This window comes from Nycticebus coucang, chromosome 21 (genome assembly GCF_027406575.1).
Source record: "Nycticebus coucang isolate mNycCou1 chromosome 21, mNycCou1.pri, whole genome shotgun sequence".
Classification (NCBI taxonomy): domain Eukaryota; kingdom Metazoa; phylum Chordata; class Mammalia; order Primates; family Lorisidae; genus Nycticebus; species Nycticebus coucang.
In genome coordinates, this window is record NC_069800.1 from 10888183 (window position 1) to 10959544 (window position 71362).

The 71362-nt window shown below is 44.6% G+C and overlaps 3 protein-coding genes across 4 annotated transcripts; 2 read left to right on the forward strand and 1 right to left on the reverse strand.

Annotated features, from left to right (window-relative positions):
* The first annotated feature begins 2335 nt into the window (after window positions 1–2335).
* LOC128573953 (cystatin-9-like) lies at window positions 2336–5730 on the forward strand. Of its 2 annotated transcripts, none has more exons than XM_053574508.1 (4): window positions 2336–2352; window positions 2696–3143; window positions 4637–4753; window positions 5480–5730. In XM_053574508.1, exons 2-4 carry the CDS (start codon window positions 2889–2891, stop codon window positions 5567–5569), a joined length of 462 nt encoding a protein of 153 aa, XP_053430483.1. In that variant the 5' UTR covers window positions 2336–2352; window positions 2696–2888; the 3' UTR covers window positions 5570–5730. The 2 variants fall into 2 exon arrangements, with proteins under 2 accessions (XP_053430483.1, XP_053430485.1); XM_053574510.1 differs by having other exon boundaries at window positions 4640–4753.
* An 11864-nt stretch (window positions 5731–17594) lies between these two features.
* Window positions 17595–19667, forward strand: LOC128573459 (cystatin-9-like). Its single transcript, XM_053573725.1, has 3 exons — window positions 17595–17834; window positions 18667–18780; window positions 19578–19667. Exons 1-3 carry the CDS (start codon window positions 17595–17597, stop codon window positions 19665–19667), a joined length of 444 nt encoding a protein of 147 aa, XP_053429700.1.
* An 11199-nt stretch (window positions 19668–30866) lies between these two features.
* On the reverse strand, window positions 30867–59245 carry LOC128573460 (cystatin-13-like). Its single transcript, XM_053573726.1, has 3 exons — window positions 59018–59245; window positions 37700–37813; window positions 30867–31331 (listed from the first exon to the last, which is right to left on the reverse strand). The coding sequence occupies exons 1-3, from the start codon at window positions 59243–59245 to the stop codon at window positions 31248–31250; spliced, it is 426 nt and encodes a 141-aa protein (XP_053429701.1). The 3' UTR covers window positions 30867–31247.
* Between the last annotated feature and the right edge of the window lie 12117 nt (window positions 59246–71362).

A 71362-nucleotide genomic window follows, 5' to 3' on the forward strand; every position in this document is an offset into this window, starting at 1 on the left:
CAGCAGAGAGATCTGCAGTTATTCTAATAGTCTTCCCCTTGTAGGTAATGGTTTTCTTTTGTCTGGCAGCTTTCAGAATTTTCTCCTTCATATTAACTTTAGTGAAATTGATTATGATGTGTCTGGGAGATGTCTTATTTGGGTTGAATCGTGCCGAGTTCTGAAACTGTTTGCTATCTGAATTTCAGAATCTCTTGGCATGTCTGGAGAGTTCTCCTTCATATTCTCATGCAGAAGAGACTCTGCTTTTGGGGATCCGTATCAGACGAATATTGATTTTCTTTGAATTATCCCAGAGCTCTCTGAGAGAGTGATCTGTTTTTGCCCTCCATTTCTCTTCCTCTTTGAGAGTTTGGGAGCATTCGAAAGCTTTGTTTTCAATGTCAGAAATCCTTTCTTCTGCTTGCTCCATTCTGTTACTGAGGGATTCTACTGTGTTTCTCAGATATTTGAGGGCTGCAACTACTTATCTCAATGTGTCAAAATCTTAGGTCCTTTGATCTTTGAATTCATTGAATTCTTGAGATATCTTTTGGGTTACTGCTTGGAATTCTAATTCGATCTTGTTTGCTATCCAGATTCTGTATTCGATTTCTGACATCTCAGCTATTTGTTTGTGCATGGGATCTTGTGCTGTGTCTGCTCCATTGATCCTTGGGAGAGTTGATATACTCTGATTATTCATATTGCCAGAGTTTTTCTGTTGATTTCACCTCATTATTGTTTTTCAGTGTTCCCTCTGGCCATCCTCGGAGTTGGGGAGGTGTCTCTCCAAGATTAGACCCCAGGGTGATCACTTTATTGTTGCTGGATCTTTGTATGTAGTGACCCTGTGTAGTTCCTCTGGGTCTGCTCCAGCTAGGGAGTTCTGATTGTGGAAGCAGCTCCAGCGTGTGACACACCAGGATCCAGCAATAGGGCAAGAGGTGGTGCACATGGTTCTGGGAATGCCTGGCATCGAATGACTTTGGCACAGAGCCAAAGGCTCCAGCAGTCTCTGGCCAGGAGAAGAGCTCTGCACAGAGGCCAGGAGGGCTCCAGAGGGCACACAGCTACCAGTATCCCTGGCCAGATGAACAGGCCAGTGTGGAGGCAAGGAGGATACAGGAGGGAGGACGCAGGGTTGCGCAGCTCCTGCAGTTCCTGGTCAGGGCATGCAGAGGCCCAGTGGGCAAGGGTTGCGGGTCGGGGATCATGGTGCAGCTCTTATGGAGGTCTTGGCAGCACCAAGCCCAGGAGTTTGAGTTTGCTATGAACTGTGACACCATGGCACTCTACCCAGGGCAAAAGCCCGAGGCTCCAGTGTGCCAAAACTGGTCTCACTCTGCCCCTAAGGGTTAAGGCTGTAAATTAGCTCAGTCCCTGCCTTTAGGCTGCTGGGTCACTAGGTTACTAGCTCCCACCCGATCCTTGCTCTGGGACCCTGAGGATGGAGCTTGCCGGGGCAGTTCTCTCACAATGGCTCCCTGCAGCCCAACTCAGCGGCTCAGTCTGGGGCCCTTGACAATGCCCAAAGTTCTCTGCACTCCTGCTCAAGCTCTGGCCAAGGCAGCTCAACTGATTGCCAAGTCTGAAAACACTGAAACAGTTCACAGGGAAGGCCTTTCCGGTTTGCAGTCTCACTGCTCCTTGTACTTACGGTTGCCAGCGGGATTAGGTCGATCGAATACACGCAACCACTTGCCAGTTTTCCACTGTTTTTGTCCTCCTCTTGGGGTCCAGAAGTCCCTTGCTGACTCCCTGTATCCTCAAAGGGATGATTATAGGCATATCCCACCAGCCAGAGATTCCTGGAGTCTTATCTCCCCAGAACCACCATGCCCAGTAGCAGGGAAGCTGTTACTCGGCCGCCATCTTGCTCCACCCCTCAGGAATGTGCTTTCTAACCTGCCTTCAGGAGATCTGGTTCCTTCTGAAGTTGACAAGCAGCTGCAGATATGCTGAAGGCCTATTTCATGGGGACAAAACTTAAGTCTTGCCTGGAAAATGTTTTTCTGTCTTTTCAGAGCCCCACTTGCTGCTGGAGTTGGAGGCTATGAGGGTCTCTCTGGAGCCAAAACTCCCCTGAGCTGTGGCAACGTTTGGCCACTGGAGGGCACCAGCCACCACCCAGTGGCAGCATCTTGGCCCCGCTGGGCTCCCCTCTTCTGGCTTTCTCTTCACTCGCTCTGCTCTATTGGCAAGTGGCCGTCCCTCCTCTAAACACCTTTGGGAGGGGTGTCCATAACCAGGCAGGCCCCCAGACTGAGCCCATAGCAGCATGTTCCTGGGTTCCCTAGAGTCCCATCATGCCCTGGAGGCCCTCAGGATGGGCTGGGAGCACAGTGGAGCAGAGATGCCAAGGGACAGCAGGTAGGCAGGACAGTCTCCTGACCCTCAGGCTCCCTTCACTGCTCCCTCAAGATGAAAACACTTTGTCTAGCAGCTGTGCCACACATTGCCCACACCTCTCCCCCCGAACCCCCATTCACCATGCTGTCTGCCCCTGCTTATCTCCATGCCCCCCCCCACCGGTGTCCAGGGACCCTCCACTGACACCTGCTGCACTCTGCTCCCTCTTCAGGGTTGGAGTCTTCAGCCCCCACATAAATCCCTCCTCTCACCCCCTGAGGTATTGGGGACCCCTCCCCCCCACTGCTGGTCCTTCCCATCCCCCTTCACACCCACCCCCGTTGGTGCTTCTTCCCCTGCACAGGAGATGATAGAAGCAGCTTTGTCTGGAGGAGGCGAGACCACGTGTGGGAGGGACAGGGTGATGGCTGAGATGAGGACCAGAGGGAGGAGCTTGTGCCTGAGCAAGTAAGTGTGAGGGCCAGACCTAAGCCTAGTAGCTCCTGTGAGAGTCGTGCCAGGAAGAACAAAGCCAGGGCTGCCTGGGCACCTGCACCATGTCCTGTCTGCCCTGGACGAGGGCTCTGCCCTGGGCGCTGCTGCTGCTTGTCTCAGGCTTCCAGCTCCTGCTGACCCAGCCCTGGTGTTCTGAAGAGGAAAAAAACACTGATAATCATAAACTCAGAGATCCTGAGTTCTCTGCCACAGTGAAGTTTGTCTTGCACACATTCAACCAGCAAAGCAAGGACGACTATGCCTACAGGCTGGAGCGAGTCCTGAGTTCCTGGCAGGAGCACTCCAGGAATAAGCAGGTGGGTAGCTATCCTGGCCTGACCTCCTCCACTCACTGCTAAGTGAGGATGGGACCCTTGTCAGGGAGTCCTGGGTGAACATTTGCAGTCCATACTTTGGTAACATAAAACCTGAGTTAGTCTAAGCCCAAGAACTGGAGGTTGCTGTGAGCTGTGACACCACAGCACTCTACTGAGGGTGAAAAAACAAACAACAACAACAACAAAAAACCTGAGTTAGTCTCAGTTTTCAGAAAATATTTAATTTAGAGATTATTTTAAATTAGGTAAATGTCTGCCCAATATTAGATATACTATTTGATCTCCATGAATTATGACATCGTTTCACTGAAGAATGACTTCAGAATAAGGGCCATGAAGGAGATGAACTTCCCACGTACAGAAAAGAGAAAATAACCATATAGATAAACCAAGAAATATTTAAAGGACATAAAATGAAAATACAAAAACAAACATACACATATGGAGAGTGACAGAGCGAACTAAGGATTCAGGAGCAGTAAGGAGCCACCATCCATCCTGAGGCCACTGTCTGGCCACTTCCTCTTTGCTGAGGTCCACCTGCTCTGGGCTCCGTGATGTGTTTGCACTAGTGACCTGAACTGGTTTGACACTCACCTCTGCTCTGAACCCTGAGTGCCTCATCCGAGTGGACTCAAGGCTGCACTGTCCACTGGCTGCCGTCATGAATGGGGAGATGCTCTTCCAAAGGAGCACTTCTGGCTTGGGGAGTGGGGGGACATTGCTCTTCCTCTCTCAGCACCGAGACCCTGGAAGGAGGATAGAGGGACCCTGCCCCATATAGAGCTTCAGCCTCTGAGGACACTGCAGCACCCTGGCAGGTTCTGCAGCCCCATGCTGTCTGGGCTGCAGCCTTCCATGTGTCTTTCTGGATCTGGCAGCTCCAGAGGTAGCCTGGGATTGGAGGAATGGACAGGATGAGAGGGAGGTACAGAGGGAATAGAATGAGTGGGAAGGGGAGTGGCAGAATGTCAGAATGCACTGTGCACCAAGAGACAGTTGGTCAGTTTCCTGACCCCTCCTCCCATGGTGTGTGCCTACTTGGGGTACTGGGTGGTACTGTTCTTGCTGGAGGTCAGGGAAAGGTTTGACACATGTTGTAGGTGAGGCTCCCTCTCCTGAGAACTCTTGGAGAGCCAACTTGGAGGCCCTCAGCCTGGTGCCTGTCCTCTGGGAATGCAGCTGTAGGTGCAGACACTCCTGAGGGTGGAGCCAATTCTCACGGTGGTAGAGTAAGGGCATGGGCTGGAGCTGGGGGATGTGTGCAGGGAGGTGACACAGCCTGTGTCTCCCCAGGGACCCACTATGGCCACTTAACTCCCCAATTCAGAGAAGGTCCCCTGGGTTTCTCCAGGGACAGCTTCCAGATGGAGCAGAGTGTTTGTGCCTCTCCCCACACTGATGGCATCTCCACTACCAACTGTTTAGGGGCAAGAAGAGGGGAGTGTCCACTTTATCCTCTTTATGTATAGCAGGAAAATCCCAGAATGGTGTTCTCCATGAAACTGCAGCTGCGCCGAACATGGTGTGGGAGATTTGAGGATGACATTGACGACTGCCCCTTTCAAGAAAGGCCAGAGCTGAACAATGTAAGACAGGACACCAGCTTCCCACACTTATGCAGCTGCGCGGGCTGCATGGAGGCAGGGTGGGGGCTCAGGCACAGCTGACAAAGCCTTTCCTGGAGACATGGAGGGGGAGCCGGCAACAGTTCTGCCAGGCTCAGGCGTCCACATGCTGTCCCTAGCTAATCTGAGTCTCCCGACCCTGCCTGCTCACACCACTGCACCTGAGCCACATGGGGCCCCACTTCCCTGCACCCAAGTAAAGTATGTTCTCGCTGCTGATTTCACATCCATTTCCCACCTGCCTATAGGAGAAGGAACCTGCTGGGGCTTGGGAAGCACCTGTGGTTGGGAAGGAGCTCAGCATGAGGCATGGCTTCAAGGATGCGTTTAGTTGACCTCCTTATTGTAAGATTGACAGGTTACCTAAGAGCTTCTGTTACTGGGACAAAACACCTCCCTGCCACTCTTGGGGCCATGGATCACACCAGGACAGCCATGGCTTTCCCGGAAGGCCACTGGCCAGAGGGCAGGCCCTGGCACAGGCACAGAAGTGGGCCTCAGATTTGGACACTGTTCAGGATCCTCCCGGGCTTAGGCCAGGTGGTCAGACCCGAAGGCCAGAGTCACTTCCCTCAGTTACTGTCCCTGGGGATGAGCAAGCTTGAGATGGACCCTGAGCTCAGAGTACGAGCCACAAGCTTCCCAAGCCTCCTGCACCCTGGGCCCTGCCTGTGCTTATTCCTGCAGACGGTCAGCTGCTTCTTCACTATCAGCACCATTCCTCGGATCAAATGGTTCAAACTCCTGAAAAAGACCTGCTCAGTGGGGTTCCCCTGAGTGGAACACACCCTCACGCCTGGCCATGTGCTGCTGACTCCTTCTGTGGACACAGCCATTCACAGGAGCTTACACATCAGTAGCTGAACAGCTCCAAGCTTGTTTGTTCTCTTGTTTTACATGTGTCTGGGTCTTGTGGCTTGGCTTTTTTTTTTTATACAGGCTTATCGTGTCGAATAGGTTATTAAACGCTAGCATTTAAAGAAAACTGGTGTGCTGTGGTTCTGGAGGGAAGGGCCTGGACTGTTGGTGCAGTTTCTCCCAGCAGAGCTGCTGGTGGGATCAGGTTGGTGATCCTTCCAACCCTTTGGGCCTTCCAAGGGGCATGAGTAAGATATACCTGAGCTGCTGTCTCCAGGCTCATAGCCAGTGCCCCATGTGGCCAGAGGTTTAAGTGACTCAGAGGTTGGGGGGGACCCAGTGTGCACAATGGAGCAGGACAGGGCCTTGGTTGCCTCCCCCCGCACATGTGGCCACTGCCCCTGAGGGGCTCACTCATCTGTTCTGGTCCATGGCAGACTGGCTGGTGAAGAACAGACTTCTAGCCCCACACATGGGGTTGTCCTGGCATCCACAGCAGCAGCATCTTCTAAAACACAGGGCTTCCCCACCTTTGGTAAAAGAGTTTACATTTTCACAGACCCCTGGGGGATGCATGGAGAATCAAAGCACAAGACACTCTGGAACACCAGATGCCATGTGGGGTGAGAATGAGCCCAAATCACCTAGAATAGTGCTTGCCAAACATTTTCTGAAAACACCAGGCCAGAGAATAACATTCTAGCTTTTGTGAATATAGGTTGCTTTGTGCCTTGACATTGTTTTCTAATTTCTTTTTTTTTTTTTTTTTTTTTTGAGGCAGAATCTCAGGCTGTCGCCCTGGGTAGAGTGCCATGGTGTCACAACTCACAGCAACCTCAAACTCTTGGGCCCAAACGATTCTCTTGCTTCAGCCTCCCAAGTAGCTGGGACTACAGGCATCCGCCACAATGCCCAGCTATTTTTTGTTGCAGTTTGGCTGGGTCCAGGTTCAAACCCACCACCCTCAGTATATGGGGCCAGCGCCCTACCCACTGAGCCACAGGCACTGCCCTGCCAGCTCCTTCTTTAAGCTCCTGCGTCTCCCCCAAGAGTAACTCCTGCTTCTCTGAGAAGATGCCTTCTGAATTTATCTGCAGCTATTGTAGACTTCAGAGGGACTACAATCCCCTAAAGCCCTGTTCAAACCCAAAGTCTTAACCTTCCCATCCCTAGGAATCTGAGTCAGAGGTGTGAGCAGGCCCAGGGAATCTGCATGTCCTGCTAGTTACCAGGGGAAGGTGATATTCTTGATCCCTGCATCACACTTGGAATAGCCCAGGTGTGGAATATATATCCCTGGAGTTGTTGCAGTTGGACACAAACTTGTAGGTCAGCAGGATGGAAGCTTGAGAATGGTTTCTGCACTGCACACTGCATCAGGGAAAGGGTCAAAACATCCCTGCTAATTTTAAAGAGAAAGGAGAGTTTCTAGCCCCCAGGAATTGGAGAAGAGAGAGGACGCTTTGAGCTTGGCCCTCTGCACAGCGGCCCCTCAGAGCTGGGGTTCCCAAGGGCTGACTCATGCTTATATTTAGTCAATGCCTAACAATTAACAGTTGAAATTTCTGTAATTTTTGCCTCTACAAAGCATGGTGTGTTGAGTATTTCCTTTGTGTCTATTGGTATGTGTGTATATATATATACACTACCTATATATATAATATAGACACGCATATACACACACACACATATATATACTGCTTTCTTGTGGGCAATGTGTTCAGGAGTTAAACTGTTTCCAATATTTTTTGACCTCTTAAGAACTGTTAATAAACATTGTAAAAATGTCTGTTCTCTGGTAAAGCAAATAAGAAGGACTTGTTAGTCTGAGGTTGTTTCTGCACCTGGTGCTTTTCCATAAGCAAACCAAAACTTAACTTGGAAGCATTTCTTGTGGCTGGCTTAATAATTAAAGCCTAACCTCAATCAATTACAAATAGTCAGCCAGCCAGCCAGCCAGTGCTTCTAAAACTAGAGGCCTCCAATCACCATATACCCAAATGAGTCAAGTACTTCAGACCAGAACATCACCATGGCCTGGGTGGTGGTTAGAAGTGCAATTTCTCTGGCCCTGTGCATATTGACTGGGTCAGTATCCAGGGAGGTAGGTAGGGTAGATAAAAATGTGGGTTTAAACATGCTTTCAGGGGCTTGTGGTCCCTCTGAAGTTCACAAACTATGGATAAGTGCTGAAGGAGTAAGGCATCACATCACACCACACCGGTGCACTGTGAGTACCCAGCTGTGGGTAAGCAAGCACTTTCCTTATTTCCTGTTTACAGAACCTGCTGCTGCTTCCAGAGCAAAGCTCTCTCTGCCTCTTCCAGCTTTGAATGTTGCTGGATTCATGAATTCTTCTTTGGTCAAACTGCGTTAAATTCATTTTATCTAAAGTTCTTTTATTAACAATTTTGTGTCAGGTGTGAGATCCAAAGGCAAAGGAGTACCTGCTGCGGTCTCACTCTAGCCAGAGAGTGAGGGTGGGCTTCCTCTTGCATGTGAACTCCAAGAACTCGCATTTTGAGCTTTCCATTGTCACTGGAACATTTCCTTAGCCACACACCAACTGGAATCAGACTGGATACAAAAAAAACTGATTAGAGCCCACATACAAAAAAAACTGATTAGAGCCCACTTTGAGACTCAGGCAGGTGCTTTCCAAAAGCAGACCCCTAAACAGAGAGATAGCGAACTCCTACACAGAGAGCGAAGGACTCCCACAGAGAGAGAGAGTGCAGACACCACCCCACTCCCCCCACACACACACAGCAAGCACGGACTCCCACGCACACACAGAGAGAGCGGACTCCTACACCCGGGGAGCAAATGGTCACTATGCTTTCTGGGTGCTGGCTAGTTTTATGTACAAAAGTATGGGCCAGGAAACTGTGTAGTTTGGGACAAAGAAATCACCTTTATTAAGGACAATTTAGGATTATAGTGTCCACGATAGGGAATTTTTAATCTTGAAAAAATTGTTCATTTTCAATGTGTGTTAGAACAGAAAGGATCTAAAACATCTAAAATACATAACCCCCCCACACCACGCCACATGCAAAAAACCCACACACACACCCCACTACACACAGACAAAAACACATACCACATCACACGCAGAAAAACATACGTACACACCACACATACACCCCACCACACACACAAAACACACATACACACCACACACACAAAAACACACACACCACACGCAAAAAAACCCACACACACCCCACCACACACAGACAGAACACACACCACACCACATGCAGAAAAACATACGTACGCACCACACCCACAGCCCACCACACAAATAAAACACACATACACACCACACACACAAAAACACATACATATATCACCACACTCCCACACACCACCACAACACACACTCCACACACTCCACCACATACATACAAAAACACGCCACAGGGGTGGCACTTGTGGCTCAAAGGAGTAGGGCGCCAGCCCCGTATGCTGGAGGTGGCAGGTTCAAACCCAGCCCCAGCCAAAAACTGCAAAAATACAAAAAGAAAAAAAACACGCCACAGCACACACACCATGCCACACATAAACACCACATACAACACCACACACAAACATATTCCACATCACACACACACCACATCACAAAGACACCACGCACCACGTCCCCTCAGTACACTACACACACCCCACATACACACCACATCATACACACACCACACACACAATCACCCTCATGCAACACCACACACACCACATCACACACACACAACACACACGCCACACACACCCCCATACACACCACATCACACACACACCCCATACACACTACATCACACACCACATCATATACCACACACACACCACATCACCCACACACCACACACACACACCACACACATCTCACACACACACACCACACCACACACCCCCACATACATACTACATCACACACCACATCATACACACACACCACATCACCCACACGCCACACACCCACACACCCACACACACACACACTGGACATTCACACACCTCCCAAAATGAAAAACAAAAATAGAACAATGGATTGTATTTTTTATTGGTGAACAGAGGCTCCTAAAGGATGACATGCACAAAAACTGCCTCTTTAAAAGTGTTTTTCCATAAGGAAAACTACAAATGTTAAGGTTTTTTCCCACAAATATTAGTAAAAAGCTTTAGCCATATGGAAAGTTATCCTATTCCATTGGCAATAAACACAATTTGTATTGAGATATTCTTTCATAAACTCTGGAGGTGTGTTATTGGATCTACAATATGACTAAATTTTAAGAGTGAAAGATATAAAAATCTGTATGTTTCTGTATGTCTGTATGTCGCAGGTCGTATTTTTTTCTATCTCTGGATGGTATTGACAAAACTAGTATATAAATGAGCTCTATTTAATTGGCTGAAAAATATAAGCACTTACGTAAATTAAGTATTGTTTGAACTCAGAACCATGTAAGTTCACATGATCTACTATCTTTTGTAATAATAACCTACATGGAACTAGAGACCATTTCCAAGTGAAGTATTGCGAGAATAGAAAAACAGGCTGGGCACAGTGTCTCATGCCTCTGGGAGGCTGAGGCAGGTGGATTGCTTGAGCTCAGGAGTTCAAGACCAACCTGAGCAAGAGTGAGAACCCGTCTCTAAAAAAATATAGCCAGGCATGGTGATGCACGCTTGTAGTCCCAGTTACTCGGGAGGCTAAAGCAAGAGGATTGCTTCAGCCCAAGAGTTTGAGGTTGCTTCGAGCTATGACTCCAGGACACTCTACCAAGAGCTACAAAAAAAAAAAAATGGAAAATAAAAACAAACACCAAATGTTCCCGCTATTAAATTCTAACTAATTAAATTCACACTCACGTGGAAGTAAAACTCAACAGAAATCAAGCAGGTGGCAGAGGAAGGAGGGGCATGGGTAAAATCACACCTAATGAGTAAAATGCACACTATCTTGGTGATGGGCACACTTATAATTTTGACTCAAACAGTACAAATGCAATTCGTATAACCAAAACATTTGTACCCCCGTAATATTCTGAAAAAAAAAAAAAAATTCTGCCTGCCATGGAACACTGGGACACAGCCACAATTTATTTATTACTTCTAGACTATTCTACTGGCTCGTGTGTGTTGATAGTAGTAGTCTATTCTGATCCTTTTTATTTCTGTGGTGTCAGTTGTAATATTTTCTCTTTCTCTTCTAAGTTTATTCATTTTAGTCTTTTTTTTTCTTAATCCAGCTAAAGCTTTGTCTATCTTAAAAAAAAAAAAAAAAACTTTCTCTCATTTGCATTTTTCTATGGCTTTTCTAGTCTCTTTCTTTCTACTCAGATCTTTGACATACTTTGGGTATAGTTTGTTCTGAATTTTCTAGATGTTTTATGTGTAATTTTAGGTTATATGGGTTTTTTTTATTTAGGTATTTATTTCTATGAGCTTTCCTTCTAGAACTGTTTTTGCTGCATCTTATAAGTTTTGGTATGTTGTACAAATATCTCAAGATATTTTCAATTTTTTTCTCTTTTAGGACACATTTTTTTTTTTTCCAATAGCGTGTGGTGTATTTTGTAATTATTTGTGAGTTTTCCTACTTTTTTCTTCTTTATTTTATAGTTGCACATCAGTGTGGTCACAAAATATACTTGATATGACTTATTAAGACTGCTTTTGAGGCCCACCAGGTAATCTATGCTGGAAAATGTTATTTGTGCTCTTGAGAGAAATGTGTACTTTACTTCTGGTGGACAGAATGTTCTGTATATTTTTCTGTCTAAATGGCAGTTCAAATGCTATGTTTCCATGTTGACTTCTTGTCTGGATGACCTGTCTCTTACTGACAGTTAGGTAATAAAGGACCTTAAGACTTTTGTACTATACTGTCTCTCCTTTCCAGTTTATTAAAATTTGCTTTATATTTTTAGGTGCTCTGATGTTGGGTGCCTATATATTTGCAACTGCTATATCTTCTTTATAAATTGACACCTTTGTCATCACAAAATGTGCTTCTTTGTCTTGTTTAACAGGTTTTCACTTAAAGTCTATTTTATCTGATATCGATATAGTTCCCTCTTCTCTCTTTTCATTTTCAGTTGCATGGAATATCTTTTTCATGCCTTTATTTTCCACCTAAGTATGCCATAAAAATTGAAGCAAGTCTATTGTAGAAAACATATAGCTGAGTTCTCTTTTTTTTATTCATTCAGTTATTCTCTGTCTTTTGATTGGGATATCTAGTCCATTTACATTCAAGAAAATGATTGACATGTATAATTTTCTGCTGCCATTTTGTTCATTGATTCTCATTATTTTGTAAATCCTTTGCAGTATTCTTTGAATTATTACATTTTCTATTTCCTATTATTTTATTTTAGAAAATCACATGAATTTACCCAAGCCCTCCCCCCACTCCCACCTATTTGATTTCTGTTGAGGTGTACTTCCATTTGTGCACAGAAGTATTGATTGACTAGCTTCAGTTTAGTATTGAGTACATAGGGTGTTTTTCCACTCTTGTGATGCTTCACTTAGGAGAATGGTCTCCACTTGCATCCAGGTTGTTAAAAAAATACTAGATCACCATTTTTTATGGCTAAGTATTACTGCATGGTATACATATACCACATTTTATTAATCCATCCATGTGTTGATGGGCACTGGGTTGTTTTTATGTCTTTGCAATTGTGAATTGTGCTTCTATAAACATTCAAGTCAAGTGTCTTTTGATAAAATGTCTTTTTTCTCTTTGATTAAATACCTAGTAGTGGGATTGCTGAATCAAATGGTAGGTCTACTTTTAGTTCTTTGAGAAATCTTTATACTACTTTCCAGAGACTACACTAGTTTGCAGTCCCACTAACAGATAAGTGCTCCTTACTCTCCACACCATCCAGTACTCATTTTGAGATTTTTTTTTATATGAGCCATTCTCCCTGGAGGTTATATCTCAATTGTGGTTGCAATTTGCATTTCCCTGATAATTAGAGATGTTGAGCATTTTTTCTTGTGACTGTTGACCATTAGAATATCTTCATTTGAAAAGTTTCTGTTCATGTTCTTTACCCACTTTTTAATGGGCTTGTTTGATTTTTTCTTGCTGATTTGCTTGGATTCTTTATAGATTCTGGGAGCCCTTTATTTGATGTATAATAAGAAAATATTTTCTCCCATTTTGTAGGTTGTCTATTTACTATGTTGATTGTGTCCTTTGCTATGCAGAAACTTTGAAATTTGATCAGGTCCCATTTGTTTATTTTTAATTTTGCTGTGATTGCTTTTGGGGTCTTCTTCATAAATTCTTTGCCTAGGCTGCTATCCATAAGAGTTTTTTCAACCTCCACTTCTAGAATTCTTATAGTTTCATGCCTTAGGCTTAAATATTTTATTAATTGTGAATTAATTTTTATGAGTGGTGAGAGATGTGGACCCTGTTTCAGTCTTCCACATGTTGCTGTCCAATTTCACCAGCAACATTTATTGAATAAGGATTCTTTTCCCCAGTATATGCTTTTGTCTGTTTTGTCAAAGATCAGATGGCCTCCTGGGTTCAAGCAAGGGTGCCATATCATTGCACACCGACAGACTTCAAGCTGAAGCCCCTCTCCAGCAGGGAACTGCTGTGAGATCACACCCTGAGGGGCACAGAGTTTCCTGTGTTAGGCAAGGCTTTCACAGGCTGACGGAAACTCATCCAAGATGATATCATGACCCTGCTGGCCCTTCATGAGCTTAAAATCTCACCGGATGTACCTGACTTTTGGATAGTTTTCCAAAGACACTTTCAAAGGCAGAAGCCTTAGACAGACCTTGTCAGATGGACACAGTGACTGACCTAGGTGTGCCCTTTGAGATCACTAAACAATGTCTCACTGCTTCCTGGATTCATCCAGCCAGTGGCCAAGGCCACAACACTGAATTCAACCATTCCAGAACTGTAAGCATTGCTGACCTGACTGGGATGCTATCCCTTAGCATGAGGGTTTTCACAAACCAGCATGAGGAAGGAGAATGAACCAGAGTGGGAATGGCGGGGAAGGAGGAAAGAAGACACACAGAAACAAAGATGGGATGGGGAGGGCTGGAGCAGCTAAGACAGCAGCCAGCACTGAACTGTGGGAACAGCTTTATTTATATAGCACCTTAAACAGGGTTACTAAATGATGTAAATCTTGGCACATGATTGAACATGCTATCTTCATATCTTGGACCTTGGTCAGTTGTGCTATTAATTATTAAAAACTAAAACTTTGGCAGTTTCTGAAAAAAAAATAGTCAAATTTTTTTTTTTGTATTTTTGTGTATTTGTGTATTTTTGTGAAGTCATTTTTTCCTGCCATTCCTTTTGTAGTAGTTGCTCTTTGGTAAAAGTTGCTGTGTCGTTTTTTTATTAAACGGTAAATCCTTCAATCGTAGTTTTGGAGTTTAGGGTTCTTTGGTTCTCCGCACAAAGTGACCACAGCTAACACAAGACAGTGTGTTGGCAATACTTTTCAAATGGCTAAAAACATTTAAAAATTGTTTATCTTACAAGGGTATATGTGAATCCTAGTAAATGTGGAATGTAAAGGTCTTAGCAAAATAACTAAGAAAATGCTACAAAAGCTATGTTAACTAATGTGATGAAAATGTGTCAAACGATCTATGAACCAAGTGTATGGTGCCCCACGATCATACTAATGTACACAGCTATGGTTTAATAAAAATAAAGAAAAAAAAAAAAGAAATATCTGTCACTGCTTTGTGCCAAAACTCAGAATTAAAGTTCCTGAGGTCAGATGCTAAAGTCAATGAAAAGTAATGACCACCACTTTCCTGTGTTAGAACTTAGTTAAAATACAGAAAATAACAGAATAGTCTGATGTCATGAGGTGTTCATTTGTTAGAGTTTTGCATGAGATTCTGATACTTCAGTGGGAACTGGCATTATTCATCTACAATGGTTATCATAAAAAATCTGGCAGGACTTGTAAAACTGTTACTCCATCTTTTCTTTGAGTAAAAAAGAGAAAAAAGGAAAAGAGACATGTTAAGTCTGTGCCAGTTGCGCCGAGCCCATTGTTTGCATTTCTAAGGTGAAGTACAAGTTGTAGTTGAGCCCTTCACCCAGAGGGTGTGCTATGTACCCTCAAATTGTGCACACTAGGTGAGAGCTCCCTAATTTCCCTCCACCTCCCCCCACTTGAATATACTTGTGTTTTTCTCTCCTGTGGGCATGTAGTTATTTTTGTATTAGTTTCAATATTAGTATTAAGTACGTTGGATACTTGCTTTTCTTTTTTTTTTTTTAGAGGCAGAGTCTCACTTTGTCGCCCTCAGTAGAATGCTGTGGCATCACAGCTCACAGCAACCTCCAGTTCTTGAGCTTAGGTGATTCTCATGCCTCAGCCTGTAGCTAGGACTACAGGTGCCCGCGACAACACCCAGCTATTTTTTTTTTTTTTTTTTTTTTTTTGCAGTTTGGCCAGGGCCAGGTTCGAACCTGCCACCCTCAGTATATGGGGTTGGCACCCTTCTCACTGAGACACAGGCGCCGCCCTGGATACTAGCTAAAAGTCAACCTTCCATTTGATATCATTATCCCATTACTAGGTATCTACCCAAAAGGAAAAAAAATCATTTTATCATAAGGACATTTGCAGTAGAATGTTTATTGCAGATCAATTCACAATAGCTGTGTTGTCCTTAACATATAGTCTTCCAGAAGACAGCTTCTGAGAGATAGATGAGAACTCTTCAACATAATTGTGGAATGGCCATTTTCCATGTAATGTCATCCCTTGTTCTACTGAATACTCCACATCCATGGTGCTGTTTTTATGCAGGTGCAAGACTACCGTGGCTGCTTGATGGATCGTTTCATTTATTGTTTTGTAACCTGCATCTGTCTCACCCTAAGATTGACCATGTACCTTGTACTATTGGTATAAGGAGACATTTTTCCTGGCCCTTAACTGATGGTACACATAAGAGCATTGGACAAGAATAAAGGTCTTTCAATGTAAACTATAGGTGCCTGTACTTGGCTTTCATACTTTAACTTGGGCTTGGAGGTGAGTTTATCCACCTTTGTCTGAACACAGAGAGAAGCCTGACTTGTAAATATGGTGATTCTGTGGTTTAGAAAGAAAAATAGATTCAACCTGAGTATGTGGAAGACCACACAGCACATGGGGCAGGTGGGTAGGGATGTTCCAGGTGGGCAAGGAGCGAGTGACAGGGGACACAGGGGCAGCCTGGAGAGGTGAGAAAGGGAGAGAAAGCCTGTCCCTCATGGCCCTGAGCTGTGCCTGTTTTCTGGGCCCCTGCTTCTTCTGAGCCTGTGTTCCTGTCCCTCCATCTGTGGTACACTCCAGGACACACAGGTGCATCTGGTCATCTCAGTGGTGACCATAACTCCTAGGATCTACATGCTGCTCTCCGCCTCAGTGGCAGCTCTGAGGAAGGTCCAGGCCCAGGACGCTGACCCTAAATTTAACCTTTGCCAGGTTCCGGGGCCAGGCCTCCTCAGCCACTGTCACTTCATGGACAGAGCTCAGCACAGGCTGCACCTTTCTCAAGGCTGCGGCTCAGGCCCCACGCGTAGGAGAGACAACTAAGGTACAAGCTGCAAATGTCGCTTCAGCAGAGATAAGGAATGGCATTGTCAGTGCAGAATTCTCAACCTGAGTGAACGGCTTCCAGTTAGCTCAGCACTTTCACTGCACGAGGATAATTCATCCCCCAAACAGCAGCCTGGAGGAGGCAGGGTAGCAACATGCCCATTCAGAGTGGACAGCTGAGACAGAGGCCTCACGCCAGGGGAGGTGCAGGGAGGGCACTCGGCTCTGCAAGGTTAGGAACCCCCCAGCTCTTTGTGGCCCTGAGAGACTCAAGCGAACTCCCCAGGATGGGCCACAGTTGGAAGGGCACCTGGGCACTCAGTGGCCCAACCATGAAATACCATTTGTCATCCTGGCCCAGGGATGAGATGGTCAGCCAGAGGTGGAGCTGTGTTCTGGGCAGCAATGCTGAGACCTGACTCCTGTCCTCACCATCCAGGTCCCAAAGTCCCTCTGGAGGATCCCTCTACCCTCTACCCTCTACCCTGCAGGCCTGGGAAAGGATAGTGGGCACCAGCTCATGGCAGTCCCCTGGGCCTGGGCCTCCTCAGCCATTGTCATTCCACAGTCAAAACTCAGCACAGGCTACGCTGCCCCAGCTGGACCTGGGAGAAAGGGACCCTGGTGTCTCTTCTATCCAACCCCCTCCTGCACCCTGACTCTTCCCACCAATGTGGGGCCCCAGGATAATCCTCCAGCTTTGCCAACCCTTGTACCCCCAGTGGGTGACTCTAGGTGACACCAACTACTTGTCTTTCTCAAGTTTCTGTCCTGAGGCTGCTAAGCCCAGGGAACAGGCCCAGAAAGGAATAGGCCAATGACACCCAAGAGCAGCTGTCACCCCTAGACCAGACATTCAGGCCTCAGCAGGTGAGGCTTGGACCAGGGTGTGGACCTGTCCCTGGAGCCCTGCAGCCGGCCTCTGCACACACATGGCACGTGCTCTGGCACTTGGCCCATGCTGTCTCCATGCCCTCCCCCACCGGTGTCCAGGGACCCTCCACTGACACCTGCTGCACTCTGCGCCCTCTTCAGGGTTGGAGTCTTCAGCCCCCACATAAATCCCTCCTCTCGCTCCCTGAGGTGTTGGGGACCCCTCCCCCACACTGCTGGTCCTTCCCACCCCGCTGGTGCTTCTTCCCCTGCACAGGAGATGATAGAAGCAGCTTTGTCTGGAGGAGGCGAGACCACGTGTGGGAGGGACAGGGTGATGGCTGAGATGAGGACCAGAGGGAGGAGCTTGTGCCTGAGCAAGTAAGTGTGAGGGCCAGACCTGAGCCTAGTAGCTCCTGTGAGAGTCGTGCCAGGAAGAACAAAGCCAGGGCTGCACCTGCGCCATGTCCTGTCTGCCCTGGACGAGGGCGCTGCCCTGGGCGCTGCTGCTGCTTGTCTCAGGCTTTCAGGTCCTGCCGACCCAGCCCTGGCCTTTCAACACAGAGGAGAGCAGGAATGAGCAGGACCCCATTGACAGGTACCTGCCCTTCACGGTGGAGTATGCCCTGCACATATTCAACATGCAGAGCAAGGACTCGCACGCCTATCGGCTATTGCAAGTGCTGGACTCCAGGAAAGATAAGGTTGGTGAGAAGGACCTCCCACAGGTCCTGCCGGAGGAGCTGAGAGAGGGGCTGGGTGCTGGGGCAGGGGCAGGTCTTCGCAAGGACTCTTGATTCACCATCTGTAGTTCGTGTGGGTAAAATAGAACCGAATCAAACCACTAATAGTTTCAGTTTTTATGAAAAATGTACATTAGTTTATTTTTTTCAATTGAGTCAATGTCTACTCAATCTCTATGATTTTTATATCATTCAACTGAAGAATGACTTCAGAATAAGGGCTACTAAGGACATGAAGTTTCCAAGTAAGCAAAAGAGAAAATGACTGTATTGATACACTTAGAAGTAATTAAAGGACATAAAAATTAAAAATTAGAGAAACAGAGAGAGAGAACTAAGGATTCAGGAGCAATAAGAAGCCTCTATCACCTGACTCCTGTCCTCACCGTCCCAGGGTGGGTGGGGGACTTTGCTCTTCCTCCCTTGCCACCGACACCCTGAAAGGAGGGCAGAGGGACCCCACCCTATACAGAGCTTCAGCCTCTGTGGACATTGCAGCACACTGGCAGGTTCTGCTGCCGCGTGGTGTCCAGTCCCTGGCCAGTCCCTATTGAGGGTATGGGCTGGAGCTGGGGGTTGTGTTCACATCAGTGACACAGCCTGTGTCTCCCAGGACCCACCATGACCACCTGCTCTTTGCCCTTAACACCCCAATCCAGAGAAGGTCCCCTGGGTTTTTCCTCCAGGGACAGCTTCCAAATAGAGCAGAGTGTTTCTGCCTCTTCTTACCCCAGTGGCATTTACACTAGTGGTTACTAAAGGCATTCAAGAAATATTCTTTTTTTTCCAACAGTGGATTGAGAGTATAGCGTTCTCCATGAACCTGCTGTTGGGCCGAACCAAGTGTGGGAAATTTGAGGATGACATTGACAACTGCCCCTTTCAAGAAAGGCCAGAACTGAACAACGTAAGACTGGACACCAGCTTCCCACACTTACGCAGCTGCGGGGGTTGCACGGAGGCAGGGTGGGGGCCTGAAAGAAGCGGAGAAGACTTTTCCTTGGGGGTGTGGAGGAGGAGCCTCAGCAGCTCTGCCAGGCCGCCCAGCCTGTGCCTTAGCGGGGACCCTATCGGACAGACAGCTCAGGGATCCTCTTGCAGTCCCTGGCCAGTCCTCAGACTCTACCCCTCACACCACTACAGCTGCCTACACCCAGGGCACATGGCCTTCAGACTGCTTCTGTCCTCCAGGGTCCTGTTAGACCTGGTAGAAGATTTTCTCTCTCTGGTCCTCATTATCTCCTCTTTCCAGTCTTCTGGAGAAGCCTGGTAGGGGTTGGGCCTCACCTTGACCTGCTGATGTTCTCAGGCTCCCCCTGCAGTGACCCAGACCCTGAGAGGAGTAGAGGGTGAGGAGAGGTCCCACCGCCTTGTCTCTGCTGCGACCTGCTGAGTGGCAGTGCTGGGCATTGTGAAGTCCAACACTGGAGGCCACACCTGGGGTTCAGTAGATCCCCTCATCAGAGGAAGGAAGCATCTCTATGCTGCTCATGAGGGCAGGGTCACACCAGACAACATAGGGTTCCCCTAGAGGCCACTGGCTGGGGAAGGGGCTGGACATAGGTGCTCCTGGGTCAGGAAGGAGCCCCAGGTCACAGTGGAGGTTAGTAACAGCTCTGGGCTTACACAGAGTGGGGGGGAGGCACACCTAGAGCACCCAGGAACAGGAAAAATTGAGATGGACCCTGTGCTTGTTTCCTCCAGACCTTCATCTGTTTCTTCACCGTCAGCATCCAGCCCTGGCTCACCCGGTTCGAGCTCCTGAACAAGACCTGCTCAGAGGGGTTCCCCTGAGTGAGACACTCCCACATGCCAGGGCACATGATGTTCTCTCCTTCTGTGGACACAGCTGTCCCCTCGAGGTGTCTCTGCAGTGGCACAGCAGCTCTGTGCTTGTTTGCTATTATTTTCTAGATGTTAGCAGTTCATACCCAGGTATTCTTTCTAAAAGAAACTCTTTGCTGTCCAAGTTCTTCATGCAGAATAGATCTTAAAGACTAGCATTTTAAAAAGTTTTGTGTGCCTGGTTGGGGGTGCTGGGCAGTTTGGTGGAGTGGCTTAGCTGCGTGGCCTCATGGGCTTGGTCAGGATGTGGTCCTCGTCCCCCTTGTTCCTCCTAAGCTGGGTCCGGGTGGCATCTGAGCTGCTGTCCCAGCTCCCAGTGTTGGTGCCAAGTCCAGAGCTATAATAACCGTGGCTTCCCAGAGCACAGATGTGCCTGACAGAGCAGGCCAGGGCTCCAGGCCTCCTTGCGCCACATGTGTGTTTTCACGAATCTGCAGGACCTCTGTGCACAATCAGTTTGAGACGCACTGGAGTCCCAGCAGGTACTGACACCCCAGGCTCCCCGACCAGCATTCATGGCACTTTCTGTAAAGACCTAAAGACCATTTGGCCTTTGTGGGCCATGTGGTCTCTTTCTCAACTGCTCAATATTGCCTGTGTATATTGAGCACAGCCATGGACAATGTAAGAACAGTAAGTGGTTGCGTTCCAATGAGACCTTGTTTATACTAGCTGGTGAGTGGGGGGGTGCACTCAGCCCTCGGGCCCAGTTTGCCCTGCCCTCAGAGCCCTCTGGTGGAACCCTGAGTCCCACCAACCTTCACTCCCAGCACAAGCACTTGTACCTTCCCCAGAATGGCTTGGGCTTCTGTGTATGTAGAGCTTTTTCAGCAGAGCAGGCAGCCCCCCCAGGCATGGGAGAGGCCAGGTCTGTGGGTCACACTTCACCACTAGGAGGAAGGCAGAAAGTGTCCCCACCCCAGGGTACCCTGAGGTTCCCCAACAGGATGAGCCCTGTGGACTGCAATGACCACTGTTAATAGGAAAGTTGATATTTTTTCCCCTTTCTCCTTTATGTCTCCTGGTATCATCTTCAAATATACTCATCACTCATCAGCCTGGGTTTCTAGCTCAGCTGATGAGAGAATCAGATCAAGACAGACGGTATGTTTAGAACATTACCTTGGAGCATGTCCACCATAGAGACAGGGGGTGGGTGAGCCCCAGATCCATCATTCCCGGCAAAGCTAAGGGAGAGTCAGGTCAGGGTCTCCCTGTAGGCCCCCAGTGCTGAGGTGGGCACAGCTTCTTCTCTTTGCCCCTGTCTTAGACTCTGGAGTCCTCAGAGCCCCGCCCTGCCTTGTCCAGATGTGAGCAGATTCTTGCTTTGACTTGCCCCAACCTGTCCTGTCTGCCCCACCGTCGGTCTTCTGTTGACCATGACCCAGCAGACAAGAGCTCAGGGAGCCCTTTACCAACTTGGGTTCCAACACGTGTCTTCCAGAGAGTCATTCACTCATTCCACTCAACCACCACACCTGAGGATGGGGTCTCCTGAGGTTCAGCCCACTGGGGAACCCCAGACTGAGACCCTGTGGGAGCAGAGCCCTTCCTCTCGAAGTGACAGGGGAGCCCATCTGATGCTCTGATCCCTGCCTGACTCAGTTGTCACATGTGGGTCTTTATCAGTTCTCCACACACCCCCAAAGGGGTGTCACATTTTCTGGGGCTTGTGTTGATCCCCTCTGTATGTCCAGGGTCTAGGGTCAGCATGCATCACCCAGTGCCGAGACCGGGAGGTGAGGAGGAGGTCTGACATTAAGGGACTTGTCCCTGGGGAAGATCTCTCCCACCTTGCCCTGTGCATCTGTGCCTGATCTGAGCAGCAGCTGCACCTCTCCCCTCAGAAAGCTGTGTGGAAGAGTCAGAGGACCAGGTCTGTAAGTGCTGGGCATGGTCACAAGGTGGTTCTTGTGAGACCTCTGAGGCTGAGGCCAGAGACGTGCTGGGAATGCCTGGTCAGGAGCATCACTGGTCCCCAATCCAGAAAGAAAAAGGAGCACAGATTGTAGCAGGGTCATGAGTGCCCTCATTCTCCAGAAACAACAGTTTTAATTCAGCTCTGTGCCCTCTTAGCTCCTAACCTTGCATCCTCTGTCTCCAGACTGTTATCACGCAGATGGCAGTGTCTACCCAGCTCTCCATGAATGGTTGCAAATGAAATCAAACAAAACAGTAGAAGAAAATACTACATATAATTTTGTTCCAAAATACTCTCTACACACACTCCCTTATTCTCCACAGTGGCCACTTCCTCTTTTGCTAGGAACACATGTAGACACTTTCCTCATCTTTCCTGGAAGGTCGGGGCTGGGACACAGCCCTGGCACATTGAATATATAAAAGTGAACACAGAGTAACAGGGACAAGGAGTATGGCACGGTGGGGGTAGGTCTCTGTCCTGAGGCAGAGGAAGGGCAGGTGGGCTGGGGAGGGGTGGAGAGGGAGAGGACTGCCAGGGTGCAGGCACTGGGACCACTCATTCTAGACCTCCACTTTAGGTCCAAAACTGAGATCTCTCTTGGACACCCTTGGGGATGGCAAGCAGCTTGCATCCTCTGTCTCCAGACTGTTATCACGCAGATGGCAGTGTCTACCCAGCTCTCCATGAATGGTTGCAAATGAGCAACCATTTGGATCTTGATGAGCCCAGGAAAAAAAGCTGAGTCAACAGATGTGGTAATTTGTAAAGAGCAGAAATTCATTTCTCAGAGCTAAAGCCTGGGAAGACCAAGAGCAAGGTGCTGGTATTTGGTAAGGGGCTTCCTGCTGTGTCCTCACAAGCAGAGGGCAGAGGGTGAGCTGAGCAGGAGGGCTGCATGCAGCCCCTGCCATAAAGGCCTTGATCTTACCCAAGAGGGAGAAGCCCTGATGGCCTAGTCATTGCCTAAAAACCCCACCTCTTAAGTCCATCACACTGACAACACCTGGATTTTGGAGGGGGAACATTCAATCCATAGCAGGAACATTCCCTGCTTTGTAAGGTGAGTTTTTGATACTGGCCTCTCTTTTTCCTTTTCCAAAATTATTCAAAAGCCAAGGAAAATGAATTTCATGGTGGCAAAGTCAATACACCATCATCCATGTTGTCATCTGAAGAGCAAGAACCTTGGCTGCATTCCCCCCGCCCCCCATGCCTTGTACCTTGGCTAGAGAAGGAGCCGGCACTGGGGTGGCACAGAAGCCCATATCCACACATTCTAGTTCCCCCCATGCTCACACAAAAACATAGGCAACAGTAGGTCAATAAAACTCAGAACATTCAGGTATCGATGGAACTGTCTTGATCCTATCCACCTCACTCTGCATCTGCCTTGGTGGGTCTACAGGAGCCAGGCACTGTGAAGAGTGAGACCTGGTCCAATGTGTGGCTGGAGGAACCCAGCTGACCTTAGATGTGGGCAGTCAGTCTGGGTGGCTGAAACCAAACAACAGGTATTATAGGCAAGATGGAAAAGAGCACCCAGGTGTGAACACCACAGATCCATCCTGGCATTGGGCCCCCCTGGCATTGGACCCCTTCTTTTTTTTTAATTTATTTATTTTTATTGTTAAGTCATAACTGTGTACATTAGTGCAATCAAGGGGTACAACGTGTGGGTTTCATATACAATCTGAAATAGTCTCATCAAACTGTTCAATGTAGCCTTCATGGCATTTTCTTAGTTACTGTGTATAGGCATTTGTATTCTGCATTTAGTAAGTTTTGCCTGTACCCATTCTAAGATGCACCATAGGTGTGGACCCACCCATTACCCTCCCTCCACCAAAACCTCCCCCCTCGCTCCCTCTTCCTTGGCCCTTTCCCCATAGTCCTGTGCTATAATTGGGTTATAGCCTTCATGTGAAAGCTATAATTTAGCTTCATAATAGAGCTGAGTACATGGGATACTTTTTCTTCCACTCCTGAAATACTTTGCTAAGAAGAATATGTTCCAGCTCCATCCATGTAAACATGAAAGAGGTAAAGTCTCCATCTTTCTTTAAGGCTGCATAATATTCCATGGTATACATGTACCACAATTTGCTAGTCCATTCGTGGGTTGATGGACACTTGGGCTTCTTCCATGACTTAACAATTATGAATTGGGCTGCAATAAACATTCTGGTACAGATGTCTTTTTTATATGGTGATTTTTGGTCTTCTGGGTATATACCTAGTAAAGAAATTATAGGATCAAATGGCAGTCTATTTTTAGGTCTCTAAGTATTCTCCAAACATCCTTCCAGAAGGAACGTATTAGTGTGCATTCCCACCAGTAGTGTAGAAGTGTGCCCTTTTCTCCACATCCATGCCAACATCTCTGGTTTTGGGATTTTGTTATGTGGGCTACTCTTACTGGGGTTAGGTGATATCTCAAAGTAGTTTTGATATGCATTTCTCTGATGATTAAGGATGATGAGCTTTTTTTCATGTGTTTGCAGATTGTGCATCTGTCTTATTTAGAGAAGTTTCTCTTCAAGTCCCTTTCCCTCCCTGAGATGGGATCACATGTTCTTTTCTTGCTAATACGTTTGAGTTCTCTGTTAATTCTGGTTATTAGACCTTTATCGGAGGTATAACCTGCAAATATTAGCTCCCATTATGAGGGCTGTCTGCTTGCTTTACTCACTATGTTCTTGGCTGTGCAGAAGCTTTTTAGTTTGATCAGGTCCCAGTAGTGTATTTTTGATACTGCTTCAATTGCCTGGGGAGTTCTCCTCATAAAATATTCACCCAGGCCGATTCCTTCAAGAGTTTTCCCTGCACTTTCTTCAAGTATTTTTATAGTTTCAGGTCTTAAGTTTAAATCTTTTATCCACTGAGAGTCTATCTTAGTTAATGGTGAAAGGTGTGGGTCCAGTTTCAATCTTCTACAGGTTGCCAGCCAGTTCACCCAGCACCATTTGTTAAATAGGGAATCTTTTCCCCACTGAAAGTTTTTAATTGGCTTCTCAAAGACCAGATAACAGTAAATCATCTCTTGGTTCTCTATTCTGTTCCAGACATCTACTTCTCTGCTTTTGTGCCAGTACCATGACGTTTTGATCACTATTGATTTATAGTACCGTCTTAAGTCTGGTAGTGTGATTCCTCCTGCTTTGTTTTTATTGCTGAGTAATGTTTTGGCTATTCGAGTTTTTTTCTGATTCCATATAAAACTAAGTATTATTTTTTCAAGATCTTTCAAATATGGCAATGGAGCTTTAATAGGAATTGCATTACAATTATATGTTGCTTTGGGTAGTATGGACATTTTAACAATGTTGATTCTTCCTAGCCATGAGCATGGTATGTTTTTCCATTTGTTAACATCTTCAGCTATTTGTTTTCTTAAAGTTTCATAGTTCTCTTTGTAGAGAACTTTCACGTCCTTTGTTAGGTATACTCCCAAATATTTCATCTTCTTTGGCACTACTGTGAAAGGAATAGAGTCCATGACTGTTTTTTCACCTTGGTTAATGTTGGTATATATACAGGCTACAGATTTATGGGTGTTGATTTTGTAGTCTGAGACATTGCTCTATTCCTTGATCACTTCTAAAAGTTTTGTAGTAGAATCCCTAGTGTTTTCCAGATATATGATCATATCATCTGGGAAGAGTGAAAGTTTGATCTCTTCTGACCCTATGTGGATACGCTTGATCGCCTTTTCTTCCCTAATTGCGGTGGCTAAAACGTCCATTACAATGTTAAAGAGCAATGGAGACAATGGGCAACCTTGCCTGGTTCCTGATCTAAGTGGAAATGATTTCAATTTAACTCCATTCAATAGGATATTGGCTGTGGGTTTGCTGTAGATAGCCTCTATTAGTTTAAGAAATGTCCCTTCTATACCAATTTAAGTGTTCTGATCATGAAGGGATGCTGGATATTATCAAAAGCTTTTTCTGCATCAATTGAAAGAATCATATGGTCCTTATTTTTTAGTTTGTTTATGTGTTGAATTACATTTATAAATTTACGTATATTGAACCAGCCTTGAAACCCTGGGATAAATCCCACTTGGTCATGGTGTATAATTTTTTTGATGTGTTGTTGGATTCTGTTTGTTACGATCTTATTGAGTATGTTAGCATCAATATTCATTAGTGATATTGGTCTATAATTTTATTTTCTTGTTGGGTCTTTCTCTGGTTTGAGGATCAAGGTGATGTTTGCTTCGGAGAATGTGTTGGGTAATTTTCCTTCTTTTTCTATATTTTGAAAGAGGTTTAGTAGTATAGGTACTAGTTATTCTTTAAAGGTTTGGTAGAATCCTGAAGTAAAGCCATCTGGTCCTGGGCTTTCTTTTTAGGAGATTTTGTATAGTTTATGCTATTTCAGAACTTGATGTAGGCCTGTACAACATTTCCACTTCATTCTGGCTAAGTCTTGGTAGGTGGTATACTTCCAAGTATTGGTTGATTTCTTTCAGATTTTCATATTTCTGAGAGTAGAGTTTCTTGTAGTATTCATTAAGGATTATTTGAATTTCTGAGGGGTCTGTTGTTATTTCATCTTTACCATTTCTGATTGATGAAATTAGAGATTTTACTCTTTTTTTCCTGGTTAGGTTAGCCAAAGGTTTATGCATTTTATTGATATTTTCTAAAAACCAACTTTTGGATTATTGATCTGTTGTATAATTCTTTTGTTTTCAATTTCATTTAGTTCTGCTCTAATTTTGGTTATTTCTTTTCTTCTTCTGGGTTTGGGGTTGGAGTGTTCTTCCTTCTCCAATTGCTTGAGATGTCCCATTAAGTTATTAACTTCCTCTCTTTCCGTTTTCTTGAGGAAGGCTTGCAGTGCTATAAATTTACCTCTTAGGACTGCCTTTGCAGTATCCCAGTGGTTCTGGTAATTCATGTCTTGATTGTTGTTTTGTTCCAAAAATTTGGTGATTTCCTTCTTAATCTCATCTATAACCCATCTATCCTTCAGCATAAGGTTGTTTAGCTTCCATGTTTTTGTATGGGTATGCAGGTTCCTATTGTTATTGAGTTCAACTTTTATTCCATGATGGTCTGAGAAGATGCAAGGAAAAATTTCTATTTTTTTAAATTTGCTGAGGTTAGATTTGTGGTCTAGGATGTGGTCGATTTTGGAGTATGTTCCGTGGGCTGATGAGAAGAATGTGTATTCAGTTCTGTTGGGATGAAATGTTCTGTAGATGTCTGTTAAGTCCAGATGTTGAATTGTTGAGTTTAAATCTAAGATTTCTTTGCTTAGCTTCTTTTTGGAGGATCTATCCAGCACAGTTAAAGGGGTGTTAAAATCTCCAACTACTATGGAAGTGGAGGAATACGAGTTGCTCATGTCTGTTAGAGTTTCTCTTATAAATTGAGGTGCGTTGTGGTTGGGTGCATAAATATTAATAATAGAGATCTCATTATATTGAGTATAACCTTTAACAAATATGAAGTTTCCATCCGTATCCTTAATTATTTTGGTTGGTTTAATGCCTATTGCGTCTGCGAACAGGATTGCAATGCCTGCTTTTTTCTGCTTTCCATTTGCCTGGAATATAGATGACCATCCCTTCACCTTGAGTCTATATTTGTCTTTTAATGTAAGATGCGATTCTTGTATGCAGCAGATATCTGGCTTGAGTTTTTGTATCCAGTCAGCCAACCTGTGCCTCTTTAGAGGACCGTTTAAACCATTCACATTAATCGAGAATATTGATAAGCCTTTGGAGAGTCCGGTGGACATTTTTAATCCTTTTGCGACTGTGGAAGTTGAAATTTGATCAAAATTTTCTGGGTGAGTTTACTTTTGTGGTGGAGGATTACGCTGGTCTTTATGGAGGATAGGTCTGAGAATATCCTGGAGAGCTGCTTTAGTTATGGCAAATTTCTTCAACATGTGAATGTCATTGAAGTATTTAATTTCTCCATCATAAATGAAACTCAGTTTAGCTGGGTATAGGATCCTGGATTGAAAGTTATTTTGTTTTAGGAGATTAAAAGTCAATGAACATCCTCTTCTAGCTTGAAAGGTTTCAGCAGATAGATCTGCAGTTATTCTAATATTCTTCCCCTTGTAGGTAATGGTTTTCTTTTGTCTGGCAGCTTTCAGAATTTTCTCCTTCATATTAACTTTAGTGAAATTGATAATGATGTGTCTGGGTGATGTCTTATTCAGGTTGAAACATACTGGAGTTCTGAAACTGCTATCTGAATTTCAGAATCTCTTGCCATGTCTGGAAAGTTCTCCTTCTTAATCTCATGGAAAAGAGACTCTGTGCCTTGTGAAGCCACTTTGTCGCTTTTGGGGATCCCTATAAAACAAATATTAGTTTTCTTCGAATTATCCCAGAGCTCTCTGAGACAGTGATCTGTTTTTGTCCTCCATTTCTCATCCTCTTTGAGAGTTCGGGAGCATTCAAAAACTTTGTCTTCAATGTCAGAAATCCTTTCTTCTGCTTGTTCCATTCTGTTGCTGAGGGATTCTACTGTGTTTCTCAGACCTTTGAGGGATGCAACTTCTTGTCTCAATGTGTCAAAATCTTTGAATTCATTGAATTCTTGAGATATCTTTTGGGTTACTGCTTGGAGTTCTAATTCAATCTTATTTGCTATCCAGATTCTGAATTTGATTTCTGACATCTCAGCTATTTGTTTGTGCATGGGATCTTGTGCTGTGTCTGCCCCACTGATCCTTGGGGGTGTTGATCTACTCTGATTATTCATATTGCCAGAGTTTTTCTGTTGATTTCGCCTCATGATTGTTTTTCACCATTGCTTCTGGCCGTCCTCAGAGTTGGGGAGGAGTCTCTCCAACATTAGATCCCAGCGGGATCACTCTATTGTTGCTTGATCTTTGTAGGAAGTGACCCTGTGTAGTTCCTCTGGGGCTGCTCTGGCTAGGGAGATCTGGTTGTGGAAGCAGCTCCAGCGTGTGACACACCCGGATCCAGCAATAGCGCCTGGGAGTGCCTGGCACCCAGTGCCTGGCACCCAGTGCCTGGCACCCAGTGACTTTGGCACAGAGAGCCCAAGCTCCAGCAGTCTCTGGCCAGGAGAAGGGCTCTGCGTAGAGGCAGGGAGGGCTCCAGAGGGAACGTGGCTACCAGTATTCCTGGCCAGATAACCAGGCCAGTGTGGAGGCTGGGAGGACACAGGAGGGATGATGCAGGGTTGCACGGCTCCTGCAGTTCCTAGTCAGGGCATGCGGAGGCCCGGTTGGTGCGGGGTCACGGCACAGATCATGTGGAGGTCCAAGCAGTGCCAAGCCCAGGAATTTGAGGTTGCTATGAGATGTGACACCACAGCACTCTACCCAGGGCAACAGCCCAAGCCTCCAGTGTGCCAAAACCATCTCACTCTGCCCCTAAGGGTTAAGGTTGTAAGGCAGCTCAGTCCTCGCCATTAGGCTGCTCAGTCACTAGGTTACTAGGTCCCGCCTGATCCTTGCTCTGGGACCCTGAGGGCAGAGCTTGCGGGGACAGTTCTCTCACACAATGGCTCCCTGCACTCCAGCTCAGTGGCTCTGTCTGGGGCCCCAGACAATGCCCAAAGTTCTCTGCACTCCTGCTCAAGCTCTCCCCAAGGCTGTTCACCTGAGTGCCAAGTCCAAAAACACCAAAACAGTTCACAGGTAAGGCCTTTCCAGTTTGCAGTCTCACTGCTGCTTGTACTTACAGTTGCCAGCGTGATTAGGTCAATCGAACACACGCAACCACTTGCCAGTTTCCCACTGTTTTTGTCCTCCTCTTGGGGTCCAGAAGTCCCTTGCTGACTCCCTGTATCCTCAGAGGGATGATTATAGGCAGATCCCTCCAGCCAGAGATGTCTGGAGTCTTATCTCCCCAGACTCACGGTGCCCAGTTGCAGGGAAGCTGTTACTCGGCCACCATATTTCTGGACCTCTTCTTTGCGGTGCTCACAGGACCAGGCAGGGCTGGCCACCAAGCACGGAGGTGTAGCCCGAGGTGTGGCAGGGGCAGCACAGAAAGCCAGGGGCTGAGGCAGGGAATGTAGCAAAATCTGCTCTAGCTGAGTCCCCATGGCTCTTGAGCACACAGGATGGGGGTAGACAAGGCAGTTAATCTGGGTGGCTTAAACCAAACAACAGGTATTCCAGACAAATAGGTCATATTGTCACCTGGCCTCTACCTGCACCAGTGCTGCTGTCTCTGTATCTAGTGTCAAAAAGTGCATCTTTATGATCAGGTTATCCACCTTCATCGTCTCAGTGTGTCCACACATGTGCGTTTGCCACATACACATACATACAACATATACATTCATCACATATGCACACACATCACACATGCACTCATCATACATGTGCACACATCACACATGCACACACATCATACATGCACACTCATCACACATACACACATCACACATGTATTCATCACACATGCACACACATCACACATGCATTCACCACATGCACACACATTACACATGCATTCATCACACATGCATGCAACACACACATGCATCACATATGCACACACATCATGTGTACACTCATCACACATGCACATGCTTCGCACATGCATCACACACCATGTACATTCACACACATACACATCACACACATCATATACACGTGCATGTACACACATGCACACATGTACTGTAGTGGACTGTGTATAGTCCTCTCCCACACTGAACCAGGGCTGGTGGGGTGACCACCAGCATGGGGAAGAGAAGGTGGTGTGTAACATCTGAAGCTAAGTCACAAAGGGTGTGTGGCTTCTGCCTCAGTCTCTTGGAACCCAACCTAGAGGGCATCAAACACCACACCCATTCATAGGTAGCCCTGCGCAGAGGCCCAAGTGTAGAGCAGCCAGCCTGTGCCACTCGAGGGAGCATCCTTAGAAGGGAGTTTTCCAGCGCCAATCAAGCCTTCAGATAATGGCTGTGTGGTCAGTGTGTATGTGGCCTCGTGGTCTCGTCAGAGCCCCATGAGATGTGTAAATAATTTGCTTCAGCCATTAAGTGGTTGGGTAATTTCTCATGCAGTGTTAGTTTGGCACACCCAACCATGAACATACTTGTGACACACACACAGATGGAGCCCTCTCTCCATGTATTTTTTCAAAACCAACATTAATCTCCAAATGGCCCAACTGTCTCTTGCATCTGGAGTTTAAAACCAGCTGTTTCTAACCCTATGGTCTGTGTCTTCTCAGGGCAGGGAAGGGAGGTGTCTATGGAAATCCATGGGAGAACAGGCAGCTGGACCTTGGAGCCTTACAGGAAGTTCCCAGATACTGGATGTGACTGAAGGCTGGGTCCTCTGGTCAGTTATTCAGAAAGAACTGTCAGCAAAAAGGAATTTGCACTCAGAGTCTGCTGAGGTGTAGAAACTGCTTCCATTTATTGGTAGCAGGTTGTTCATGCTAGTAAGTGAAGTCACTGGCTAGAAGAGGCTGCCAATGCTGTTAAACACACCACACATTCTCAGTATCAGCCCCTGAAGAACACAAAAAAGTAGAAAGGCCACAAAAAGGAAGTCAGTGGGTCAACTGTGTTGTTCAAATTTCTTGTGAGTGTCTTTGCTTCTTTAAAATGGAAGTGAGTGTGGCAGAATGCGGTAGGAGATGGCTAGATATCTCTGCACTGTTTCCTCAGGACAGTGAGTTCAAACTTCCATGGTTTGGATCTAACAATAAAGGTGCAAAAAATCATCTAAAAGAGACAAAAGTAATAATTAGCTTGTACACAGTATAAGAGAAAAATGAAAAAATAATAGACGTTTTTGTTTTCAGGTCTCAGGTTTTTAAGGTGCTGAGTTCCCCCACCTAGGACATGACGGCAGGGGAGTGGCCCATTCACCGTGGATCTGCCTCAGCTCTCCCTGATGTGACCTGAGCTGTCATGGACAACGCAGCCTTCACTTGCAGACAGCAGGGTTAGAGCTTAGGAACTGGTCATCCCTGGGAAACTCCATCTCCAGCTCTGGAGCTCACTTAGCCCCACCACCCCTAGCCCATGGAGACCCCATACTACATACAGGGAAAGAGCAGGACCCCAGCAGTACAAGGGTCTGCATGCCTCAGGGAGGGAAGCAGATCACACATGGCCAGCAGCCGAGAAGGAAAGCTTGCTGCTGGAGAGTGGGCAAGAAGGACATGGATCTCACCCCAGAGTCCTACAGAAGAAGTAGGGCTTCAGGCCCACAGCATAAGAGCGAGCACATTGCTTTCCTTCGCTTGTTCTCTTAAAATTATTATTCTCTTTCTCTTAAAATTATTATTCAGTTAGAATAAAAAAATAAAGTCAGAATACCTCCACGACATCGATGTGAATGTGAACGAGCACACTGAATAGAGGTGAAACTTGTAAGGTATAAGGTATGGGATACTCTGAAGGAGACAGCGGCCCACACAGACCCGTGTGAGGTATAAGGTGTGGGATACTCTGAAGGAGACAGCGGCCCACACAGACCCGTGTGAGGTATAAGGTGTGGGATACTCTGAAGGAGACAGCGGCCCACACAGACCCGTGTGAGGTGTAAGGTGTGGGATACTCTGAAGGAGACAGCGGCCCACACAGACCCGTGTGAGGTACAAGGTGTGGGATACTCTGAAGGAGACAGCGGCCCACACAGACCCGTGTGAGGTACAAGGTGTGGGATACTCTGAAGGAGACAGCGGCCCACACAGACCCGTGTGAGGTACAAGGTGTGGGATACTCTGAAGGAGACAGCGGCCCACACAGACCCGTGTGAGGTGTAAGGTGTGGGATACTCTGAAGGAGACAGCGGCCCACACAGACCCGTGTGAGGTGTAAGGTGTGGGATACTCTGAAGGAGACAGCGGCCCACACAGACCCGTGTGAGGTGTAAGGTGTGGGATACTCTGAAGGAGACAGCGGCCCACACAGACCCGTGTGAGGTACAAGGTGTGGGATACTCTGAAGGAGACAGCGGCCCACACAGACCCGTGTGAGGTACAAGGTGTGGGATACTCTGAAGGAGACAGCGGCCCACACAGACCCGTGTGAGGTATAAGGTGTGGGATACTCTGAAGGAGACAGCGGCCCACACAGACCCGTGTGAGGTATAAGGTGTGGGATACTCTGAAGGAGACAGCGGCCCACACAGACCCGTGTGAGGTATAAGGTGTGGGATACTCTGAAGGAGACAGAGGCCCACACAGAGCTGAGCCAGACCTCCTTGATGCACCCAGGCAGGAGGGGCTGTCGGGGGCTCCTGGAGCCTCGCAGTGGTGGAAAGGGAGAGAGTGGGCATCGGGCTTATCAGAAAGCTGATTTGTTGCTTAACTTGTGGACCAGCCAAGGTAAATGAAAAACAGTCCCAAAACTGAGGAACTGAAAAATCCAATGATCAAGATCTTATAGAAGGCATTTTAATGATGTATATCAAGATTGTTCTTTTTTTTTTTTTTTTCTTTTGGCAGTTTTTGGCTGGGGCTGGGTTTGAACACACCACCTCCAGCATATGGGACTGGTGCCCTCCTCCTTTGAGCCACAGGCGCCGCCCATATATCAAGATTATTAAGAGGTGAAAAAATACTGGATGAGTAATTCAATTTCTTACAACTTTGCCTGTGTAAGGAAACAATAATCAGATAGATACACAAATAGAAATAAATATTCATTATACCACTGTTTATAATAGCTAAAAATTTTGGGGAAACTCTTAAATAATTATTTCTCAGGCATCAACTAAATAATACGTGGAAGCACCATAGTGTAAGATCAAATAGTTTTGTTATATGATGTTCTCACATAATTTTAGAGTTTGGGAAATGATTGGATTTTATTTTATGAGGCCAATAGCTATTTAAAATAGTAAGTTTTAAAAATTTATTTTCCAAGACCAGATGTTTACTCTTTCTTTTCTAAATCCTAATAAATAATCCAAGAAAACAGGTAAGGTCCCACCTGCAGGAGTTCTACAGTCCCATGCAAGATCAGAAATGGAAGGAAATCTCCATGTAGACTCAGAGAGCCAATGAAGGTTTGTTAAATGCCAAGCACTCAATATAGACAGTGAGATCCTAAGAGAAAGTCATGACAGTAAGCTGCCTTGAAACCCCTCAAACCTAAAGTCATCCTCGAGTTTCCTCTTCTCACACTCTATGTCCAATCCCTCAGCAAATTTTGAATGAACCTTTCATGGATCCAGAATCTAATTAGGCATCTCCACCAATCTACCCAGAATCACCTCTCACGTGAGGCATCAGATGGATAGCTAATGGACTCACGCTGACCTCACAGCTCCTCCCAGCCTCTGTGCTGGGCCTGCTCCATTTGCCTGTCCATAACTGTATATCTGCTGGCTCCACCTGGTCTGTCTTGGAGGACTGACCTCCATGGGCTGCTCCAGTGGGCCACTCTTGCCCTGTGACCACTATGGACTATGCCAGTTTGGGTTGGGCCAAGGGGGAACAAAAGCAGGAAAGTAGGAAACAGGAGGAGAGTGAGGTCAGGGGTTGCAGAGGGTTGGCTCTGTTCCTCTCACCTGAGGCCACAGCTCCTGATAGGGGCATCTGATTGCTCCAGGGGTCTTAAACAGAAAGTCCTCGAAGTGAAAAGCTACGAATATTAAAACATCTCGCCTTGTTGAAAATCAGGGAATGCAAAGTAAAATGATGAGAGGTAACCTCTCACATATATCAGACTGGAAACTTTAAAGACTCTCAACACCGAGTGATGGCAAGACTGTGGGGAAATGAACAACTGCACACAACCCTGAGTGGAGCCATGTTGCTTTAACCGTTTTGGAGAGTAAACGTGAAGCTGTCACATGTATGCAAGCCGTACATACTGTGCAGTGTGGCACTCCCACCCCTGAGCTGTGTGAGGTATAAGGTGCGAGCTGTACCTGCTGTGCAGTGTGGCACTCCCACCCCTGCACAGGAGCCATACATGCCGTGCAGCACAGCAGTCCCACCCTGCACCATCCCTTGGTATGGTCAGCACACATCAGACCCTCACAGCATTGTTGCTAAAAGTGAAATACTAAAAACAGCCAGAAATGTCCATAATAAGGTCTGATTATATACAATGTCATGTAGTCATACAATAGTTTAACTAACAGTAATGAAAATAATTTTTGGCTTATTTCTGTATACATCCACTGGCCCAAGAAATCATTTGGCTTAAGTAAATAATGGCAGATTGTACCAACATGAATACATCTCAAAACATATTGTTGAATGAAAAAAAAAAGAGCAAGTTTCAAAATTTATATAAATTTTAAAAAACATACAAAACTCTGTGTACATAGATAAAAGTTTTAAAACATGGGTAGGAATGTTACTCACCAATTTTAGAAGATCAGTAATTTTTAAGAGAAGGAATGGAATGGATATGTAATATTCACTTATAAAATAAATATTTTGAATTCATACCACCCATTAGGATGGCAATTATCAAAAAATCAAGAGCTATCAAATGCTGGTGAAGGTGTGGAGAGAGGGTGCCCTTGTCGCTGTTGGTGGGAATGTAAATTGGTGCAGCCATTATGGAAAACAGTGTGAAGGTTCCCAAAGAAATTATAAATAGAACTACCACAGAACTCAGCACCAGCTCTAGAAAAACATCACCACCTTGGAAAAATATCTGTACGCTTTCTTAAACTCAATGCAGTGCTATTCACAAAAGCCCAAGATACAGAAAGAGCTCAATCGTCCATCACTGGACAGATAAATAAATAAATTGTGGTATAGATACACAAAGTAATATTAGTCAGCCTTTTAAATGGTGATTCTGCCCTTTGCACAACATGGATGAACTTGGAGGACATTATATTTAGAGAAATAAGCTAGATACAGAATGAAAAAATATTACATGATCTCACATGTGGAATCTAAGAAATAAATAGATATTTAAGATTAATGCAATAAGATGATAATGTGTTGTGAACTCTGTGTGGTAATGAGCATGGGTATTTGGTATATCATTCTTTGAATCTACCTGGATTTCTGGAATATTAATTCACAACTATTTATAGTGGTTACCCAGGTCAGGGAAGACACGGGGAAATGTAGTTCAGAAGTCACAAAGTGGCAAATATAAGATGAACAATTCCTGTTAAATGACTCAATTTAGCTGCTCATGCCACCAAATCAAACCAAAAAATGGGTAAGAATGTAAGATGATGGATATGTTAATTTCCTTCACTGTGGTAACCATTGTGCTATCTCTGTGAATTCCATAGTTATATACCTTCAATATATGTAAGAAAATTTATTTGTAAAAATAAATAAAAAATTTTAAAAAGAAATAGATATTTAAAATTCATATGATAAAATAATAATACTTTTAAAACCTGTGTATTAGGCACATGGATATTTGGTTTATCACTTTTAGTATCTAACTGAATTTTTGGAAAATTAATTCATAACTATTTCTAGTAGCTTATGACAAAAATTCATTCTCTAGATGTAGCCACCTACTTGCATTTGGCACCTATAATGATGTCTACTATTATTCAGTATAATAAGAAGATACTTTTTACTGGAGAATGTTTTAGTAACTTTTGGCAACCACTAATCTGATATGATTTATGCCTAGGCATGTCTTTAGGTATTTACCAAATGGGTGAAAAAATGCAGAAAAACACATGTATAGAGACTTTCAATGCAGCGTCAAGTATGAAATATAAAAATTGAACACAACTGCTATGAGAAGATTGCTAAGACAAACATGAAAATGCAAAAAAAGAAAGTTGCATCAGAAAAATAAACAAGGAAAAAGAAGAAAGGCTATATCAGTTCATATACATTTATAGTGAAATTATCTTAAGGGTACTCAAATGATCACAGTGGTAACTCCTAGACAGGGGTAGGATTAGGACTTCACCAGGGGACCCTGGGGCATGCCACCACTCATCATTTGCACTTTAATGAGAATGCACTTTTAGAAAATATTGGTGCCTATGGCTCAAAGGAATAGGGTGCCGGCCCCATATGCTGGAGGTGGTGGGTTCAAACCCAGCCCTGGCCAAAAAAGAAAAGAAAAAGAAAATATTTATGTACACTTAAAAAGATTAAATTTAAATCTAAAATGTATCCCTATTAATCAACTAGGTGAAGAGCAAGGGAATTTTTTACTAAGGTGGGCCCCTCTGTGATGAATTGGCTCCCTTGTAGCTGTCCCTACCTGGACACAAGGCCTAATGACACCCCAACCTGGCTGAGGTTACCTCATCTCTGACATGAAGAAGCAGTAAATTGTATACATCAGGCTCCATGGAGTCTATGTGGTCATCGGGACTCATGTTGGGACTGTCCCAAATCTGCCCAGCACTTCCACATAACAGCCAAACTGTTGGACTCAGATGTACCCTGCTCTAAAGCAGTCACACACTTTTGGGGCCCTGGCACTGAGAGGAACCCTCTTTTTAAGGACTTCAGTGGAGGGAAGTCATGCCATGTTTTCTACCAGGTCAACACCCTGTGGGGTATATAGTACATGAGCATGGCTGCCACCAATTCCTCCACTGTCAGTATGAAGTTGAATGCCCTTGAGAGCGCCATCTTGTGAGGTCATCCAAGCTTAGAATGACCAACTCTTCTTGGTTTGCCTGAGGTTTCCATGCTTTCAGCACTCAAAGGCCCACATCCCAGAAAACACTTCAGGCCTGAACAAAGCAGGATGACTGACCACCCTACCAGCTGGCCTCAGGGGGAGTCCCTGAGCAGAATGGAAGGATGTCTGGCAAGCCCCCAATCATCTCAGCCATCCCGGCTGAGGTACTGGATGTGTGGGTAAAACAGCTATCTGGAATGTAAATGCCCCAGCAGACACCACAGGGGGTAGAAGAACATTCCAGCAGAGCCCAGCCCAGATGTAGACTAGAACTGATTTTGCTTTAGCCACTAAGTGCATGTGTTTCTTGTGTGTGTAGGTGGGATGGGGGGAATCTGGCCATCTACAATCCTGAATATGAACAGAACATGGAAAACTAGAAAACTAAAGCAAAATTGGTCCTAAGGGTCCTCTCTGGTACACAAATCTAATGAGGGCCATCGCCACCCTTCCCACCCCACCCCACCCCACCCTGACTTGCCTCAGCCACATACCTTTTGCATTTGAGGATTTGTTTGAAATAAGCAGTTTTCATTTTCTCCTGAAGCTTTCTTGCACATTGTTCGGGAAATTTTGACTTCAAGATAGTACTCCAAACTATCTGTCACCTGTCAATTAGTAATTTAAAAATTATATATCATAAATGATACATAGAATCAATTGTTATATCAGTTGACTGTGAGTTGTCATTGACTGCTTAGGGCAAAGAATGTCTCCCTGTCCCTTATCCAAGTTTCCTTGCCAGAAGTTTTGGGGTAACTTAGGAAGATTATTACCTTGACATCTCTTTTTCATTGTTGTATTTAATTTTAAATTAATTAAAGATAAAGCAAAAAAACTATTCCCCAAAGAATGTTCTCCTGGGAAAGCTAATGGCTGAGGTTATAGCATCTTCACACTTAACCAAGAGATACTGAGGGAATAAAAAGATGCCCCCACATGAAACTTGCTTAGAGTGTATGGATTGTCTCTAAATTGCCCGTTCTTTGGCAATTTTAGTAATCTACACATATTAAATGTTATGAAGCCTCCAACAGCCCTTCCTCTCAGGGCATCCTGCCCACATGGAGTCCCCATCAGCCTTTCTACTCAAGGAAGGCCTTTTGAGGAACTGGAGCAACAGCAAATGTGGACCTTATTAAAAAAGACTTGGGGAAAGAAGACATTAAAAAGAAAGATCAAGTTAAACCCAATAACTGGTCCCAGAACAATCAGAGATAACTGAGAAAAGACAATAAACTTTTCAGAAATTCTAGAAAAGTTGCCTAGTCATTGAACAAAATGCATGTGGCAGGCAGAACTCTACGATGCTGCCAAATTTCCTGCCCCTGATGTACATGCCCTATAGTATAGGACCTCAAAAACAATGAACATGACAAATTTTACTCTGTGCTTCAGTTATGCTACATGGCATAATCGGCTTAAGATAGAGGCCCAAAATTCTCACCTAAACCCTTTATATACAGGGCTAACCTCATTGATAAAAGTCAGAGATGGAAATTTGCATAGTCTTTGACCCAGCAATTCTACATCTCTTAGATGTATGCTCAACTTCAAAGGCATGCACACTTACACTCACAGGAAGGCACACACACTCACAGGAAGGCACACACCCTCATAGGAAGGCACACACTCACACTCATAGGAAGGCACACACACTTACAGGAAGGTAGACACGCTCACACTCACAGGAAGGCACACACACACTTATACTCACAGGAAGGCACATACACACATTCACACTCACAGGAAGGCACACACTCACACTCATAGGAAGGCACACACATCACGGGAAGGTACACACACTCACACTCACAGGAAGGCACACACACTCACAGGAAGGTACACACCTTCATAGGAAGGCACACACACACTCACACTCACAGGAAGGCACACACACACTCACAGACATGTCTCATTTCACTGCTTCACTTTATTATGCTTTGCAGATATTGCGTCTTTTATGAACTGAGGTCCATGATGACCCCATGTCAGGTGAGTCTGCTGGTGCCATTTTCACAGCAGCATGTGCTCACCTCATGTCTCTCCATCACATTTGGATGATTCTTGTGATATTTCAAACTTGTACATTATTATTATATCTGTTATGGTAATCTGTGATCAATGATCCTTGATGTTTCTATTGTAACATGACAATATTGCTGATAATGCCATCATACTATTGTTTGGGGAGCACCACAAACAATACTCATAAATATGGTAAACTTGAACATGTGTGTGTTCTTATCGCCCCATAGACCAGCCATTCCTACATCCCTCTTCCTTACCTCAGGCCTCCCTATTCTCTGAGACACAACAATATTGAAGTAAAATCAATTAAAAACTCTACAATAGCCTGTAAGTGTTCAAGTGAAATGAACAATCACACATCCCTCACTTTAAAACATAAGTTAGAAATGATTAAGCTTAGTGAGGAAGGCATGATAAAAGCTGAGATAGGCCTCTTGTACCAAATAGACAAGTTGTGAATGCAAAGGAAAAGTTATTGAAAGAACTTAAAAGTGCTACTCCTGTGAATACATGAATGATAACAAAAACAAGAGGTTTATTGCTGACAGGGAGAAAGTCTGAGTGGTCTGAACAGAGGATCAAACCAGCCACCACCTTCACTTAAGCCAAAACCTAATCCAGAGAAAGGCCCTAACTCTCTTCTTTTTTGTCATTTTTTCCTCTTAATTTGTTTATTAAATCATAACTTATACATTAATGCATTTATGGGGTACAATGTGCTGGGGGAGCTGCAGCAGGAAAGTTTGGAGCTAGCAGGCATTGGTCATAAGGTTCAAGGTAAGAAGCTGTCTCCATAACACAAAAGTTTGAGGTGAGGAAGCAGGTGCTGATGTAGAAGATACAGCAAATGACCCATAAGATCTCACTAAGATTATTGATTAAAGTGACTATACTGAACAACAGATTGTCAATGTAGATGAAAAAGCCTTCTGGGTGGCACCTGTGGCTCAAGGAGTAGGGCGCCAGCCCCATATACTAGGGGTGGCGGGTTCAAGCCTGGCCCTGGCCAAAACTGCAAAAAAAAAAAAAAAAAAGAAAGAAAAGAAAGAGCCTTCTATTGAGAGAAGATGCCATCTAGGACTTTGAGGTAGATTGGAGAAATTAATACCTGGTTTCAAAGCTTCCAGGGTCAGAATGACTCTCCTATAAAAGGCTAATCGGCTGGTGATTTTAAGTTAAAGCCAGAGCTCATTTATCATTCTGAACATTTTAAAAATTATGCCAAACTGACTTTGCCCACACTCTCACTGAAACAATGAGGTTTCAATGATTACACATCTGTTACAGCACAGTTTACTAAATATTTTAAGCTCACTGTTGAGACCTGCTCAGTAAAAAAAGGATTGTTTTTAAATGATATCACCAGTCATCAACAATGCACCTGGCCAGTCAAGCAAAGCTAGAGATGCACAGGGATGAACGGACACAACACGCATTCTGCAGCCCGTGGATCTGGGAGTACTTTCAAAATTTCAGGTCTTATTTAAGAAATACATTTTATAATGCTATGCATGTAGCTCCCATTGATAGTGAAAAATAAGGGGAAAAATAAACTGAAAACATTTTGGAAAGGATTTTCCATTTTTTTTTTTTATTAAATCATAGCTGTGTACATTTATGTGATCATGGGGCACCATACACTGGTTTTATAAACCGTTTGATACATTTTCATCACACTGGTTAACATAGCCTTCCTGGAATTTTCTTAGTTATTGTGTTAAGACATTTACATTCTACATTTACTAAGTTTCACATATACCCTTGTAAGATGCACTGCAGGTGTAATCCCACCAATCTCCCTCCCTCCGCCCACCTCCCACCTCCCTCCCCCCCTTTCCTACTTCCCCCAATTCTTGGGTTATAACTGGGTTATAGCTTTCATATGAAAGCCATAAATTAGTTTCATAGTAGGGCTGAGTACATTGGATACTTTTTCTTCCATTCTTGAGATACTTTACTAAGAAGAATATGTTCCAGCTCCATCCATGTAAACATGAAAGAGATAAAGTCTCCATCTTTCTCTAAGGCTGCATAATATTCCATTGTGTACATATAACACAATTTATTAATTATTAATTTGTGGATTGATGGGCACTTGGGCTTTTTCCATGACTTAGCAATTATGAATTGGGCTACAATAAACATTCTGGTACAAATATCTTTGTTATGATGTGATTTTTGGTCTTCTGGGTATATGCCTAGTAGAGGAATTATAGGATTGAATGGCAGATCTATTTTTAGATCTCTCAGTGTTCTCCAAACATCTTTCCAAAAGGAATGTATTAATTTGCATTCCCACCAGCAGTGTAGAAGTGTTCCCTTTTCTCCACATCCACGCCACCATCTCTGGTCTTGGGATTTTGTGATATAGGCTAGTCTCACTGGAGTTAGATGATATCTCAAAGTAGTTTTGATTTGCATTTCTCTGATGATTAAAGATGATGAGCATTTTCTTGTATGTCTGTAGGCTGCGTGACTGTCTTCTTCAGAGAAGTTTCTCTTCAAGTCCCTTGCCCAGCCTGCGATGGGATCATTTGTTCTTTTCTTTTTTTTTTTAATTTTTTTAATTTTTATTTTCAGCTTGCTTGTTCATCATTCTTCTTTATTTGAAGTACTCTTTTTCTGTTGTTGTTCATTTTCTTTCTTCTTTTTTTCAATGCTTCCTCTGGCGATGCTCTATCTCGTTGCCTCCCCAGTAGCTGGGATTTATAGACACCCTCCACAACGTCTGGCTGTTTTTGATGTTAGTAGAGATGGGGTCTTGCTCTGGCTCACTGCTGGTCATACTGTTCTCGAACCTCTGAGATCAGGCAATCCACCTGCCTCGGCCTCCCACAGCACTGGGACTACAGGCGTGAGCCACCACGCCCGGCCCGTTTGTTCTTTTCTTGCTTATACGTTTGAGTTCTCTGTGGATTCTGGTTATTAAACCTTTGTTGGAGACATAACCTGCACTTTCGCTCTTTACAGATGATATGATTGTATATCTGGAAAATGCCAGGGATTCTACAATAAAACTCTTAGAAGTGATCAAGGAATACAGCAGCATCTCAGGTTACAAAATCAACATTCATAAATCGGTAGCCTTTATATATACCAACAATAGTCAAGCTGAAAAAACAGTTAAGGACTCTATTCCATTCACAGTAGTGCCAAAGAAGATAAAATATTTCAGAGTTTATCTAACAAAGGACATGAAAGATCTCTATAAAGAGAACTATGAAACTCTAAGAAAAGAAATAACTAAAAATGTTAACAAATGGAAAAACATACCACGCTCATGGCTGGGAAGAATCAATATTGTTAAAAATGTCCATACTACCCAAAGCAATATATAATTTCAATGCAATCCCTATTAAAGCTCCACTGTCATACTTTAAAGATCTTGAAAAAACAATACTTTGTTTTATATGGAATCAGAAAAAAACTCAAATAGCCGGGGCGGCGCCTGTGGCTCAGTGAGTAGGGCGCCGGCCCCATATGCCGAGGGTGGCGGGTTCAAACCCAGCCCCGGCCAAACTGCAACCAAAAAAAATAGCCGGGCGCTGTGGCGGGCGCCTGTAGTCCCAGCTGCTCGGGAGGCTGAGGCAAGAGAATCGCGTAAGCCCAAGAGTTAGAGGTTGCTGTGAGCCGTGTGACGCCACGGCACTCTACCGAGGGTGGTACAGTGAGACTCTGTCTCTACAAAAAAAAAAAAAAAAACTCAAATAGCCAAGACATTACTCAGAAATAAAAACAAAGCAGGAGGAATCATGCTACCAGACCTCAGACTATACTACAAATCGATAGTGATCAAAACAGCATGGTACTGGCACAAAAACAGAGAAGTAGATGTCTGGAACAGAATAGAGAACTAAGAGATGAATCCAGCTACTTACCGTTATTTGATCTTTGATAAGCCAATTAAAAACATTCCGTGGGGGAAAAGATTCCCTATTTAACAAAAGGTGCTGGGTGAACTGGCTGGCGACCTGCAGAAGACTGAAACTGAACCCACACCTTTCACCATTAACTAAGATAGACTCTCACTGGATTAAAGATTTAAACTTAAGGCACGAAACTATAAAAATACTAGAAGAGAGTGCAGGGAAAACCCTTGAGGAAATTGGTCTGGGCGAGTATTTTATGAGGAGGACCCCCCGGGCAATTGAAGCAGCTTCAAAAATACACTACTGGGACCTGATCAAACTAAAAAGCTTCTGCACAGCCAAGAACACAGTAAGTAAAGCAAGGATTCTCCATTCTTAGCTTCCCTCAGAACATTTGTGATTCTATGGGAAGAGGTCAAAATATCAACATTCACAAGAATTTGGAAGAAGTTGATTCCAGCCCTCATGAATAACTTTGAGGAGTTCAAGTTGCAGATGTGGTAGAAAGAGCAAGAGAATTGGAAGTGGCCCCTGAAGAACTGACTGAATTGCTAGTCATCAGACTTGAACATGTGAGGAGTTGCTTCTTAAGGAAGAGCAAAGAAAGTAGAGTTTCTTGAGATAAAATCTATTTCTGGTGAAGATTCTGTGAACACTATTGAAATGACAACAAAAGTTTGAGAATATTCCATAAGCTTAGTTGATAAGACTTGAGAATTGACTCCAATTTTGAAAGGCATTCTACTGTGGGTCAAATTCTCTCAAACAGTATTGCATGCTATAGAGAAATATTTATGAAAGGAAGTATCAATCAGTGTGGCAAATTTTATTGCTGTCTTATTTCAAGAAATTGCCACAACCAACCCAACCTTCAGCACTACCACCCTGATCATTCAGTAGCCTGTTGTCATCAGTCAACATCAAGGCAAGACCCTGTACCAGCAAAAAAATTATAACTTGCTGAAGATTCAAATGATAAAAAAATATTTTCTTGCAAAAATGCTAACTAAGATATATGCATTGGTTTTCTAGACATAATTCTATTGCACCTTTAATAGACTACAGTTTTGTGTAAACATAGTTTTGGGGGTTTTTTTTTAGTATACTCTAGGAGGAATCTGATTTCTGTTTTTTGAGAAAGGGTCTCACTCAGTTTCCCCTGGGTAGAGTGCAGTGACATCATAGCTCACATCAACCTCAAACTCTTGGGCTCAAGCAATCCTCTTGTGTCAGCCTCCTGAGTAGCTGGGAACATATAGGACTACATCACTACACCTGGATAATTTTTCTATTTTTAGTAGAGACAGGGTTTTTACTCTTGCTCAGGCTAGTCTCAAGTTCCTGAGCTCAAGCAGCCCACCTGCCTCATCCTCCCAGAGTGCTAGGATTACAGACGTGGGCCACGGTGCCTGGCGGAATCTGAATTTTTTCTAAATTTGATTCTGTATTTGTTACTTTAGCAGGCATAAAAACATCAATATTTCTTATGCCTGTTTTCATTATTTAAAGTCTTTATGATTTGTTGTTGGTACTTGCTTTGAAATACATTTTGAATTGCATATAACGCTTATTCCTATTGTGCTTTGGTTTCTGAAGGAAGAAAAACAACTTAACAAAGTCAGTGTTTGGTATATTCAAAAACATTATTTGTGTTTCAGTTTAGGCTGTCCTACATATCACAAAGCCTGAGAAATAACCATAGAAAGGCTTTTTTTTTTTTTTTTTTTGAGACAGAAACTCACTGTCACCCTCAGTAGAGTGCCTTGGCATTACAGCTCACATTAACCTCAGACTCTTGGGCTCCAGTGATCCTCTTGCTTCAGCCTCCCAAGTAGCCAGGACTACAGGTGCCTGCCACAATGACCAGCTATTTTTAGAGACAGGGTCTCTCTCTGGCTCAGGCTGATCTCAAACCACCTGCCTCAGCTCCCTGAGTCACCATGCCTGACCTATAAAAGGGTTTTAATCCATTAGTAACAGTTATAATTCCACTACAGAACATGTCTGATAGACCAGGGACTTCCAAATCTATTTAGTGGCATATATTTAACACTGATAGAAATTTGGGCCCCAAATACTAGCTAATAATGAAAAAACGGTTTTTCAAGAACAAAGAAAGAGTAGTGATATTACATAGAAAGCAATGTCAGGACTTATGTCCAGTTGCATTCCAGGTTTTCTTCTCTAAGAAAATAGTCACTGTGACATTGTCCCTCTTGCTGTGACCACTGACCAGGGGTGCTGAGAAAACTTGCTTCTGTCTTGAATCTTTATCTTGGAGTCACAACAAACATAACTTTTGTATGCACTGGAAAACCAAAAGAAAAAGAAAAATGTGATTCATTTTATTACAATGTTTGCTTTATTGTGGTGCTTTGGAACCAAACCCACAGTGTCGTCAAGGTGTGCCTCCCTGCACACAGAGCCACCACCTGTGACAGTCAAAAACTGAAAACAACCCAAGTATGAATCAGGAATAGGAAGAATACAAAAATTATAGTGTATTTCGATAATGAAATACTACACAGCAAGAGGAACAAACTTTTTATATAAAATAGAACACTACTCATCCATAGAACAGAATCCTGTCATCAGTGGTAACATGGATGGAACTGGAGGACGTTATGTTAAGTGAAATACGCCAGGCACAGAAAGTTAGACACTGCATGTCCACACTCACATGCGAAAAAATTGATCTCATAGAAGTAAAAACAACAACAGAAGATACTAGAGGCTGGGAGGGTCAGAGGAAGAAAGAACAGAGAGAGATTTGTTAAAGGCCACAAAATTGTAGCTAGACAGGAAGAATACGTTTTAGTGTCCTGCACTATTGTCGGATCACTATGGCTAACAATAATCTATAACTTCAAACACCTGGAAGTAAGACAGTGAACATTCTGAACACAAAGAAATGACGAATGTTTAAGATGGTGGCTATGCTAATTACCCTGACCTGATAGCTATACGTTGTATGTATCAAACCAGCACTTTGTACACCATGAATATGTACAATTGTTAATGCCAGTTAAAAAATAAAATTAAAAAATCTATCACATATAAGTGAGATCATACAGGGTTTTTCTTTCTGTATCTGGCTTATTTCACTTCACATAGGGAGTGAGGTTGGTGAGGGAGGAGATGGGGAGACATCAGTCAGAAGATGATCAGTAGCAGGGGCTAGAATGGGCGAGTCCGCAGATCTGATGTGTGACCCAAGGACTGCAGCTACAATACTGCTAGTCAAGATTTCTGCTGAAAGGAGATGTGTGTGATGAGGGATATGGTAATTTGCTTCATTGTAGTAACCATTTCACATCTCCATGTATGGCAAAATATCATACTGTACACCTTAAATATATACAATAAACTTTTTAAATAAAAAGAAATAAAACACTTGATTTCTAAAATAATGAACATACTTTTGCCACATGTAACAACATAGGTGAAGCTCATAAATACTGAAAAATAAAAGCCAAAGTAAAACAATGTGTAACAGAGGGCTCCACTTATATACAGGTGTTAAGGGATGCAGGCTTCAGTAAAGGTCACTCCAGGGGCAGGGCAGGGGACAGTGGTAACTGGACGCCTGGGAGACCAGAGATGTTCTTTCTGTTGGGGCCTAATGCAGCCCCACACAAACCCTTCCCCCTCCTCCCTCTCCCCTCTTCTTCCCTCCCCCTTCTTTCCTCTCCTCAGTCTCTCTTGGGCCTCCCTTCTGTCTCCCTTCTCCCTCTTTCTCTCTTCCTCTAAGACAAAAAACAGGAAGGACCTAGTTAGCCCCACCCCTGAAGAAATTCACACCAAAGGACCCTAACCCACCAAAGTCCCCACCACCACCACAGCCCCATATAGAAGGGGTCTCCAACTGCCCACAGCCGTGCAACAGGCATCTTTACCCTGCCCAGGAGGGACTCCATTCCTTTCAATAAATTTAGTCTGAACTTCTCCACCCTCCCGGTCTTGTCTCTGGGTGCCGCCTCCCCCTTTCACTTTCTGGAGTCACTTATGCAGGGAATTGTATCACAGCGTTCCTTTATGGAGATTCATGCTGCTTGCAATTTATGCTTTCCAAATTTGACTCCTTTTATGTTGATTTCGCAATAGAAAGATTTTAAAGAAGAAACGTCCATCCTTATTTTCTAAAAACTTTTATAAAGAATAACGTCCTGCTCAATGGCAGCTCTACCATACCGGCCTAGGGGCAGAAAAACAGGTCAAGTGAAGCAAATCACAGATCTTGCAATAGATTCAATTATATCTGAACTGGCTTTCCAAAACACAGAGATCTTTTTAAAAACAGTGTTTGGTAAATTGCCTCTTCATTTTTAAAACTTAAAAGTTAGATCCAGCACCCACATCATAAACTAAAATACATCTAAACTACACTAATGAGCTAAAATTATGTCTTAGAATAATTATAACAACTGTTATACTCAGGTTGGAAAAGGCCTTCTTAAGCAAGATTCAAAACAACATATGGGAAGGAAAAGATAAATGTTATTATGTTAATATTTTTTATCAAACATCTTGACACTGTAAGCAAAATTTTAAACAACAGGCAAGGACAAAATACTGGCAGTACATGTAAAAACAATCCTAGATTAAAATAAATTGGACATAAAGATGACCTACTAATCTGTGAGAACTTGAAAAGCAAAGCAGAAGGGAAAGGAAAACAACTCACAGAAGAAAACAGACTGCCATCAGCTCAATAAAGACACTCGATTCTTTTGCTATGCAGAGAAATAAATATAAATAGATGTTAATTTTGCATCTGTTGGTTCAACAAACATCTGTTGGTTCAACAAACAAATCTACAGTTGGTAAAAATGAGAGGAACTGTCAGGCCTGTGGCACTGCCAGGAATCTAAGTGGATTTTGCCCTTTTGGGAGACAATTTACTATTATCTTGCGAATACACTCCTTAACCAAGGAATGGATTCAATTTCAGGATACACGTTGAATGCACTCCTTAACCAAGGAATTCAGACTCAGGGCACGCACTGTGATGTGGACAAAGGAGCATTCATCGTTTCCCTTCCCTATCGATAAACCTCATGATCCATCAGGGGGTGGGTGAAAAAAATCAAGGCACGTTATTTCGTGGGATACAATGCAAATGGATCTAAGTATATCTAGATTTTCAAGCCATATTTTAAGAGGCAATACAGTGTAGAATGACATATAAAATACAATTTCATTACTATAAAATACACTTTTAAATTTTCAGTTACATATATGAGGAAGACAGAGAAGATTGCTCTTGATGGTGCCTTAGGAATGACAAGCCAGGTTGGAAATGCAAGAAATTGAGTTTTCGCTTTCATTTTTTTTAACTCAACAACTTCCAAATGTCCTCCTAGACCTTTCTACAACTGTATTTCAAGTTAGTTTCTTAACTTCATCGCATCTGACAGTTTGGTCTGGATCCTGTTTTGGAGCCACCCTGTACACTGTAGGTATGTCCCTCAGCCTCTCCCAACCAGGTTCCAGGAGCAACCCCTCCAGTCATGAGAACCAGACAACATCTCCAGGCATTGTCAAAACTCCCCTAAAGAGCAAAAGCCATTCCCAGTTGAGAGCAAATGCTGTATATTTGAATATTACTTGCAAATTCACACTCCTCAGCTACCAACCAACCACCAGCCCTACAATGGCCCCCATGTACAGGAAGTGGGAGGCAGGTGGGGTCCTGATGCTGGGGTAGCTTCTCACTCCTGCAGGCAGACCCCTCTGACTGTATGCTCCTTCCTTTCCCAGGGGCTGCACTTGTCCTTAACACCTTCACTAAGGTCAGTGTTATATTCAGAACCCACAGCCAGTGGGTTCATATCTTGACTCTTCTGTTTATTAGCTATGTGACCCTAGGCAAGTTACTAAACCTCTACGTGCCTGTTCTCTCCTCTGTAAAGTAGAAGGTAGTTTCCATTTAGTGAGCTATGAGATCTGAGTGCACCCAGGGAAAGCAATGGGCCTGGTTCACAGTCAACTACAATTCTCTCAATTCTGCGGTTTCTGGTGTGGTTCAAGACTGCTGAAGATGCTCTTTTGAGCCAGCACGTTCTATAAAATCTGTAGCAGAACCACAGTCAACTGAGATAGTCCAGCATGGTTACTATGGTTAATAATAATCATTATACACTCTATCTTACTATGAGAGTAGGTCTCAAGGGTCCCTACCACCAAAAATGAACAAATGAATAGAAAGTAACGAGCTGAGGCAATTAATGTGTTTTAATTAGCTGGTTGTGGTAATCATTTCACAATGTCTATGTAAATCCAAACATCACATTGTATACCTTAACATGTAGATACCTTCAATATGTTAGGAAAATCAAATAAAATTAATTTAAATATTCAAAAGAAAAGAGAAAAAAACAGTGGATCTGCAAACTTTTTCCTTTTTTATTTTTTTATTGTTTTTTAATTGTTGGGGATTCATTGAGAGTACGATAAACCAGATAACACTGATTGCATTTGTTAGGCAAAGTCCCTCTTGCAATCCTATTTTGCCCCCAAAAGGTGTGGCACACACCAAGGCCCCACCCCCCTCCCTCCTTCCCTCTCTCTGCTCTTCCTTTCTCCACCCCTCCCTCCTTCTTTCTCTCTCTGCTCTCTTCTTCCCCCATCCCCACCATGATCTTAATTGTCATTAATTGTCCTCATATCAAAATTGAGTACATAGGACTCATGCTTCTCCATTCTTGTGATGCTTTACTAAGAATAATGTCTTCCACTTCCATCCAAGTTAATAAAAAGGATGTAAAGTCTCCATTTTTTAATGGCTGAATAGTATTCCATGGTGTACTTATACCACAGCTTGTGAATCCATTCCTGGGTTGGTGGGCATTTAGGCTGTTTCCACATTTTGGCGATTGTAAATTGAGCTGCAATAAACAGTCTAGTACAAGGGTCCTTATGACAAAAGGATTTTTTTCCTTCTGGGTAGATGCCCAGTAATGGGATTGCAGGATCAAAAGGGAGGTCTAGCTTGAGTGCTTTGAGGTTTCTCCATACTTCCTTCCAGAAAGGTTGTACTAGTTTGCAGTCCCACCGGCAGTGTAAAAGTGTTCCCTTCTCTCCACATCCACGCCAACATCGGCATTTTTGAGATTTTGTGATGTGGACCATTCTCACTGGAGTTAGATGGTATCTCAGGGTGGTTTTGATTTGCATTTCTCTAATAGATAGGGATAATGAACATTTTTTCTATGTTTGTTAGCCATTCGTCTGTCTTCTTTAGAGAAGGTTCTATGCATGTCTCTTGCCCATTGATATATGGGATGGTTGGCTTTTTTCACATGGATTAATTTGAGTTCTCTATAGATCTTAGTTATCAAGCTTTTGTCTGATTCAAAATATACAAATATCCTTTCCTATTGTGTAGGTTGTCTCTTTGCTTTGGTTGTTGTCTCCTTAGCTGTACAGAAGCTTTTCAGTTTAATGAAGTCCCATTTGTTTATTTTTGTTGTTGCAATTGCGATGGCAGTCTTCTTCATGAAGTCTTTCCCTAGGCCAATATCTTTCAGTGTTTTTCCTATGCTTTCTTTGAGGATTTTTATTGTTTCATGCCTTAAATTTAAGTCCTTTACCCATCTTGAATCAATTTTTGTGAGTGGAGAAATTTGTGGGTCCAGTTTTAGTCTTTTACATGTGGATATCCAGTTCTTCCCGCACCATTTATTGAATAGGGAGTCTTTCCCCCAAGGTATGTTCTTATTTGGTTTATCAAAGGTTAGGTGGTTGTAAGATTAGTTTCATTTCCTGGTTTTCTATTCAATTCCAAGTGTCTATGTTTCTATTTTTGTGCCAGGACCATGCTGTCTTGACCACTATGGCTTTGTAGTACAGCCTAAAATCTGGTATGGTGATGCCCCCAGCTTTATTTTTATTACCAAGAACTGCCTTGGCTATACAGGGTTTTTTCTGGTTCCATACAAACCGCAGAATCATTTTTTCCAAATCTTGAAAGTACAATGTTGGTATTTTAATAGGAATGGCATTGAATAGGTAGATTGCTTTGGGAAGTATAGACATTTTAACAATGTTGATTCTGCCCATCCATGAGCATGATATGTTCTTCCATTTGTTAATATCCTCTGCTATTTCCTTTCTGAGGATTTCATAATTTTCTTTATAGAGGTCCTTCACTTCCTTCATTAGGTATGTTCCTAGGTATTTCATTTTCTTTGAAACTATGGTGAAGGGAGTTGTGTCCTTAATTAGCTTCTCATCTTGACTGTTATTGGCATATACAAAGGCTACTGACTTGTGGACATTGATTTTATATCCCGAGACATTACTGTATTTTTTGATAACTTCCAGGAGTCTTGTGCTTGAGTCTTTGGGATTCTCGAAGTATAAGATCATGTCGTCAGCAAAGAGGGAGAATTTGACATCCTCTACTCCCATTTGGATTCCCTTTATTTCCTTGTCTTGCCTAATTGTATTGGCTAGAACTTCCAGCACTATGTTGAATAGTAAAGGTGACAGGGGACAACCTTGTCTGGTTATAGTTCTAAGAGGAAAAGCTTTCAGTTTTACTCCATTCAGTAAAATATTAGCTGTGGGTTTGTCATAGATAGCTTCAGTCAGTTTCAGAAATGTGCCACCTATGCCTAGACTCTTCAGTGTTCTAGTTAGAAAAGGATGCTGGATTTTATCCAATGCTTTTTCTGCATCTATTGAGAGGATCATATGGTCTTTATTTTTGCCTCTGTTAATATGGTGGATAATATTCATGGACTTGCGTATGTTAAACCAGCCTTGCATCCCTGGGATGAAACCTACTTGATCATGATGTATGACTTTTTTGATGATAAGCTATAATCTATTAGCTAGGATTTTGTTGAGAATTTTTGCATCTATATTCATGAGTGAAATTGGTCTGAAATTCTCCTTTCTAGCTGGGTTTTTCCTGGTTTTGGTATCAGGGTGATGTTTGCTTCATAGAACGTGTTGGGGAAGATTCCTTCCTCCTCAATTTTTTGGTATCAGGGTGATGTTTGCTTCATAGAACGTGTTGGGGAAGATTCCTTCCTCCTCAATTTTTTGGAATAATTTCTGCAGTACAGGAATAAGCTCTTCCTTAAAGGTTTGATAGAATTCTGGTGTGAAGCCATCTGGACCAGGGCATTTTTGTTGTTGTTGTTGTTGTTGGAAGCTTTTTTATTGTTTCTTTATTCTCAGGGCTTGAAATTGGTCTGTTCAGGAGCTCTATTTCTTCCTGGCTTAGTCCAGGGAGAGGGTGTGATTCCAAATATTGATCCAAATCACATTATAACAAAGATATTTGTACCAGAATGTTTATTGCAGCACAATTCACAATTGCTAAGTCATGGAAAAAGCCCAAGTGCCCATAGATCCACTAATGGATTAATAAATTATGTTATATGTACACCATGGAACATTATGCAGCCTTAAAGAAAGATGGAGACTTTACCTTCTTTCATGGTTACATGGATGGAGCTGGAACATATTCTTCTTAGTAAAGTATCTCAAGAATGGAGGAAAAATTATCCAATGTACTCAGCCCTACTGAGTACATATGAAAAGCTATATGAAAGCTATAACCCAGTTATAACCTAAGAATATGGGGGAGATTGAGAGGGAGGGGAGGGACAGGGGAGGATCGGCAGAGGGAGAGTGATTGGTGGGATAATACCTATGGTGCATCTTACAAGGGTACATGTGAAACTTAGTAAATGTACAATATAAATGTCTTAACACAATAACTGAAAAAATGCCAGGAAGGGTATGTTAAACAGTGTGATGAAAATTTATCCAATGGTCTATAAAACCAGTATATGGTACCCCATGATCGCATTAATGTACACAGCTATGATTTAATAATAACACAAATATTGATCCATTTCCTTCACATTGTCAAATTTCTGGGCATAGAGTTTCTGGTAGTATTCAGAGATGATGTCTTGTATCTCTGTAGGATCAGTTGTTATTTCCCCTTTATCATTTATGATTGAGGTTACTAGAGATTTTACTTTTCTATTTCTAGTTAGTCTGGCCAATGGTTTATCTATTATATTTTTTTAAAAAACCAACTCCTTGTTTCATTAATTTTTTGAATGATTACTTTATTTTCAATTCCATTAATCTCTGATTTGATTTTTGGATATTTCTTTTCTTCTACTGGGTTTAGGCTTAGACTGTTCTTCCTTTTCCAATTCCATAAGATGGCTTGTAAGTTTGCTGATGCACTCTCTCTCTCTGTTTTTCAAATGTAGGCATCTAAATAGACAAATTTTCCTCTCAAAACTGCTCTTGCAATATCCCACAGGTTTTGGTAGCTTGTGTCTTCATTGTTGTTATGCTCAAGGAAGTTAATGATTTCCTCTTTTATTTCTTCCTGCACCCATCTGTCATTCAACAGAAGATTGTTTAATTTCCATGCCTTTGTGTGGGGTCGAGCATTTTTGTTAGAGTTGAGTTCCACCTCTAGTGCCTTATGGCCTGAGAAGATACAAAGTAAAATTTCAATTCTTTTGATTCTGTTGAGGTTTGTTTTGTGGCCTAGGATATGATCAATTTTGGAGAATGTTCCATAGGGTGATGAGAAGAATGTATATTCTTTATCTTTGGGATGGAGTGTTCAATATGCATCTATCAAGCACAATTGTTCTAGGGTCTCATTTAAATATCTTATATCTCTAATTTCTGTTTAGAGGATCTGTCCAGCTCTGTAAGACTAGTATTAAAGTCTCCTGTAATTATGGTATTATCAGATATCATATTGCTCAGACTGAGTAAGGTCTGTTTCAAGAATCTGGGAGCATTTAAATTGGGTGCATAAATATTTAGAATTGAAATGTCTTCTTGTTGTATTTTTCCCTTGACCAATATAAAGTGACCGTCTTTGTCTTTTTTGACTTTAGTTGCTTTAAATCCACATGTATCTGAAAATAAGATTGCAACTCCTCTTTTCTTGTGAATTCCATTTGCCTGAAAAATTGTCTTCCAACCCTTGACTCAGAGCTTTAATTTGTCTTTTGAAGCCAGGTGTGTTTCTTGCAGACAGCAAATGGATGGCTTGTGTTTTTTTAATCCAGTCAGCCAATCTGTGCCTCTTCCATGGGGAATTCAAGCCATTAACATTTATTGAGATAATTGATAAGTGTGGTAGTATTCTATTCGTCTTATTTAGTGAGAGTCCATTGCTTAGTTTTATCTTTTGCATCAGTGTGGAAGTTAGGTTCTGTCCTTTAATTTCTGAGTTCTTACTTTGCTGCTGATCCATTGTGATGGTCAGTGTGTAGAACAGGTTGAAGTATTTCCTGTAGAGCTGGTCTTATGGTGGCGAATTTCCTCAATGTTTGTATATTGGTAAATGATTTGATTTCACTGTCAATTTTAAAGCTTAGCTTAGCAGGATATAGAATTCTGGGCTGGAAATTGTTCTGTTTAAGTAGATTAAAGGTAGATGACCATTGTCTTCTTGCTTGGAAAGTTTCATTAGAGAAGTCTGCAGTCACTCTGATGGATTTGCCCCTATAGGTCAACTGGTGCTTACTCCTGGCAGCTTGCAGAATCTTTTCTTTTGTCTTGACTTTGGACAGGTTCATCACAATGTGTCTTGGAGAAGCTTGGTTAGAGTTGCGGTGACCTGGGTCTGATATCCCTCTGAAAGGAGTGTATCAGAATCTTTGGTGATATTTGGGAAATTTTCATTTATATTATTCTCTAGTTTGGCTTCCATTCCCCTGGGGCATTCTTCTTCCTCTTCTGGGATTCCTATAACTCATATGTTTGAACACTTCATAAAGTCCCATAATTCTGTCAGTGAAAGTTCTGCTTTCTCTCTTTGTTTCTGCCTCTTTAACTATCTGAGTTATCTCAAGAACTTTGTCCTCTACCTTCAAAATTCTTTCTTCTGCATGGTCTAACCTGTTGCTGATACTTTCTATTGCATCTTTAAGTTCTCTAATTGACTGTTTCAGTTCCTTCAGCTCTGCTTTATCCTTTCTGTATTCTTTATATCGTTCATCTCTTATTTGATTCTGTTTTCAGATTTCCTTTTGGTTATTTTCCACTTTATCAGCAGTTTCCTTCATTGTTTCTATCATTTCCTTCATTGTTTTCATCATGTGTATTCTAAGTTCCCTTTCTGTCATTCCTAACATTTCTTTATAGGTGGAATCCTCTGCAGTAGGTACCTCATGGTCCCTTGGCGGGGTTGCTCTGGACTGGTTCTTCATGTTGCCAGGAGTTTTCTGCTGATTCTTCCTCATGAGTGATTTCTTTTATCTGTTTCCTTGCCCTAATTTTCCTTTCACTTCCTCTTGCTCTTTATGTTGCTGTGCCTGTGGACTAGGGTTTCGATGAGTTCTTTTAGTACAGGACCAGAAGGCTGAGAAGGTTGAAGAGCAAGAAGGGGTAAAAGAAAAAAAAAGAAAGAAAGAAAGAAAAGAATAAAAAGACAAAGGGGGGGTGGGTAAAAGGGAATATTGACAAAAAGAAGAGAGGCACAGAAAGAGGGAGACAGAGCAATACCAGGTGTACAGTAGGGTACTTTGACACAATCTTTAAAAAAAAACCCAACCTGTGGGGGTACTGGGTTGGGTGATTCCCTTAAGGTCAACAGCTCTTTGCTAGCCTGATCAGACACAGTACCCCACCCTCCACTAAGTAGAGAGGAAAGATAAAAATGCTATAAATCAAACCAAACCAAGCAAACAGAAAACTTTATGGGATAAAATTGGAGGGAAAAAACAAATAATAGGGGTAGAAAAACTAGCAAAAATGAAGTTCTAATTATTGAAAAAGGCAACAATGGGAAATTGTATTTAAACTAGAAAAATAGAGAAAGAAAAGAAAGGAAAAAAGAAAAGAAAAGAAAAATCTATAGGGAAAAGGTTGAAATTAAAAAACAAAACAACAACAACAAAAAAAAAAACAAAGCAGTATATATATCTTGTTGAATATTGTCTGGGCAACAGGTGATCTTCTGGGGTGTGAGATGTTAATCACAATGCTGATACAACTGTAGGTCTCTGCTGATTTCTCAAACCCTGCAGTGTGGAGACCCTAAATCTCTCTTCAGCCCTCTTAAAAGGCACTTTAAACTTCTAAACTTGGCTAAGCAGAAGCTTTCCCAGGAAAACACTTGTCACTGGGTTCACTGCTGAAGTGGCTATCCACTTACCCAGTGTGCCAAACCTGGTCTCACTCTGCCTCTGAGAGCTAAGGCTGTAAGGTGGCTCAGTCCCTGCCTTTAGGCTGCTCAGTCACTAGATTACTAGCTCCTGCCCAATTCTTGCTCTGTGACCCTGAGGGCAGAGCTTGCCAGGGCAGTTCTCTCACAATGGCTCCACGGGGCCCACAGCCAAACACTATTAGCTCCGTCCAGATCAGCAACTCAGTCTGGGGCCCTGAGTTCTCCACATTCCTGCCCAAGCTCTCCCAAGGCAGTTCAACTGAGTGCCAAGTCCAAAAACAACAAAACAGCTCATAAGGCCTTTCCAGTTTGCAGTCTCACTGCTGCTATACTTAAAGTTGCCAGCAGGATTAGACTGAACGAACACACACAACTACTTGCCAGTTTTCCACTGCTTTTGTCCTCCTCTTGGGGTCCAGAAGTCTCTCACTGACTCCCTGTGTCCTCAAAGGGATGATTATAGGCAGATCCCACCAGCCAGAGATGCCTGGAGTCTTGTCTCCCCAGACTCACCGTGCCCAGTTGCAGGGAAGCTGTTACTCAGCCGCCATCTTGCTCTCCTCCTGCAAACTTTTTCTTAAAGGGCCAGGTGAAAAAGATTCAGGTCTCTATGGTCCCTGCTGACTCTGTCATCACCACTCTGTTCAAAAGTGGCCACAGGCAGGACACAGCCTCACCCTGACATATCGTTCGGCTTTTAATTTAATTGCTCTATGAGATATGGCTGTTCTCTTTATGTGCTGTTGTTAAGTTTAGTCTGAATTGTCACCAACAATTTTTGTTTTTGCTTTTTTTGCTTTATTTTGTTTTGGGGGTTTTGCATTTTTTTAAAAAAATATTCTTTCTTTCCTATGTAGCATTGGTAGCTGGAATGTCCAGGAATTTTGAATACTTTCATTGCAACCTTTTTGAAAAACCTCTTTCTCCCTGATTCTTTTGAATTCTTACCTGCCATGAAGAGTTCATGGTGAACTAAAGAATAAAAGGTACATTCATAGAAAAAAAAAAATGACAAATAGTGCAAAATGGTATATAATTTTTGAGATACCTGGGTATTTGGTTTATTGTATTAGTAAAATCCTGCCTATCAATCAGAAGCACTGTTTCTATCTGTGTGGGTGGGAAAACACAGATAAAGAGAAATTTGAGAAAACTGAACAGTTCCAGAGAGGGTAGGGACTTCACTGAGCCCTGGACCACACATGCAGAAGACACTAGTGACTGTCAGTGATCATGAGCCATCAGGGTTGACACACACCCGGCCACAGGTGTCCTCTGCAAGAATCACCAGCACACAGCCAGGCCCACACAAGGAACCAGAGGCAGATGGGGCCCCACACACACAGCAAGACTTCTGAGGAGCCAGATGCCCCCACCTCACAGGGTGCAACCTCCCAGTGAGCCATCTCTCTGGGTCAGACAAGGAAACAGGAGGCTGGGCAGGTGGCATGGAAGCCTTGAGGTGGACAGGAAAGAGTCGGGGGGGGGAAGTGGCAGGGAAATGAGCTCAAGGAGGAAGAGGAGCAGAGAGAGGTGCTCTGCCCTGTGGGTCCTTTCTGTGCCACCACTCACCAACCCGAGTGTCATTGCTTACCTCTGTCACCCTCTCATTCCTCCAAGTCCAGCCAGATTGGCCTCATTCCCAGTCCTGCAGGCGCTCTGCTGTGACCCATGTCAGGGCCCTGCCTACCCACAGCACTGTTACAGTGCTGTCATCTTGCTCAGTAAATGTGACCTTTGTGACCTGCTGTCTTCTAATAGCAGCCTAGCTCCATACCTCCCCAGGGGTCCTAAGAACAAGACTTTTCATGCTTCTTAAGTCTCCTTTAATGAAGAATGGTTTCCTAGCTTTTTCCCCATTTGTCATGACACTTATATTTTAAATGATCTTAGAATGTCCTATGATACAGGTTCATCTAATTGTTTCTCTGATTCCATCAGGGAGCATGTTCTGGGCAAGAACACTCAGCACACCACATTGGTGGGAGAGGGGTGTGATGTGACGCCAGCCTGTCCAGGCAGGGGCATGAGCCTCTGGTGAGGGCAGCAGTCAGCAGATTTTCTGATTATAAGGGCCTCTTTTCCCCTTTGTAATAAACAAGCAATCCCTGCCAGGACTCACCCCAAACACTCTCTCACCCAGCAGTCCCAGATGATCTTTGCCTGAGTTAGTTATTACATGGTGTTTGCAAGTGGTGTGATTTTCTACTGGGCCTTTTTATTTTATGTCTGTGAATTGGCATTTTCCTCTTCCTGGCAGTTTGGGCCTTTGTGGTTTTAGGGCCTGTCCTCCCATGGCTCATGTCAAATGGCCCTAAACTCAGCCTCTTGGAGCTGCCTTCTGGGCTCTTACCTCTACTTTTTTATGTGACTATAACCAATTTTAAGTGACATTAGTAGATATTTTATTTTTGTTTTTTTTGTTTGTTTGTTTGTTCGTTTTTGTTTTTGTTTTTTTCAGTTTTTGGCTGGAGCTGGGTTTGAACATGCCACCTCCAGCATATGGGGCCAGTGCTCTACTCCTTTGAGCTACGGGCACTGCCCCAATATTTTATGTTTTTTATCATACCAGAATGAAGAATGAAATGTGATCAATTTTCCTTCAAAAATCCCTAAAATTAATGTGTTTTGGCTAGAAGAGTCTCCCAGCTGTGCTTCCTACCCCTTGGTGTACTAGCCATCTGCAGGCGATGGGCTGGCTAACGGTGGGAGGAGAAAACAAAGAGAAAGCTCTCACCGACCTGCTCCTGGGCCTTCAGGACCTCCTCCACCCTGAAGCTGTACTTGTCTTCACTGGCCTCGTTATACTCTTTCATGGCATGCCAGAGTGCCTGCTGCACGTAGACATAGTTCTTGGGGATGTCCTGGAATGGCCTCACCACCTTGGCAGAGCCCCCAGCTTGGACTTTTCTGGACACAAGGGCCGCAGTGGCCACCAGGAGCAGCAGCTCCTGGCAGAGTCTGACCATGGCACCTCAACCAAAGGGGCACAGCCAAGACCCTCTTGTACTTCCAGGGCTGGACTGGTCCTGGCTGCCTGTGAAGATGCAAGACCCTGCTCCTGGCTCTTCTTGGTTGCTGTGGGCTGAAAGGAAGGAGCGTCTATTAGCACCGCTGTGAACACACGGCTGCATGAAAAGTGCTCATTCGTCTTCATCCCCACAGAATGCCTAGAACCCTGGGAACTCCCTGAATGACTGAGGGGTGACAGAAGCATATTTTGTTATTGACAACAAGCCCCTTTCAGCCATACCTGAGTTTCTGCTGATGAGGTGACTCTTCTTGGCGCTGTGGTAGCCTCAGGATGGAGGCTGCCAGAGGAACCAGCCAGATCACTAGAAAGTCAGCTCATCCTGAGACTGGAGAGGGGTGAGAGTTGAGGTCAGCACCACTGACCAGTGATTTAATTGATCTCATTTTATGTAATGGAGGCTCTACAACAACCTGAAGAGATGCCCAGGTTCAGAGAGCCCCACAGCTCATCACACTATCTCTTTCCATCATCCCATGGGGCCACATAATGATGACAACCACTTCCATACAGGAGGGAAACGCCACGGAGAAGTCAACCAAAAGCTGAGGCTGCTTGATGGAAGCCCCATCCGGTGTCCACTCGTGACTGGGCCTTCACCTTGTCAGCTACCTGACCTACTGGATGTGCACACATGAAAACAGCGTGGAATGTGCATTTGCTTTTGGAGATATCCAGTTCTACTACAGAGATAATTCGGATGTAGTTTGTAAGCTGTGGTCTGGCCAACATGTGCCAAGCACAGGGAGCGAGTAAGCAAGTAGCTTGAGAGACACAGACAGAACTCATAAGCCACGTTAATGACAGATACGTGGAAAACAGAGCACATCCCAACTGAGCCTGGAACGTGATGGCAAACCTAAGACACCAGATCTTCATCAGGAACTAGTCATACGTGAGGTGCATGCAGCCAGAAGATTCACGAGGTCTTACTCTGGCCAACCTCTGGTGATACCAGTCTGGCCCCAAGCATGCTGTCTGTCCCAGAAATGCAAATCAAACCTTCAGCTGTGCAGGAGGCTACTGGATGTGTGCACAGCCCAGGGACACCTTTATCTTGTGAATGAGTGTTACTAACAAGCAACTTCTAAGTGCGTGACCCCTTGGTCAAACCTGCACTGTGGTCCACCAAACCCCACTCACACCTGCACCAAGAGCGGATGCCAAGGGAGCAGGAAACATGCCCGGCACAGACCTGGCTCAGGTGCAGTTCTCCCCACCTCTGCCTGTCTGCCCATATCCTGAGGTGCCCCTCGTCCTGCTTCTCCCCCCATGCTCTAGTCTTATCTAACGAAGGTGAGGTTCAAGCAGTTAACTGTAGTGTGAAGTGTCCCTGCTCTGTGAGCCCCAGGTTACTCCCCCAGAGCTACTTGGAGGCCACTCTGGCCCCCCTGACACACCCACACCACAGACCCACCTCCAGTTAACATTCCTGGCTCCTGGGCCTTGAGGTGACTGTCTTGGGCCACTGGAGGTCTTGTCTCCTTGGTGAGGACTTGTGCTGACTGGCTCTGGCCCCCTTGGCTGCCCTCCGTCCCCAACACACTCAGCATGCCACTGTACCTGGTCAGGGTGTCAGCTACAGCCTGCGCTCGGGAGCACTGCTGCCCTCTGGCCCTGTTCCCCAGAGGAGTAGAGCTACAGTCACAGCTGCAGCCCCTTTGTGAGGTAAGCCCAGCCCCTGTGATGCTGCTCAAGTGGGGGGCTCCTCCACTAGGGCCCCACCAACCCTCAAAAGGCCACGGGTATACCAAGGGCCAGCAGCCACAGAAGCCCCTTAGCCCTGACTTTTTAAGTTTCTGTTCTTTGGACTGACCCAGCTGGAAGCTAAGTCATCTCCATGCTGTTCTGCTAAGGCCCCATTATGTGACCCTTGGTCCCACAGGCAGGAGGAGGCACCCAACAGCCAGCCTCAGGGGCTCAGGGCCCAAGAGGCCTCAGGGAGAGGAGGCCATGGGGTTGCCTGGGCCAGCAGCTGGGGGCACCAGCTGACCGGAGCTGCCACCAGATACGCCAGGTGGAAGGCATCAGCCGGCTACGCCACACTGGCCCGAGCCCTTCTGCCAGGCGAGCAGTGAACAAAGAATGAGTGGCAGAGTCAGCACAGACCTGACTGCCTGCTCCCCCTCCCCGTGTTCACACAAGTGAGTTTCTTGCTTCTGCTTACATGGTGCCCCCTCCTCGAGGCACCTGCCCATTTGTGTCTAGATCCCCACACCTGTCTGCCAGCGCTAGGCTCCACAACACAGCAGAACTCCACCCTGCTCTGTACTTAGGGCTGGCAAAGGTGTTTAGAAGTTAATGTTTCTCTTTGTAAGATAAAATATTGATCAGCACAAAACTGATCAGACCTGAGAATCACCTGGTTAAAGCCTCAGACGTTTGAAACTGAACTGCAAGCGAAACTGGAGGGCCTTGTCTAGGCAGGGACAAAACACAAAAGGCAAAGGAAAAGGATGACAACGAAAAATAAATCCAGCCACGCATTTTGTATAACATCTCCCAAAAATCAAAAGATGAAAGATTATTCCAGAATAGGTCATTCCAAAGACATCTGCCACAGGGTTAAGTTCTCCTTTGTAAAAAAGGTTTTTAAAATTCAAACAAAAGACAATTTCCTCAATTGCCTTGGTTCAAAGTGAGCCAAGAATTTGAGCAGGCACTATGCCCAGGAGACGACCTTTTTACCTCTTGGCCACACATCAAATGTTTGGAGCAATCAGCTTGTGGTGAGGCTGTGCTCCTACTGCTCCATTGATCCACCCTCTACCTCCTGCCTGGGGTCCAGCATGGAACCCACATGTCTGGAGGAAGTTGCACAACACACACAGCAGGGAGACACCCCACACCTCCTCCTGGTGTTTGCTGAACACTGTAATGGGTGTGGATGGGAACCAGGACAGTCACTGGCTCCTTCATGGCTGAGGCCGGGGAAGGGGAGGTGGGGGCGGTGAGCAGTAAGGGGGGCCTGCAGAGGTCCTAGAGCCTGTCTAGGGCCCCATGGAGTAGGGTCAGGAGAGCGCTTCTCCTCCCCGCCCTCCTGGCGAGGTGGCAAGGCCTCTCTTCTCCATTGTCAGTGTATGCCCCACCAGATGCACTCCATCACCTGTGGGGCTGGCAGGGACCCAGGCACTGATGTTGCCAGTACTATAGCATATATGGAACATTTTATTTTGCTCATGACCCTGGAAATCATCAGGATTTCAGGAAAGACCAGCTAACAGGTGTCTCCTGAGGCACAGCTGGGGCTGCTAGCAGCTAAGGCTATGTGACCAGGCTCACGGTTAATGGGGAGGGAGTTTACGCAGACTTGCTGAAAAGTAATTCACACACCATACAATTCACCCCTTTAAGTATATAAGTCGGTGACTTTCAGTACATTAACAGAGGCTCATATTCAAGCCACAATCAATTGTAGTAGAATATAGTAGAGCCTTTGTAAGTTGGCCACCAAGGGACTCTAACAAACTGGTCAAAACACGGAGGTGGTCAACATAAGGAACCAGGCCCACTGCACAGACACATAAGGTGACGCATGTCTGGTCCATGAAAATTAACCCAACTTAAGGAGGTGGTCAATGCAGGGAAGTGGCCAGCTGTGGAGGTTTCTCTGCATTTCCGTAGCCTGAAAAAAGAAACCCCATGCTCCTCCACCATCACCTCCCAATTTCCCCACCCCCTTCCAGCCCTGGGCAGCCAGGAGTCTGCCCTCTTTGACCACAGATGTACCTATTCTGGCCATTTTGTGTGAAGGGAAGGCTCCAGATGTGATCTTCTGTGTCTGTGTCCTCTCACTTAGCATGAGTCCAGGGCTCTGCCATGTGACAGTGTGACCATCACTGCTTCACCGCTTCCTCTTTAGGAACCATCGACTGCCACATACACATGCCGTAATATTTATCCATTCATCAAGCCATGAGCATTTGGGTTGTTTCTACTTTATGGTTATTGTGAATAACATTGTTACATCATCACTCCCATTCACACATTTGTGTGGACATACATTTTTATTTCTTGTGGGCGTATACCCAGGTATTGGCTCACATGTTAACTCTATGCTTAACTTCCTGAGGAGGTACCAGATGGTTTTCCAACGTGGCTGCACAGTTGTGAGGGTTCCAATTTCCACAGCAGTATGTGAGGGTTCCAATTTCCCCACATCCTTGCCAACACTTGTTATCTGTCTTTTTAGTTGTAGACATCCCAGTGGTTTTGAAGTGAGACAAATGGTAAGAATTTGACAAATGCGACACAGGAAATTTTAATTTTCATAATATCAAAAAGCTTGTACAAGTATTTTTTTCTAAAAATAAAATAAAATAAAATAAAAAAGACAAAAAATCCAATAGAAAACTTGGAGAAAAATTATGAACGCATAAATCACAGAAAAGGAAATACAAAAATCTGTATTACACAAGTGAAAAACAATAAAAATTTAAATTACCCAAGGACATGTTACTATTCTCCTACACATTAGAAAAAACGTTAAACTCAGCAACATGCCGGATAGACACACTGCCTGCAAGTCGCTGGCAGAGAAGGACCGGCAGCCTCTATTAAACATCTAAAAATTGCCTATTTGTTAACACAGTGCTCCACATCTAGGGTTTTATCTCACAGAAATATTTGCCTACAGGTACAAAGTTGGCTGAAAACTGTTCATGGCAACATAGTTTCTAAGAGTAAAAAAAAGAACAAAAAGGAAATGGGAAAAACCACCGTAATACATGTCAATAGAAGACTGTTGAATAAAATGTCTGACATCTATGAAATTGGATCTTAAACGATCAACCCAAAGCAAAAGGATCTGCTGTATATAAACGTTATAAACTGTAAAACACTAAGCCAGCAGTTTTCAACCTTTGGGTCATGACCCACAGGAACTGTATTAAAGAACCCCTGTGCTAAGCAGAGGAGGACCCAGATTTTTCAAGAAGGAACACAGTGTTCTGTGAAGCTCGAGGCAAAGGAGACCTGCATGCTGGGAGCAGTGCACCAGCCTGGGCCCAGGGACGCACTGTGCAGAAATTTCACTCAGTTAATTGTTTCTGCAATGCTCACTGTCTTCATAAAGGGAATAATATTTTACAAAGACCATTAAAATCCCACAGTAAAAACTGAAACATAGAGAGGCCTTAACATGATAAAAAGCAAGGGCTCACCCCTTCCTTCCCTACCAGGCCCATTCCCCAGGATTCCAAAAGGGTATCATGAATCCGGGATGTGAAGGGTGTGTGGTTAGTTTACACATTAGCACTTTGCTCTTTTTTTCCTCCCCGCTCTCACTACTTAAATAGACCAATAATATAAGTATAAATAGAAAGGAGGGGTGGCACCTGTGGCTCAAAGGAGTAGGGCGCCAGCCCCATATGCCGAAGGTGGTGGATTCAAACCCAGCCCCAGCCAAAAACTGCAAAAAATAAATAAATAAATAAATACATACATACATACATTAAATAAATAAATAAATAAATAGAAAGGAGGATGACTAGACAGAAGGATGGGTGGGTAGACGGTTGGACAGATAAATAGATATTGTATTAATTACTTTTATAAGTTGGGAATCTCCCAGGAGTTCCTCTGGAACTTCTCGCTGTAGGATGAGTGTGTTGACAGCTCTGCCACTGCTGTCACCTGCTCCGCACCGTATCTCACGGTCTGTTGTCAGTGTCCTGCTCTGTCCCTTGTCCCAAGCCTGTGCTTTGCCCATCACATGGCCTAAAACACTGAAAACCAAATGGAGGTTAGGGGCACAACCTGGAAATATTTTTGCTTTTTTCAGTATGACTCTGTCTGATGGCAGATGAGTGGAGCTGGGTGCTCAGCTACAGCCATCAGGATACTGCAGCTGTGCAGGAAGGAGGCTCGGCCAGAGTGGGAGCAGGCAGGAAAAAAATGCATCCTGGGTGGAGCTGTGGAGCCAGCTGAGCGAACACATTGGAGCAAGGAGTCAGCAGTGGGCCCCTGGTAATAAGTGCTGAAGCAGCAGGTGGTGGCAGCAGGTACTTGAGTGGGCAGTGAGGGGAAGCAGGTTTGGGCAGGAAACATAAAGGTTGAATTTGGGGCAAGTGAAGGGTCAGGTACCTGCAAGATGCACCTGTCTTAAGTGTCCTCACCCCACCCCACTTGCCAAACAATCCCAAGACCACTATCCCATTTTACATTTCATTAGGAATGTCAGAAATAGTCTTATTTATTTGCCCATTGGTCTGCTGTCACCCCAGCCCGTCTCATTTAGAGGGGACCTTTTCCACTTGTGATGGCTGAATAATGTCCCATCATTGATTTAGCCAGGCCCCTCTTCTGAACACATGTCATTCTGATCATTTGCTATTATTATCTACAATATCATGACCATTTTCTGGCTGTACCTCCTTGTACATACCCAATTTCTTGCTTAGAACAAATTCCAGAAAAATCCCATAGTCGACAAGTGTGCAAAGGTAACAACCTGCACCTCCCCCAAGCCTGTAAAAGCATTCTTCATTTGTGTGTAAGTGTGAGACATAGAGACAGAAATGGAGAGAATACGTGAGCCACATACACAGTTCATTGACTCCTGAAATCAGGAAGCTTCGTATGTGAACTTGACAACTGACATATACCACTACCCACTGTCCCCCCTCCTCACATCTCAAGCAGAGATGTGTCCTTAGCTGACCTTACCATCATGTGACCACCACAGAGTGCACTCACATGAGCCCACACGGCACAGCTGGCTACACACCGGCTGCAGATGCACGGCACATGCGAGCGGCTGTGACACGTTGGCGAGTATCCGTGTATCTAAACACAGAAAGGCACACCAATCGTACAGCATCACAATCTTACGGGCCCACGGTTGCACATGTGGTCTGTCATTATCTGAGCATCATTATGCAGCCTCACTTCACGTCATTCACACGTGAAGGCCAGCGGATAGGTGACAAAGATGCAGTAAAGGAGATGAAAGAAGAGAGAAAAAAATGAAAAAGATTCCCCTGAAAGTGACAGCCAAATGGGGGGGAAATCAGGAACAAGAGGGTGGTTTTGAGGCCAAGCAAGAAGTCAGGTGAGGCCACTGACCTTGCTTGGGGAGGACAGAGGAAAGAGGAACGGGAGGGAGGAAAGCAGACCTGTGCGGAGGCTGCTTCCCTCCCGCCCACGCCCTGTGTGTCTCAGGCTTGGAATGTCCTCCTCCAGGGTCCTGGCTGAGACAGGAGGCTGGGCTTTGCCCTTTCTCCACTTCTCCCCACTGCCCACAGTATTTTCTTCAGCATGCAGTCTGTTCCAAATTCGACTCCTGGGCTGGAGTCTTCTGAGAAATCAGTCCTTGAACCTCAACCCTAATGGGAGGGTGTGGGCTCTGCAGGTGTCCCTTTGAGGAAGGTGCAGCCTGGGTGCCCAGCCTGTCCAGCCTTTCTTGATTGGGGGCCACAAGTGCCCTCTCTTCCCATGAGAGGAGTCTGCAAAGACTCCCGCTGTCACTAGGAAGTGTCCCCTGGTTACTCTACCAACTGTTGCTCGCTCTAATTTAAAGCACCTGTATAATGAGGTGCATTCAGATTCAGAATTGCTATATCTTCCAAATGAATCATCTTAACTAGCATGTCAAGAAATATTTCCTGAGGCCTCCTGTGCAGCCAGGCTGTTCTGAACACAGTGGGCGTGGAGGGGCCACTGAGCCCAAAGGTAGGGACATGACCTGCTGAGTGACTCGCATGGGTCCCCTCAATGCATCAGCCTTTCCCGGTCTCCTGGGCTCTCCAAGCGAGCAATATTTATAAAGATACTTATCTTCTGGTTTTTAAAAGTTTATGCCAGCTCATTCATCTTTTTGCCTTGTTGCAGTTTCTAAAACATCCTAAGCATCTTTTCTAGTTGCTGAGATCTGCTGTCACCTGTCCATTTACATGGTCTCTGTCCTCTTGTTTCCCAGGCATCTCTTATAAACATAATACTGCTGGACCTTGGCTCCTTAACAAATGTGAAATTACCTGTCTTTTCATAGGGAATTTAATAATTTAATATACCCACATTTTTATGATCACTAACGTTTTATTTTCTTCCTTTTTTTTTTTTTTTTTTTTTGAGACACAGTCTCACTTTGTCCCCCTGGGTACAGTGCCCTGGCGTCATAGTTCACAGTAACCTCAAACTCTCAAATGATCCTCTTGCCTCAGCCTCCAGAGTAGGTAGTACTACAGGCCCCTGCCACAACGCCCGGCTATTATTTAAATACAGGGTCTCACTCTTACTTAGGCTGGTCTCCAACTCCTGAGCTCAAGCAATCCACCCTCCTTGGCCTCCTAGAGTGCTAGGATTACAGGTGGGAGCCACTGCGCCCAGCCTACTAATGTTTTCTTTACATCTTTTAATTGTGATTTCTATTGTTTCTTTTTCCCTTTACCGATGATTGTGGAATTGAGACTTTTTCTCTTCTAGTGAATTGGAGGGTCTCCTATCTTATTTCTTTTCTATCAGTTTAATTCTTACGCATTGAGAACTATAACTTTCAAGAATCTTGAAATGGGGAAATTATCCTGGATTATCCAGGTGGGCCCATCGTAAATCCAAGACTCCTTATGATGGAAAAAGGGAAGTCAGAGATCGGAGAAAATGTGACAGAAGGCAGAGGAGAGAGGGATTGTTGCACAATGAGTTCACTTTGTGTGCTTGATGTAGGATATGTTTAATTCTAAATATTATCCTACAGGGATGAGGGAGGCTGCCCTGTCCCAGGCCTGGGGCTAGAGACCAAACCCAGGAACAACACACATCGCTTTTGCAGGGCAGGGTTTAGGTGAGGAGGGGGGACAGCCAGCAGGTAGTTCGTGTGGGGGGTGCCTCATAGCCTACATGAAAGGGGACAGAAGTCCACACTATGGGTAAGGGCCTGGGCTCCTTCCCTCCCCAAGGTTGTATCCACCAGCCAACCCTCCACTTCATGTAGACAATCAAATCTTTCTCACTTTCATATAAACTGTGGAAAAGCAGGTGAGGACAAGCCTCTGACTTCTCTTCCATTGGGATGCTATGGGTGAGCCCACTGCAGAAATTCTGGAGCCACCTCGGGCTGGAGTGCTCAGATAAAATTATCCAGATAAAATTATTTTTGCAATTTATTTATCCTTCTTGCTCCAAGCTTCTGTTTCTCCACTCTCACCTCCCAGAATCTCTCTACAATCCACCTAAAGCCTTTCTTCACCTGTAGGACCTAAGATGTTCCAAGAGGCTGAAAAGCTGTGTTGTGTTCCAGAGAGAAGACCCTTGAACAGCCGTGCAGCTGAGGCTATAAAGTCTGTCCCAAGAGAGCTCTATTGCTTTTTTTTTTTTTTGAGACAGAGTCTCACTTTGTCACCCTGGGTAGAGTGCCATGGTGTCATACCTCACCAACCTCAAACTCTTGGGCTTAAGTGATTCTTTTGCCTCAGCATCCCAGTAGCTGGGACTACAGGTGCCTGCCACAACACCCAGCTATTTTTAGAGACAGGGTCTCACTCTTGCTTAGGCTGATATCGAACCTGTAAGCTCAGGCAATTCACCTGCCTTAACCCCTCAGAGTGCTAGGATTACATGCCCAGCCAGCTCTATTGTTTTTGAATTACTGCCCTCCCTAGGCCACTTCCCAAAGCAGACATCAAGCTGTAAGTGCAGCCATAGCTGGGGACAGTGCCCTGTGCAGCCAGGCTCACAGTGAGCACTGCACCAGCCCTGGGCTCAGCACCCCTCAACTGCAGTCCCAGTTTGAGAAGGTTGCCCGACTTCACTGTGGCTCAGCAGATGGCATCACATGATCTGTAGTTCCAGCTCAGGTGGTCTGGCTCAAAGATTCTCCTAATAGCAGGGCCCTCACGTCCTACTCAGCGATTGCTGAATAGGGAAAGATCATGCAGACATTTCTCTTACTCCATCACAATGCGCTTTGTCAGAAGGAAACATGGGTATCCTATCCTTGGGAACTTTGCTATAAATTATAGTCTCTGGCAATTGTTTGCCTGGCAAGGAAGAACAAGTAGGGTTCCGGAAGCAGAGCAAGCCAGTCCCCTGCACGTGTGCACCCTTAGGGGGAGCCTGCTGCCTTGGAAGGCCCCTGGGGCCTGTCACTGCAGTGTCCCTGGAGTAGGCCTCTGTGGGATAGGACAGGGACAAGGCCCCTGAGGAGCCAAGGAAGCAGCATCTTGACCCTCCCTGGTGTCTTCCAAGCGTGGCCCCCGACTCTCATTCCTGTCCTTGTGGATGGAAGGTGACACTGCTCACGCCTCCTGTACTTGGACTAAAGCTGGGGTGAGGGGAGGGCTCTGGAACTCCAGCCCCACAGGCTTCCAATCTGAGAACCCCCCCATTCTCTGAGCAAGAGCACTATGGTCTCTGCTTTGTTCCTGGCCTACTTTGATATTGCACCAATCAAACTTTGTGTCAGCTCAGAACAAAAGTGACCATAGAAATAACAGTCTTCATCTCTTTTCATTTGGGACAAGGTACACAGTGAGCCAGTGGGAGGAAGTGGCAGAGACAAGGTCAATTACCTCCCTGCCTCTCCCATCTGTCCCCTCTTGCCCTGGCTTGACTCCATTAGTGACTCATAAAGGTAAGTACCAAAATACATCACAGCTGAGACAGTGGCCGCACTCCTCTGAGAAGGGTGGCGAGGCAGCTAAGCCCCTCTCGGGTGAATAGGTGGGCTGTCCCCTGCTGTGGGAGGGGCCACGGCAGGCATCACTGTGTGCTAAGGGCAGGCACTGCTGCTTCTGGGTTGGCTGTAAGCCCTGCCTTTTAGGAGTTCGTGACCTCCCACAGAGCTGACCACACTTCTGACCTCACTTCCCTGTCCCATGGCCCAGCCAAGGCTTTGAAACTCTTCGCTCAAACACAGCTAAGAAAGCAAGCTCTTAGCTAGGACTGGTCACCTGATACCTGGGCACTGCCTGACTGAAGAGATGGGTGAAATATTGCCGCAGGGGGTCTCCCCGCACTCTGCAGACCCTCCCCCTCCCACCACCAGAGCCTGCCCCACAACCACCCAACTGTGAGGAGGAAGGTGCAAGGGGACTGCTGGTCACTAGGGAGCATTCTGACCCAGGGCGGGACAGCACACATGCGCGTATGTGTGTGTAGAAAAAGCTCCTGCACTGGGAATTGAGCCTAGGGAGGGCATGCTCCCTACATGACTGAGCCATCAAGCAGGAGCAGAGGGCAGAAGGCCTCCTGGGGAAAGGACCAACAGTTGTGGGCTGGGGTGGGAGCACAGAGGCACTGTCAGCTGTCATGACCAGCAGGTCCACAGAAGGGCTGTCCAGACCCTGAAGTCTCCTCTCCTCTCCTGGAGGCTCTGAGCTGACCCATCCTCAGGAGAAGGCAGAGGCTACAGGAGGGCCTAGGGAGCAGCTCCTGTACCCTGAGCAGAGGCCCATGACACTGAGCCGATCTGGCCCCAGCAGAAGGCTGGTGAAGTGGGCAAAAGTTTATTTCTTCTATCTGCAGAAAAGAACAACTAATTTTGTGAGTGGGGAAAACACAGTAAGAAGCAGCATTAGGCTTCCAACCTTCTCTGTGGCTCTCTGGCTTTAAGAGGAGAGGGTGTTTTCTATTTGGCTTTGGTGTGTGACCAATACAGTTGGCACCAACGGGGATGCAGAACTCAGGAGGCAGCAACCGTTCCATGTGTGCCCTCAGCTGCCTGTCTCGTGCTGGGCCCTGCCAGGAAATCAAGGACACATCCCACAAGGTGCCTAAGAAGAGTTAACAGGATCATTTGCCAAGGAGAACCAGCAAAAGAGGCTACAGGACCCATGGTCAATACAAGGGGCACACTTTTCATCCCTCAACCCCGGGGGCTGAAGGAAGCAGCGGTTGCCAAGCCCAGGGTGTTAGTTTTAGTTAGTTTACTATGAACAAATGCCACCCACTTGGCAATGTGCAGCATGGAGTTCATTACGTTACAGCTCTGAACGTCAGAAATAGGAAACAGGTTTCACTGGGCTGAAATCGCCATGTCACTGGGCTTATTCCTTCGGCAGCTCATGAAGAGAATTGCCTGTTCTAGCTCTGGCAGCTGCCCACGTTCATGTCTCCT

Bases quoted from the DNA above. Each gene is read 5' to 3' on its own strand.
- LOC128573460 (XM_053573726.1), bottom strand. From the start codon at position 59,245: ATGGTCAGACTCTGCCAGGAGCTGCTGCTCCTGGTGGCCACTGCGGCC. The intron at 37,814-59,017 runs GTCGGTGAGAGC...ACTAATTGACAG, and splicing joins TCCTGAAGGCCCAGGAGCAG to GTGACAGATAGTTTGGAGTA. The intron at 31,332-37,699 runs GTATGTGGCTGA...TGTCTCTTTTAG, and splicing joins CAAATCCTCAAATGCAAAAG to ATGATTTTTTGCACCTTTAT.
- LOC128573953 (XM_053574508.1), top strand. From the start codon at position 2,889: ATGTCCTGTCTGCCCTGGACGAGGGCTCTGCCCTGGGCGCTGCTGCTG. The intron at 3,144-4,636 runs GTGGGTAGCTAT...CTTTATGTATAG, and splicing joins AGCACTCCAGGAATAAGCAG to CAGGAAAATCCCAGAATGGT. The intron at 4,754-5,479 runs GTAAGACAGGAC...TTATTCCTGCAG, and splicing joins AAAGGCCAGAGCTGAACAAT to ACGGTCAGCTGCTTCTTCAC.
- LOC128573459 (XM_053573725.1), top strand. From the start codon at position 17,595: ATGTCCTGTCTGCCCTGGACGAGGGCGCTGCCCTGGGCGCTGCTGCTG. The intron at 17,835-18,666 runs GTTGGTGAGAAG...TTTTTCCAACAG, and splicing joins TGGACTCCAGGAAAGATAAG to TGGATTGAGAGTATAGCGTT. The intron at 18,781-19,577 runs GTAAGACTGGAC...TGTTTCCTCCAG, and splicing joins AAAGGCCAGAACTGAACAAC to ACCTTCATCTGTTTCTTCAC.